At 36.9% G+C, this 70,940-nt stretch overlaps 6 protein-coding genes across 11 annotated transcripts in view; 2 read left to right on the top strand and 4 right to left on the bottom strand.

Annotated features, from left to right (window-relative positions):
* Window positions 1-633, top strand: part of LOC109788011 (Pectin lyase-like superfamily protein) — a 2,059-nt gene extending 1,426 nt beyond the window's left edge. The window contains exon 5 of the mRNA XM_020346627.3: window positions 57-633. Coding sequence (XP_020202216.1) covers window positions 57-213 — 157 coding nt within the window. The 3' untranslated portion in view covers window positions 214-633. The remainder of the gene's footprint in view (window positions 1-56) is intronic.
* Window positions 634-12,047: 11,414 nt separating this feature from the next.
* Window positions 12,048-16,167, bottom strand: LOC145951663 (uncharacterized). 5 transcript variants are annotated; one of them, XR_014429542.1, is made up of 7 exons: window positions 15,455-16,167; window positions 15,316-15,371; window positions 14,985-15,019; window positions 14,560-14,605; window positions 13,005-13,111; window positions 12,650-12,725; window positions 12,048-12,425 (listed from the first exon to the last, which is right to left on the bottom strand). XR_014429542.1 is itself a non-coding variant. In XM_083063357.1 (6 exons), the coding sequence occupies exons 1-6, from the start codon at window positions 15,655-15,657 to the stop codon at window positions 12,410-12,412; spliced, it is 432 nt and encodes a 143-aa protein (XP_082919483.1). In that variant the 5' UTR covers window positions 15,658-16,166; the 3' UTR covers window positions 12,048-12,409. The 5 variants fall into 5 exon arrangements, 3 of the variants coding, with proteins under 3 accessions (XP_082919483.1, XP_082919481.1, XP_082919485.1); XR_014429544.1 differs by having other exon boundaries at window positions 13,005-13,068; window positions 15,455-16,165; XM_083063357.1 differs by lacking the exon at window positions 13,005-13,111 and having other exon boundaries at window positions 15,455-16,166.
* Window positions 16,168-21,721: 5,554 nt separating this feature from the next.
* Window positions 21,722-24,338, top strand: LOC109788003 (DNA-binding enhancer protein-like protein). Its single transcript, XM_020346616.3, has 3 exons — window positions 21,722-21,998; window positions 23,971-24,037; window positions 24,124-24,338. Exons 1-3 carry the CDS (start codon window positions 21,814-21,816, stop codon window positions 24,202-24,204), a joined length of 333 nt encoding a protein of 110 aa, XP_020202205.1. The 5' UTR covers window positions 21,722-21,813; the 3' UTR covers window positions 24,205-24,338.
* A 2,300-nt stretch (window positions 24,339-26,638) lies between these two features.
* Window positions 26,639-41,646, bottom strand: LOC109787997 (uncharacterized). Its single transcript, XM_020346609.3, has 13 exons — window positions 41,172-41,646; window positions 40,629-41,043; window positions 39,877-40,549; window positions 39,552-39,592; window positions 39,196-39,264; window positions 29,476-29,576; window positions 29,264-29,342; window positions 28,869-28,967; window positions 28,667-28,735; window positions 28,477-28,526; window positions 28,275-28,356; window positions 27,772-27,866; window positions 26,639-27,288 (listed from the first exon to the last, which is right to left on the bottom strand). The coding sequence occupies exons 1-13, from the start codon at window positions 41,432-41,434 to the stop codon at window positions 27,162-27,164; spliced, it is 2,163 nt and encodes a 720-aa protein (XP_020202198.1). The 5' UTR covers window positions 41,435-41,646; the 3' UTR covers window positions 26,639-27,161.
* Window positions 41,647-43,650: 2,004 nt separating this feature from the next.
* Window positions 43,651-49,868, bottom strand: LOC109787996 (phytochrome B-2). Its single transcript, XM_020346608.3, has 5 exons — window positions 47,740-49,868; window positions 46,260-47,067; window positions 45,038-45,331; window positions 44,293-44,512; window positions 43,651-44,213 (listed from the first exon to the last, which is right to left on the bottom strand). The coding sequence occupies exons 1-4, from the start codon at window positions 49,784-49,786 to the stop codon at window positions 44,293-44,295; spliced, it is 3,369 nt and encodes a 1,122-aa protein (XP_020202197.1). The 5' UTR covers window positions 49,787-49,868; the 3' UTR covers window positions 43,651-44,213.
* A 15,294-nt stretch (window positions 49,869-65,162) lies between these two features.
* The window catches only part of ACLB-1 (ATP-citrate lyase B-1), a 6,590-nt gene continuing 812 nt past the window's right edge, over window positions 65,163-70,940 (bottom strand). For both annotated transcript variants that reach the window (XM_020346612.3, XM_083063320.1), the window contains exons 2-17: window positions 70,827-70,940; window positions 70,499-70,601; window positions 70,192-70,257; window positions 69,710-69,833; window positions 69,492-69,626; window positions 68,453-68,513; window positions 68,304-68,380; window positions 68,013-68,168; window positions 67,791-67,919; window positions 67,513-67,645; window positions 67,283-67,410; window positions 66,966-67,071; window positions 66,774-66,850; window positions 66,199-66,269; window positions 65,802-66,086; window positions 65,163-65,513 (exon numbers count right to left, since the gene is read on the bottom strand). The exon at window positions 70,827-70,940 is cut by the window's right edge and continues 5 nt beyond it. In XM_020346612.3, coding sequence (XP_020202201.1) covers window positions 65,438-65,513; window positions 65,802-66,086; window positions 66,199-66,269; window positions 66,774-66,850; window positions 66,966-67,071; window positions 67,283-67,410; window positions 67,513-67,645; window positions 67,791-67,919; window positions 68,013-68,168; window positions 68,304-68,380; window positions 68,453-68,513; window positions 69,492-69,626; window positions 69,710-69,833; window positions 70,192-70,257; window positions 70,499-70,601; window positions 70,827-70,926 — 1,827 coding nt within the window. In that variant the 5' untranslated portion in view covers window positions 70,927-70,940 and the 3' untranslated portion in view covers window positions 65,163-65,437. The remainder of the gene's footprint in view (window positions 65,514-65,801; window positions 66,087-66,198; window positions 66,270-66,773; window positions 66,851-66,965; window positions 67,072-67,282; window positions 67,411-67,512; window positions 67,646-67,790; window positions 67,920-68,012; window positions 68,169-68,303; window positions 68,381-68,452; window positions 68,514-69,491; window positions 69,627-69,709; window positions 69,834-70,191; window positions 70,258-70,498; window positions 70,602-70,826) is intronic.

Genomic DNA, 70,940 nt, shown 5'->3' with positions numbered 1-70,940 from the left:
TTCATCAAAATACAATAATATTGATTAATTGTTGTGGTAATTAATTAAAACTGTAGAAATCTATACCATGCGGAGTACAAATGCCATGGACCTGGAGCTTTTACAGCACATCGTGCTCCTTGGTCGAGGCAACTAACTGAAGAAGAAGTTGTTCCCTTTATATCTATTGATTACATTGATGGTAAGAATTGGTTGCCAGTATGGGTTGATTAATCATCTTGTGCAAAAGCTTTTAGATGCAAATTCATCGAGAATGTAATTGTGTTGGACAAAAAATCATCGGATTAGCAATGGTTACAATATTGCAAACATAATTAGTCTTTGTCTAATGGACTAGAGGATACACATGGTAGGAAAAAAAATGAAAGACTCTTACATATTATATAGTTGGAATTTGATTGCTTAGTAAACTAAATTATGTAGCCACTTTGTCATGACATTGTTGGTACTTTATAGTGCTTCAAATTTATACTTAGCTAGTTAGCATTTTAGATAGAATCTAAATTATCAAAACATTGTTTTAAGAGTAGTTGTTGTAATTGCAAAAGCCATGTATTTATTTTCTTTGACTTGTTAATTAATGTTATGTAAGTTCATTTGTCTTAAACTAGAAATATGCTACTTCAGGTGTTTGTAACTTTTTGTAAACACATGTTTTACTTTACCTTTGCATGTTAATTGTGGGAATCATGGTTCATGTTCACAAAAATAAAATAAGAAAAATTAAACTAGCTAGATAAAAGAAAATTTATAGTAATAACAATAATACGCTAAGAATAAGATTATAACAAGACTAAAATTTATGTCATTAATTTATATTAATTAACCTGTATTTTTATCCATGATAAACATCACAAAACCCACTAATTTATTTAATTAGTATATAACATTGTATATTACGTAGCATAAGATCATGATTTAAGGAATATTTAAATTAATACCCATCACCAATTCTTCCAATGCCACTTCCAAAGCCCCCACCAACAACACCTTCAGCTCCTCCAAAACTACCATTATGTTTCATTCCTATGCCACCTCCTACACCTCCATCTTTTCCACTTTCACAGCCTCCACCAATACCACCCCCAATTTCACCACCTCCACCACCTCCTCCTCCAATGCCACCATCATATCCACCACCAACACCTCCTCCAATGCCTTCACCATCCCTTCCTCCTAAGCCACTTCCAATACCACCTCCAACACCTCCACCTCCACTAGCACCTCCTCCAATGTCACCACCGTGTCTATCTCCAACACCTCTACTTCCACCAGCACCTCCTCCAATGCCACCACCTCCAACACCTCCACCACCACTATGTCTTCCTTCTACGCCACCTCTAACACTTCCACCTCCACCAAAACCTCCTCCAAGACCTCCACCAACACTTCCTCCAAGGCCACCACCATGTCCACCTCCAACACCTCCACCTCCACCATGTCTTCCTTCTACGCTGCCTTCAGCACCTCCACCTCCACCAAAACCTCCTCCAATGCCATCACCACGCCCATCTCCACCAACACCTCCTCCAACGCCACCACCATGTCCACCTCCACCAAAACCTCCTCCAATGCCACCACTATGTCCACCTCCTATGCCACCTCTAACACCTCCACCTCCACCATGTCCTCCTCCTACGCCACCTCCACCAAAACCTCCTCCAATGCCACCACCATGTCCACCACTTATGCCACCTCCAACACCTCCTTCAATGCCACCACCATGTCCACCTCCAACACCTCCACCTCCACCATGTCCTCCTCCTACGCCACCTCCAACACCTCCACCTACACCAAAACCTCCTCCAATGCCACCACCATGTACACCTCCTACGCCAGCTTCAGCACTTCCACCTCCACCATCACTTCCTCCAATGCCACCATCATGTTCATCTCCTACACTGCCTTCAACACCTCCATCTCCACCAACACCTCCTTTAATGCCTCCACCATGTTCTCCTCCTAAGCCCCCACTAGAACCACCTCCTCCTCCAACACTACCACCATGTCCACCTCCAACACCACCTGTGGTTCCACTACTTCCTCCAACACCACCTCTTGCTGCACCACCTCCACCAACTCCTCCTTCAACATTACCACCATGCTCACCCCCTATGACACCTCCAACACCCCCTTTGATTCCACCACCTCCTCCAACTCCACCACCTACACCTCTACCTTTAACACTCTCATGCCCTCCACCAACATCACCTCCACCAACTCCTCCTCCAAAGCCACCACCATCCCCACCTCCATACCCTCCCCTAATTCCACCATCTCCTACACCACCTCCATGTCCATTTCCAAATCCATTTGCTCCTTCACCAACACTACCACTTCTACCAAAACCTCCTCCATTACCGAAACCACTTCCTTCAAAGCCCTCCACTAATTCATCTTCTCTTATTTTTCGACATTCTGTTAACCCAATCACTAGTAAAAAGACCACAATAAGTGTTTCAATATCCTCACACAATTTTCTCATCTCTAAACAATCACACAATCAAACTATAAATGTTTCTTTTGCTTGAATTTTTAGAGCTAGCAAGGAGTAGTATTTATAGTGGAAGCCATAGTACGGACCTTTAATTCATGTAGTTGAGATCTCTCTTTCACTATGCCTTCCCATAATACTATTGTACAACACATCCCAAAAAATTCAAACTCCTTTACAACATTGACAACCACACTTTTCTATTCCATTCCTTTTTTTGGTTCCATCAATATGTTTATGAAACATCTTTTATATTTGTTAAACATATTTTTCAATATATTTTTAATTATTAAGTAAAACTTATATATAACTTGCTAAATCATGCAAAATTCATTTTTAATATTTAAAATTTATATATAGTTTATTAAATAATGAAAATAAATTAAAAATGTGTCATTATATTTCTCTTGTTTTACCCTGTAATTATTATTGACTTAAAAGTTGGTAATTCATATTTATTCCACAAAAAAATTATTAGATAGTTCAATACCAACATATGTTTATAATCTCGACCAACCACTATAACATATATTTAAAATTTTTAATTTACAAACAAAAATTTAATAATATTAAACTACATATCATATAAATACAAATTATACATCATATAGTCTAAAATCATCTAATAATTTCTCCAATCTCTTATTTCACGTATGGCTTTACAATAGTGGGAACATATTTGCCAATATTATGGATGACAAGTGCCACATAAAGCTTGGCTTTGTGGATCGAATCACAATTGCAGATCTTGCAAGGTTACAATTGTATTGCTGCCGACACTTTTCACTCTGAAAGTGGGATGAAAATTAGAGCCTCTATACCCATCCTTGACTTTGATCATCCAGTAACTGGCTATTTAATTTTTTTTACCCGATAAAGTATATATATTAAAGTCAAAATGACAGAAAATTTAGATGCAAAAACTTTTTAAACGAAATTACCACTTCAAATTAATTTTACTATTTTTATTTAATATTTTGGTAATTTATCCAAACTCAATTACGATCGATCGTATACGTTAATTAAAAAATAAGGATATTGATGGTGAGACTTTCACAAGTTTAGTGCAATTTTTCATATCTTGCCCCTAAATATGTACCGTCTTTTTTTATAAGCAAATAGTTCATGTAGTTTAATATGTACTGTTTACAGCTCGAAAATGTAGTTAAATAAACGATAGCAATAATCGTTCTCTTATAATTGTATGTATTTGACGGTATAGAGTAAGATACATGAACAGTAACTCATTCGTTTTTAATGATAATCATCTTGAAAATATTATTAGAATAAATGAGTTTATTTAAACAACTATAAATAAAGATGTTTTAATTATTAAAAAAATGGTTTTTCAAGTCAAAAATGAAGTTTTTGGGAGCAGAGAAATAAAAAAGGACCAGTAAAATAATTTAAGAAGTCAAGTCTCATCCAACCATGAAGTGAAAATTAGTGAGTAAACTTAAATTTTATGTAACAATATTAAAGGAGATATATATACCAAAAAAAAATTTGGTGTTTAAAAAAATTAGTGGATCCTTCAATATTGTTATATATTTCTCTACTTAATTTGGTGTTTAAAAAAATTAGTAAAGGAAGGTTGAGTTTAGTCAAATTTCTATATAAATAAACGTATGCATCCGGTGTCTAATTGTATATCAAACAAATTTGTCTCCAGAGGAAGATATACACGGAAAACTAAAAAATATAAAAAATAAAAAGTATTGTGTAGTCTTAAAATGTCATGTAAGGTATTTTAATTTATTAATATGGTGTATAATATTTAAATAATTTAAGTTTTAAATTTTAAACTATTATTTTTTTAAAATTTGTTAGAATAAATAAAAAAAATATTCTTAAATTATGTTTTATATGTTTTAAAGTTATTATTCATTAAATAGTGCCTGCCGCCTCTACTAGTACTATATGATTAGGGTGTAATTCCGTTCTTATCTTTAAAATTAAAATAAATTTATTATACGCTTCTTGTCATCCTTTTGTGTCCACCACTTGTATTATTTATTATAAGCGAAGAAGAAACACTTTATACTTTTACTATAAAAAAAAATAAGAGAAAAAATTGTTTCGTTAATTTTAAAAGAGTGAATAAGTGAATAAATTAGAGAAAAATGTGAATACTAAATCAAAATATCTCTTTTTATTAATATTATAGATTAATAAAAAAAAATATCATGTATGGAATTAGTGCAAATTAGCTAGCTAGCTTTTCGTACATCAAAATTATATACTTCAAAATTTAAAAATAAAATAAAATAAAGTGAGTTCAATTGACTAATGAAACTTATTAAAATCATAATAAATCATAATATAGCTAACTCACCAACAAAATCTTCACACCCATCAACAAAATCTTCACACCCACAACACTAATGAATCTCATGAGATATAAGTCTAACATATTTGTTGGTACTTGTAAGTTTAAAAGTACAAGAATGATTGGTTTATTTTAGAAACTTAGCACTCTTAGGCTTTACAGGTTTTACCCACTCCGGTAGTTAGAAGTTGTTTTATAGATATTTAGAAACAAACGACCCGTTTGTACAAGATTTTATCACCTTATAAATCATTATTAAGTTGAAACTAGTAAAGAAAACGAATAATTTAGTTCAAAAAATAAAAAATAAAAAAAATTAATTATGTATCATTACGAAATTATTACCAAATTACCTAGCATTGGAGTTTATTGTCTTTGTCCTTTGTTGTGATCAGTGTGTATTGTCCATGTGACAAAATCTCTTTAAAATATTGATAATCTTTTTATACGTAATATTGGTAATTTATTAGAGTTAACCTTTTTTTTTTTGGTAAAATATGAAAACTAAACAAAGCAGACAAACTCAAGACATAGAGTCTCTCCCTAACGGAAGCAAAATAAAATCTAGAGGACTCCTCCAAAATACATTGGAACCTAGGTTCCATACACCCCAATTAGCAAGCGTATGAGCTACTGAATTTATTTCTCGAGGAATATGACTTACGTAAACTACCCAATCCCGAGCTAGCATTTGCTGAACACGACGAATAACATCATAGTGCTTGTGCAGGTAATCCCTATCCGTTGGCCGATCTTGAAACAACGTAACAGCTCCCAAGCAATCACATTCACAAGTCACCTTCCGAAACCCACCTTCCCAACAAAACAATAGGCCCTCCTCCAAGGCCAACAACTCAGCACGTAATGCATCACCATGTAAGCCTCCACGCGAAAAGCCCCCCCGCCACATACCTGCCCAATCACGAATTACTCCACCCATCCCCATAGCAGAAGTCTCACTCAACCAACTCCCGTCCATGTTTAGCTTAACCCACGGGTGCTCTGGAGGCCTCCAAAGGGCTTGCTCCACCCACAAGCGCCTCTTAGCGTTATACGCACTATTCTCCACCGTAGATAGTATCACCTTCCGACGGACCGCCGAAATTTTCCAGAGCTCGTCGTTAAATACCATATTATTCCTAAAACGACAAACCCATCACAAGGTGATGGATAGCGTAATCGCATCCTTGTGTAAGATAATCCCCTTCAGCCACTGAAAACAATCCATTACAGAGAAAGACCACCCCACACTGCACCCGCCAGACATCAGCACCTCTCGCGAATATGGGCAATCCCGAAGAGCATGTAAAATGGTCTCATGAGGACAAGAGCAACGCGAGCATGCACCTGACTCTGCCAACCTCCTATCAGCCCGAACCTGATTCGTTGGGAGGGCTGAATGAAGGCATTGCCACAGAAAGAACTTAACCTTCTCAGGAACCATGATCCTCCAAAGCTTCTTCCAAACTGCATCCCCCTCCGTTGCCAAACCCGGGGTTAGAAAACGATACCCAGATGCTGCTGTATAGCAACCCGAGATATCACCCCTCTAAGCAAAGTGATCCAACCCCAAAGGGGAATTGACAACACTCAACTGTTGGACCGAGTTTATCAATTCGGTCGGAAGAACCGTATACAAGGCATTGAAGCTCCATTCTCCACTAACCCAGCAGTCGGCAACCTTTTTGTTGGTGTCCGCAATATGAACAAAAGGGACTTTCCCGCACCAAAGCCCATTACCTGACCAGTCTGTGTACCAAAGTGATGAGGTGCTCGATCCTAGATGAGGCTTGAATCCCTCATAGAGTGAAGGTAGGGCCTTAATAATACTCGACCAGATTGGAGAAGCACCCCGCTTGTTTTGAGCACACAGGATAAAGTCTCCATGTAAATAGAGGTTGCTGAGGAGTTGAACCCAAGGCTTCTGTGGAGCCGAAAGCAGATCCCAAACTAGCTTCCCAAGGAGTGATACATTCACCCTGCGCGCCTCCCTAACCCCAAGGCAACCTAACTTTTTTGATTGAGTAACAACATCCCAACTCACTGGAGACCAAAACCGTGTGTTGTCAGACTTAGCCCAGAGCATACAATGGCAAGTCTGATCAATTCTATTACACACTGCTTGGGGAAGCCACAATGATTGCATGCTATATACGGGAATATAGGAGATGGTAGACTTCACCAGACACAACTTACCTGCCTTATTAAGAAGCTTGGCCTTCCAAGCCGCAAGTCTACCCTAAATCTTATCCATCACATCATAGAAATCTGCGCACCTTGGCTGACCATGAGTCATGGGAACACCCAAATACTTCCCGATCCGAGCCGTATAGCCAATCCCTAGCAGTCCTTCCAACGTATCTATCCTCCTCTATGAAACTCTTCTAGAGCTCACAAACTTAGACTTAGTCAAATTGACTCTGAAGCCTGATAAACGCGAAAACTCCTCTAAGATTGATGCCACCAAACGAGCATGGTCCTCTGAAGCTTGACAAAACAGTAAGATATCATCAGCAAAGAAAAGGTGTGAAAGCGGTAGCCCCCCAGGAGATAGCTGAATCGATTTCCAAAGACCCTCCTGGAGCAACTCAGAAATCCTAAGGGCTAGGCGCTCCATGCAAAAAACGAACAGATATGGAGATAATGGGTCTCCCTGCCGAAGGCCTCAAGACGGGACAAATGAAGGTAGTGTGCTTCCATTCCAAAGGAGTGAGATTGACGAATTCTTCAACCCCCACATGATAAGTTGAATTATGATTGTAGGAAACCCAAACTGCACCAGCGTAGACTCCAAGAACTCCCACCTGACCCTGTCGTATGCCTTTTCAAGGTCAATTTTTAAGGCCAAGGAACCCACCCCTGAGCTGTCTTTCCGAACGAAATGAAAGGCTTCCTGAGCAATAATACTGTGGTCACGAGTCCCCCTCCTAGGGATAAAGCTACCCTGGAAAGGACCAATGACGCCTTGCAAGAAAGGTCTAAGACGAGCTACAATCACTTTAGAAATAACCTTCCAGGCGACGTTGCATAAGCTAATAGGACGAAATTCTTTGAGGCTAACCGGGTGGTTCACCTTCGGAATTAACACCATTTGTGTCTCCAATAGTGATAAGTCCGAGTACCCCAACTGAAAGGCATCCCTCACTGTACGCCATAGTTCATCACCCACAATAGGCCAATACTGCTTGAAAAAAAACGGTTGAAACCCATCCGGCCCTGGTGCCTTGAACGACTTCATGCTCCTCACCGCCCGACGAACCTCCTCCTTCGTGACTGGGGCAATTAAGGCAGATCGGGCCTCAACTCCCAAAGCAGGTGAAATCCCAGCATGCATGTCTAAAGACCCTTGATCATTGTTAACCGAGAAAAGCTCCTTATAGAACCTGACTGCCTCAGTTTTCATGACCACAGGGTCTGTATGCCAAGTTCCATCTGGTAAAAACAACCCCTGTATTTTGTTCCTCCGTCTTCTCGCGAGTGTTTGAGCATGGAAGAAGGACGTGTTACGGTCCCCAAACTTCACCCACTGCTCTCTAGATTTCTGAAACCATAGATACTCCTCCTGAAGACAAGTTTCGTCCAACTCCATTTGTATAGCTTTCTCCAAGCGCGACAAGCTCTCTGAATCCCCTCTCTCTAGTTGTAGTTGTACCCCTTTAAGACGACGTTGAAGAGCCTTCTTCCTCGTAAGGATATTCCCAAACACCTCTTTGTTAAACTTGATGGCATCCACTCGAACTGCTTGTAGCCCATTAGCAAGGGTCGGCGTGCTACGACACCACGCCTCCCTAACAATTCGCTCAAAATCTTTGTGGGTGGCCCATGCAGCTTGGAACCGAAAGGGTCGATCCGAAGACTTGTCTCTTGAGCCGTCACGCCGTAGTAAAAGTGGGCAATGATCAGAATAGACCCGACACAGATTCTCAACATATGCTTCCGGAAACATTGCTTGCCACGCGACATTGCACACCACACGGTCTAACCGCTTTGCCAGCACAACCCCTCGTTGATTTCGATACCACGTAAAGCGAAGACCCTTAGCCCCCATGTCGAGAAGATTGCAATCATTCAAAACCTCTAGAAACTGTGATGCCCGTGCCATCGAGAAACGACCCCCACAACACTCTGTTGACAACATAATTTCGTTGAAGTCCCCAAGCACTAGCCATGGAAGCGTAATCTGTCCCCCCAACTCCCGAAGATGAGCCCAAACCTACTGTCTGAGTTCCACCCGAGGATTAGCATAAACGACAGTACATACCCAGCTCTTGCTCCCTTCAACAACCGTAAACGAGATGGCCTGAGGGTGAGAGGCAAAGTCGGAGGTAGTAGCAGAGCAAGACAGTGCCATCAAAACCCAAATACCCCCAGAATGCCCCGTAGCCTCAATGCTATAACACAACTCATAGTCCAACTTTTTCCAAAAGGATGCCACCGAAGAAAACTGGCAATGTGTTTCCAAGACAATAAAAATAGACGGGTGGTGGAGCCTTACTAACTCCAAGACCCTCCTTTTACCTTTGGCATTAACAGCCCCTCTAATATTCCAACTCAAGATATTGAAATTTGTAGACATTAAAATAAATCAAAACTCAATGGATACTTACATCATCCTGGCCTCCTCTTCCAACAGCTGGTCATATTGCATAACATCCTCCGTCCCCAATATGTCTTGTCCACTGTCCTCTGACTCATGAAGTACAAGGGTCTTGCAACCGGTTTGGAGTGCACTGGAGGCCAAGCCCGTATGCAGGTTCCCCGTAAGTCCTTCGTGCACGTCACGTGAGCTGTCAAGAGGAGGACTCTCTTGCGAACTGCGGCCCTTATGAAGTATACCATCAGATAACATGAGACCGCCATTTAGAGTGGGCTGTGGGCGGGCACCAATGTCCTCCACTCTGCTACGTTTTTTAGTATCTTTACTGGAGCTCATTTCGTTTTGATTCACAGGTGTCACGTGGCCCATATCAACATGTTCACGTTCCCGTTCACGTTCACTTTCACGCGTGTTCCCTTTCACTGCACGTTGGTTCACTCGCGCATGGTCCTGTTCACACTCACTTGGATTCACTTTCACTGCACGTTGATTCACTCTTGCATGGTCCTGTTCATGTTCACTTGGAGTCCCTGTCACTGCACGTGGGTTTTTAAAAACCTCACGTGATTCGGCCTCAGTGTGGATTCCTCGCGTAGGGTAACTCGGAAGGGCCTGAATCTTCTCCTTATTTTCCGTAGTCCCATAATGAGAGGAAGATCGCCCCTTGCTCAACGGTTTCCCGAGATTGTGTTTCCGATTTTTCCGTTTCACGATCAGCCATTCCCCATGTGGATCTGGCGTGATTGTCCCCCTTGCGTGCGGAGTGGATTGCTCTCCTGATTGAGCAACGAAATCTGCATTGCGCATTGCTTCCCCTGACGGCTGTTCCACAACCTCCTTCTCTCCCACGCCGTTTGCCGTTGGCACAGGCCGAGCTATATGTGGACAGTTCCGTAGAACGTGCCCATAACAGCCGCACGACGAACACAACAGATGTAAGCCCTCATACTCCACGTTATACCAAACACCATTGAGGAAAAATCTTCCTACGACTGGTTCATTTAGATTGATCTCGACACAGACCCTTGCAAACCTGCCCCGTGTCATGTTTAGAGTATTCAGATCCACCTTTACTGGTTTCCCTATGGCTGATGCAATTGTTAGGAGAACACTCTCATCATAAAACATAACTCCAAGCCCTGGGAACCTGATCCAGACGAGAGTACTGTCAACCTTCGTTGCTGAAGCTACGAACTCCGGGGACCATGATCTAACAATCAGGTAGTGATCAAAGAGCATCCAAGGACCCCCGTGCATGACCCGTTCTCTATCCGCTTCCAAGTCAAACTTCACCACACTACAAAAAAAAAGGATTTTAGCGACCACAAAAATCGGTCGCTAAATTACTTAAATCGGTCGCTATTTACTTTAGCGACCGAATTAGCGACCGATTTGAAGTAGTTGCAAAAACCCTAGTCGCAAAGTTGTTTAGCGACCGAAATACTGGTGGTCGCTAACTAGCGACCGAAATTTTCGGTCGCTAATTGGTCACTACGATTATGGTCGCCATAGTATATGGGGACCAAATTAGCGACCGAAAAAAAGGTCGCTAAATCGGTAGCTAAATGTGTTATTTATTTTTAAATTTTTAAATAATGATTTTCCTTTCCGTCGCTAAGTCGGTCGCTAACAATTTTTAAAATAAAAAATTATTTTTAATTTTAGTCGCTAAATCGGTCGCTAAATTTTATTATTTTAAAAAAATAATTTTTATTTCAGTCGCTAAATCGGTCACTAAGTGTATTTTTTTTAAAAAAATAATTTTTGATTCGGTCGCTAAATCGGTCGCTAGATTTTATTAATTTTAAAAATAATTTTTCGGTCGCTAAATCAGTCGCTAAATTTTATTATAATAAAAATTTAATTTTCTTTTCGGTCGCTAAATTGGTCGCTAAATATAATTTTATTTAAAAAAAAAAAAAACTGATTTTTTTTTTGTCGCTAGGCTTACTTTATTTTTAGACATGATCGCTAATTTTATACCTTATACACTATATATTTTATTTTCATTTTTATTTTGAACCTGTTTAACAATGAAACAATAACACTCATACCAAAATAAAAAATAAAACAAGTTCCTTTGCTACAAAAAAAATTGATCCATATTTTACTCCAAACAAAGATAAACGTAAACTAAATTGCAAACCATTAAAAGAAATAATCATCTAGTATGCAAGATGCACTCTTGAATTTAAAAGAAAAATAAAAAGGACAAGTATACAAACCACAATATTTTAACATATAAAAAGATGGTGCTTTACTACATCGAAAACAATATTGATAAGTCTTGGTTTTTCAAGTTACAGATTCTTCCAATTTTAATGGGAAACCTACTCTTCTATATATATCCTCTCATAGATGACTAAATTAATAGCCTTAATTTTCATCTCCAGCATGATTGAATATCAGATTTCAAATATAGCCTCATATGAAAGCAAAGCATGAAACATAATCAATTTAACAATAACTAATTCTAAAATGCAAGTCAAAACCCAACACATTCATCCAGATTTATTTCAATATAAAAGATAACTGCCACCAATCATATACAAATACATGGACATATATGACCTTAAGCGTTACATGAGCACTCAACGCTTTAAACAACTTGGTAACAAAATGAGTAATTAAACATAGAAATAAATATTTAAAATTAATAAAATTGTAATTAAGATTTCTATGGCAATCAATACATTTTGGTTTCACTATGCAAAGCAATAAACCAAGAGCTGTCATTAATTAATAAAATAAATATTTAAATATAACCAAAGGGAAAATTATCAAATTAAGATTGAGTCACCCAAGACAAATAAGAAGGAAGTATAGCTTGGGCCATGAATATCACCATCATCCTCCAATGGCTGCCTACGAATATCACCATCATCCTCCCTGAGTTCAACCCGTATAAACAAATTCCTTTTCCTACGGATCCCTGAAACTTACGCCACGCTCTACGCGCCAATCATCAGTGTCAGGTTTTTCAGGCATTTTAACAACACTTTTTCCTGGAACAACGCAAAGATACAACAAAATTCAAAATCACAGATTCACAAGAGCATGATCAAATTCCAAAATTTATTTGAAACAAAAAAGAAACGATACTCAGGACCAAATGAATCTCAATTTGTTAACTCCATTACAAAGCTGGAAAAGGGTAATAAAGTTTTGACTAAATTACATGCAATAAAAATGAGTCTATAAGTAAAATGAAACGAATTTAAACACTTACCCTCCACTCAAATCCCAAAAAGACTTGAGCTTGATCAATCTCTGTGCTCTTGAGCAGGAAATTTGATTATTTATAGCTATTTTAAAATGTGCAAAAAAAAACAAACAAAGTGATGACAAGTGACTAGCCTTTTTCATTATCAAAATTCAAAAATGTTTTTCTCAAGTATTCTTCCCAATGAAACACACATGCTGAAAAGAAAATTCTTATTTCTCACAAACAATAACCTTAAAGGAAGACGAAGACAAACAAACAAACACAGAAACACACTTTAAAAAGTTAAAGTCAAATTTGAATAGAAACTAGAGATGCTGTGGTGTGAGAAAATAAAGCCATGAACTTCAGAAGAACTTACTTAGTAGTATGGGATGTTCCATGGAGTACTTAAGTGGCTTGGTCTCTCCCACCTTGAAAGGTAGCTATCAAGAGAAAGTTCCCCAAATGCTTGGGTGCTTATTACAACTTATTACAAATACAAAAATTAATATGATTTCTTTTTGTACATGACATAAATCAAGAGGTGAAAATATCAGCTATAGTATGCGTCTAATTGCAGCAACATCGGCTCAAAATTAACAGGTAATGGAGAAAAATACTAGCTAGAAGTAATGCAATGATTGAAGTGCACAACTGAACCATGTTTGCATAGTTAATTTATTCTTAAATATTTACAATTTTGAAATTCTACAGACATGTTTCAAGAGCAAAAGGTCTTCTTCAATATATTCTAAGTGAAACATCTTTGTACAGGACTATAATTGGTTTAAAGCTACATGCATTTCTGTCCTCTTTTCTTAATCATTCAGTTAAAAAATCAAGTACAAGAAAATAAACAAATTGGCTTATGATTGTACCAAGTATATTAAATTGCAAAGAAAAAAGTCAATGATAAAAAAGAATAAGCAAAGACAAAAATAAAATAAACTTTTTTTAATTTTTTCAAAAAGCAAAACGTGCATGCCAGTGGGAGACTTACCAATGAGTGCAAGGAGTTCAAGTGTTCACATTAACATTTGTTCGAAGACTTGTGTGAGTCATACGAGTATGAGTCCAAAACTTAATTCAATATTTTGACCATGACTTTAGATTCACAAATAAGAATAAATAATCAAATTTGATTTGATTATTGAGTAGTCATTTTCAATTGTAGACTTAACTCTGTTCTATTGTTTTGAATAAATATAAATACTTGTTAACAAAGCATTTATTCAATTTAATTTTGATATAATTGAATTACAAGTCAAATTGACAACAGTAATTGACAAAAATTGGTAAGATAAACTGTTTGCTGTAATCGAAAGTGAAACTTAAAAATGCAATTGAAATTAAATGATAAAATGAAAATAAATCATATACTCGTAAATGTAAATGAACTTTGAAAAGTAAATGTAAAAATCTAAAGAAAAGCAATCAAATTTCAGGCAATTACAATGATAAAACCGTAATCAAGTTTGTCAAACTCAAGGTTGAAGTAAACTTTTGGAGGCTAAACTTATCTAAAAAACTTACTGACCTTACCTAATACCCAATTCAATAAATCAATGATAAAAATCATAAAAATCATATCTCTTTAATTTTCACTATTAAATATAATAAATTATTCACTATTAATAATAAAGACATACTCTATTCTCTTTAATTTATTTTTATTTAAAAATACCCATGCAATGCACAGAAAACTTGCTTCTGTAAGTAGAAAGATTTCTTCTCGGTATTGGAAATTTATTCTTTCTCCTAGAACACAGTTTAATAATTAGAACACAGCCAGAGATAGCAGAATGAAGCTTTCATAAAAAATAAATCAAGACTAATATAATCTTTCTAAAGTTAAAAGCTATATCCTCTCTGTAAATATAACAAAGCTTATGACAGATTATAATGCAAATAGAAGGTAGGAAACTAATAATCACCTGACTGCTCTGAATGATCATTAAAATCTGAGCAAAGTAGCATGTTCTACATTTTCACATGGTGCATTAAGTCAAAATAGAGATAAACAACAATTGTATCAGGATTTCAAAACATAAAACTAGAATATGGGCCTGTTTGGAAAAACTTCTCTATAAGCACTTCTAGGAGGAAGAAATAAGAAAAAAAATTGAAATAAGTTTCTCTATAAGCTAAAAGTAACTTACGTGTAAGTAAAAAATAAGATTTTGGAGAATCTAATTGGAGAGAACTTCTACAAATCAAATTATAATTGGGCATATTTTAGCTAATGGAGAAACTTGTTTCATTTTTCCTTCTCATTTTTCACTCCTAGAAGTTCCTTTAAAGAAGTTTACCCAAACAGACTATATATCATGTTGCAAGATTTACAGCACTAGACACAAACCTCTCTAACACCCTGAGACACACTTTGGACCACATCTGCAGGATATGAAAATAATTCAATGTTCAGCACTTTATACCATTAATAAAATGAAGAAAATGAGAGAAGTTTTCAACTGTGAAAGAAGGCCAAGGTGTTACAAAATTTACCTAGAGGAATAATAATTTGAAAGGCTTAAACATTTCAATGAACTATCAATCATTCAGAAAACAGAACATATATTCAACATATCAAACAACCCCCGTCTTTCTCATCATACTCTTAAGCAATTCAATTGCTCTCTAAAAGAAAGAAAACATTAACCTTTTCATTTTTTAACTAAGAAAATAATAACCTGAATAAATGAAATCTTTCCCACTGTAGTTGAATCCTTTACTGACAAGAGTTTCACTGCAAGAGCAAGAAAACTATGAGAATACGGATATAGATAAATCATGGAATGAGTGATATACAACAAGGGACAAACAAGATACCTTATGGTTTCAACCTTGTCAGCATGACCACTTCTTTCCCCAAAAGCACTGCCATAGTGAAACCTGCCACATGAAACCCCTGCTTTCCCTCCAAGAAGCTCTATCAACTGCTTTCCCTCCAGGAAGTGGAGCATGTCAAGGGTCTCCTTGTCGACCTCGATGTGGTCGGTGTTGATGGCAGAAACCTCGGGAACAAAGTCCATGCGGTGCTCGCGCTCCTCCTCCTGGAGCTTGAGGGAGATGCCGTGAACGGGACTTTGTTGCCGTTCATCTCCACCCCCATCCACACCACCGGCGGCGGCACTTTGTTGCCGAAAAACCAAGTCCTCGGGGGGTTTGGGTTCCTCGACCTTCCTGGAGCGCTTGTGGCCGAGGCGGGCTGGAGCGGCTGGTCGGGACGGTTCTTGGTGGCTCGCGTCCGGCCCAAGAAGGCGGCGCAGATCTCGGACTAGGCCTTCATGGCGAAGGAGAACTCATGCTTGAGGCCGCAGCGAACCCTAGAGAGCAAGACGAACTCGTTGGAATAGGTGCCTTTGGCCATTGATTTGACGAAATCACCGGAAGGTTGGAGAAGGGAAAGTCGAGGGTTAGGGTTTGCGGAGGGTGGAAGATTGGAGATTTGGGGAAAAGACGAGTTTGGTTGAAGACGAGAGAAAGGGAAAAGTGTTGAGAGGGCGCTAAAGGCACTGTGTTAGCGCGCGGAGATTATTCATCTCTTCTACATCGGTTAAAATTTTAAAAATTAAGAAAATTAATGAAGTGTATAAATTTTAGATTTTATATCAAATTTTAGATTTTATATCAAATATTCTTAATCATATTTATTTCAAATAGAGTTTTTTTTATTAAAAGAATCAAATAAAGTTTATTTAATTAGATTTGCCTATATTTTAGTAACACAAAATTAAGTATTTTTCTTTTTACCTATTTGTATGTTTAAAGGGAATAAATAATTATGTATAGTAATCCAATATTAAATCAAAAGATAATAAAAATTATAACTAAAATCATAATAAATATTATGATATTAAATTTAGTATATATTAAAATTAATTAAATATTTGTATTTAAAAAATTGTTATAGATTTTAGATATATATTTTAAAGTTTTTATTTTATTAAATTAATTATATTTTATAACTTTTTAATAAAGTAAGTGAATGATAATCAAATATTATAATTATTTTACAATAATTTAAAATGAAAAGATAATAAAATATGTTAACTTATGTTTCAAATAAAATGCTTTAAAATATTATAATCAAAAGAAATCTAATATTAAATCAAAAGATTATAAAAATTATAACTAAAATCATAATAAATATTTTGATATTAAATTTATTATATCTTAAAATTAATTAAATATTTGTATCAAATAAATTGATACAGATTTTAGATTTTATTTACTATGTTTTATAATCAAAAGAAATCCAATATTAAATCAAAAGATTATAAAAAATTATAACTAAAATTATAATAAATATTCTGATACTAGATTTTTAAAATATATTTTAATTAAAAATATATTTTTGGTGAATATGATGGTTAAAAATATTTTTTATAAATAATTATATTAAAAATAAATTTTAAAATCTTATAATGGTGTTTTTTAATGATGTTAACTTAAATATTCCCAAGATTTTAGAATAAATTAAAATGAAAAGATAATAAAATATGTTAATTTGTGTCGGGATTTTATTTCAACATGAAACTTTAAAATAAATGTGCGAATAAAAAAAACTCTGTCAAAACGGTCATATATTCTGTTTGATAGAGAAAAAAGTAAGGAAGCGCATTGTGATATATTAAAAACTAATCAAAAAGAACAAGTAGGTGGTTTGTCCAATTAGTTATGGGGAAGACTTAAGATTTCTCCACGTAAGTATGTGTGTGGAATTGAGTTCTACTGTTAGTAATTTTAACCTTTTTAAACAAAGGAGGTGTAATCGTAATAAAAAGGAGGTGTATATATCATAAGTTAAATACTATGAACGTCTTCGAGTAAATTAAAATCAAAAGATAATAATTTTTTTAAATTACTAAAAAATATTTCATTTTTTAATTGTTTCACAAATTCTTACTAATTTTTGTATAAATCAATTGCTTTTAAACAATGAAACTAACATGATTATATTAATTGAATTGAATGATTAAGTCTAACTTTTAAAATAATAATTGAAATAAAATAAGATTCAAGAAAATAATTTCAAAATATATTAAGTAAATAATTTTTATATATAATAAAATTAAAGACAAGGATTAAAATAATCAATGGAATTAATATAATGTTTATTTATAAATATTTAAATAAATTATAAGTAGCAAGGTATTATTTAATTGATGTTTAAAATAAAATATTTTATAATATCTGAATGAATTGATTTTTAAGATAAACTATTATATACATATTTAATTAATATAATTTTAATATATATATATATATATGTATATTAGATATATTTTAAATATATATTTTTATATTAAAAATTATTTTATCATTAAATAAAATAAAAATATTTCAAAATATGGCTGTTGTTGAATCAGTTTCCTATGGTGGGATCATATTCATATATAATAATAGAATAAAAAAACTTCGTTAAAACAGTCACGTATTCTATTTAATAGAGAAAAAAGCAAGGAAACACATTGTGATGTATTAAAAACTAATAAAAAAGAACCAGCGGGTGGTTTGCCCAATTAGTTAAGGGGAAAAACTTAAGATTTTCTCCACGTAAGTATGTGTGTGGATTCGAACTCTATTGTCAGCAATTTTAGACTTTTTAAACAAAGCAGATGTAATTGTAACAAAAAGGAAGTGTATATATCATAAGTTAAATACTATGAACATGTATGAGTAAATTAAAATCAAAGGATAATAATTTTTTTAAATTACTAAAAAATATTTCATTTTATAATTGTTTCACAAATTCTTACTAATTTTTGTATAAGTCAATTGCTTTTAAACAATGAAACTAGCACGATTATATCAATTGAATTGAATAATTAAGCCTAACTTTTAAAATAACAATTGAAATAAAATAAGATTCATGAAAATAATTTCAAAATATATTAGGTAAATAATTTTTATATATAATAAAATTAAAGACAAGGATTAAAATAATCAATGGAGTTAATGTAATATTCATTTATAAATATTTAAATAAATTATAAGTAGCAAGGTATTATTTAATTGATGTTTAAAATAAAATATTTTATAATATCTAAATGAATTGATTTTTAAGATAAACTATTATATACATATTTAATTAATATAATTTTAAAATATATATGTATAATTATGTATATTTTAAATAAATATTTTTATATTAAAAATTAATTTAACATTAAACAAAATAAAAATATTTCAAAATATGGTTGTTGTTGAATCAGTTTCCCATGGTAGGATCATATTCATATATAATAATAAAATCATGTTTCCTCAATGAAGCGATATCTACCCAAAGTAGTACGAGCATAATCAAAGATAGATGGTATAACGTATTTTAAGTAATTGATCTCATGTGTTATTGGAGTATATATTTATATATATAATTTATTTTATAATTTTTATTTATTAAACTAATGGAATATTAATTATATTTTATCAATTTTAGATTTGTTTGATAAATTTTTATTAATCCTTATATAAGCCAATTATTTTTAATTTAATGGAACTAACGTGTTTATATCAGTTGAACTAGATGTTTAAGTTAATTTTGAAAATATTAATGAAAATAAAATAAGATTTATGAAAAGAAGTTTATTTATCTTAACAAAATTGGAAAGCACAATAAATTATGTATTTTCATATTATCTAATAATGTAATAAAATATTAAGCATGATAAAAGAGAAATAAATTTCTCAAGAGAAAAATAAATAAATTTTCTAGATAAATAATTATTTAAATTAGTCTATTTTTTTAAAAAAAGATTCAATTAAAAAGATTATTATTTAATTTTGATTTATAGCATTATGTTTCTCATTTTTTAATACATCATGATATATTAATTATCTATTTTAAATTATATAATTTGTATTATTTTACAAAAAAAATTAATTTTATTGGGAGGGTATTGATTTTTATTTCTTATCATTAATATTTTTATCATTATAAAAATAATATTATATATTTTTATATTTGCTTTCATTTAAAAAAATATATTCTAAATTTTTTAGAAAATTTACATTTAGCGACCGATTTTAATTTGGTAGCTAAAATTATTATAAATATTAATATTTTTTATTTTCTTAGCGACCAAATTAAACTCGGTCGCTAAAAAACATAAAAAAAATCTAAGTTTTTAACAATTTTAGCGACCGAATTAAAATCGGTCGCTAAATTTATTAAAAAGTTAATTTTTTTTTTTTTAGCGACCGATTTATTTTGGTCGCTACAATTGTTAAAAATTAATTTTTTTTATTTTTTTAGCGACCGATTTTCATTCGGTCGCTAAATTTATTAAAAAAATTAATTTTCTTTTTATTTTTTAGCGACCGATTTTAATTCGGTCGCTAAATTTATTAAAAAAAATAATTTTTTTTATTTTTTTAGCGACCGATTTTAATTCAGTTGCTAAAAATATAAAAAAATTAATTTTTTTTATTTTTTAGCAACCGATTTTAATTCGGTCGCTACAATTATTAAAAAAATTAATTTTTTTTATTTTTTTAGCGACCGATTTTAATTCGGTCGCTACAATTATTTAAAATAGTAAATTTTTTTATTTTGTTAGCGACCGATTTTAATTCGGTCGCTAAAATTATTAAAAATATTAATTTTTTATTTTTTTAGCGACCGATTTTATTTTGGTCGCTAAAATTATTAAAAATATTAATTTTTTTTATTTTTTAGCGACCGAAGTAGTTTCGTCGCTATTTTAATCAACAATTGTTATTTTAGCGACCGATTTAGCGACCGATTATTTGCCACTATCAATTCCGTCGCTAAATTGGTCGCTAAATAAAATTTGCAACCAAAACAGAATCGGTTGCTAATTAAGTCGCTATTAGCGACGGAAAAAAATCGGTCGCTAATTTCGGTGGCTAAATTGACTTTTTTTTGTAGTGCCATGAAGTAGCCATTTGACACGTCCAGCAGCTCGAGACCTCCTTGAACCTTCCACAAGGTAGGCAGCCTGTCCCGCAAGGTTAGGAACCCCACATCTCTCCCTAGCAACTTGATCACTAGACATTGTTCCCATGGTTCACACAAACGCTTAAGAGTTGGTGCTATGATGCTGAACTTGGGTAACAACCGATCTCCCCCCTTGAATTCCAGCGTCATAGCCCCCTCCTTAATAAGATCGCGAACGATCAGCCTCTCAGCTGGGGCACCCAGTACCTTCTCCTTGAAGGTCATTGTCTGGCTCATCTTTAGGCCCCCATCGCCTTCATCCGGCGGCTCCGATGGTGGTTGGCGTCCCATAGGCATTCCCCAAACCCTCTTCATTCTAAAAAAATGTGTTTACTAGTAGTATATGATGTTAACCTATAGTAACTTTGTAAAGGCAAAATATAAAATAAGTATATATGATGTTATTTATATATATAAATATTTGTAAATGTAAAGGTAATTTCTGTTTTCAAAACTTAGATAGAATCACCCTTATGTGAGAATTATTTAAGTGGCTTTTTTCCATGAAGTAATACAGGTTACATTATTACAACAGTTTAATTTCTGCAGGGGCAACAATTTTTATACTATTAACTGGTTAAAAATTACGGTAGGTAAAACTTATAAAGTAATTTGATAGAATAACAATTTGTTATAAATAATAATTATTTCTAATCAGAAACAACACTTTAAAATCTTATTTTTTTATTATTATAAATATGCATAACACAAGTAAATCTGTTGAAATTTTTTAGAGAAATTACTTATTTAATCTATTAATATGATATACGTACGAGTAATTAAAAAGAGTAAATAATTTATGTACTAATAGTGTAATTTTCTTATATTATCATCTGATTACAAATCATAATATATAATAAAATTATTAATTTTTATAATAATTATTTAAAAAAACATGATTTTTTTTATTGATTATCAGTATAATGATACATATAGAAACTGAACTCATGTCCACAAAAAATAGAAAAAGAAACTGAACTCCAATAAAAATACAAACTTATTATTGCTGCTGTGGTTGTACAATAAAAAATTTGTTTCAATATTTTTTTTTTTTTGTATTTTGGTGATAAATTAAATTGGACTTGTTGTATGGGGCTTGATGGGTGTTGGATTAGGCCCATAGGCATAAGAGCAGAAGCTCCTGCACCTTGATTGGAACGGTGAAGGGTCTGTTAGCTTAGGGTTTAGGGCAGAGAAAGAAGCAAGAGAGAGAGAGAGAGAGAGAATGGAGGGCGGAGAAGAAGGAGTGGAGATGGTGGTGGACTCGAAGGACTTACAGCAACAGAGCAAAGCGTTGGACAAACTCACTGACCGCGTCGAAGATCGCCAACTCGATTCCACTCGCGTCCAAGAGGCCATGGCTTCCATCGCTGCTTCCGCCGAGGCTGATCGCAATGCCATGCGCATCAGGTCACTGCTTAACTTTTGAATTCTGAATTATAGCTTTTATCGATTCCTAAGATTTAGAGACAATGAAAAATTACTTTAAATGTATCATGTAGATGATGTATAGGGTTCAATGTAATAATTTTTAACTAGAAACAGATAAAAACAACTTAATCATATGTCTTGTAAGGCTAAATTATTAGGTATATATGAGTTTGTGAAACCTCTATTGTAGAAGAACGGAAAAGAAGTGATGAAATACTCAAATAGAGTGCATGCATTGAATGAGTGTCGTTGCATGACAAATGAAGTAGTGGAATAACCAAATAGGATAAGTTTAGAGGTGCTCCTTCAATTCCTTTTTCATTTAATAATTTAAGCTTATATGACTTCTCAAAATTTTTCATGAAATTTGGTGAATGAAAAGTAAAAGTAAAATGAGAGAAAAGAAAAATAATGAATTTTATGATTTATGTAATTGTTACATGATTGTACAGGTTCATTCTTGTATTGTAAGATACAAATTCATTTAAGATGCATGTTAATGATAAGAATCGGTAGGTAATTCAATTGTATCAAATAATTGGATTCAAATTGTGAATCATAAGATTCTAATAGCTATACTAGGCTAGAATCAATCAATCAGACTGAACACCACATCCAACTAAAACCTTAAGACATTAAGTGTATGAGTCTGATGAACCTCAATCTTACTTGCCATTGTTAGAAGTACCGAGAACAGACAGACCAGTGAGAACCACTGTATCAGAGAAGTGAGGACCCTTGGACTTGAGACACAAATGGAAAAGAGAAAGTGAACAGAAACAATCAAACTAAAAGGCAATAATGGCTGTAGAGATCAAAGAATCAAATAGAATGGAGGGAAATGGAAAAGAAGCTGAGAGGAAAGGCAATAGAGTGAAACAAAGAAGCAGAAAAAGAAGGAACAGAGAGGTTACATGGAAAAATCCAATGGGTTGTTCACTAGACATTGAGTATATTGTTGTTTGGTTTTATAATATGGAAGTCATGGAGTGGAGAGGTGTTTTATAGTCCCTTTTGTTTAAAACACAAACAATTGTTAAACAGTCAAGCTCAAGAATCATCAATAATTTTTTTAAAAAAGAAAAGGCCTACAATGCTTTTTTTTTTTTGCCATGAACACCATAGCCACCATGTCAAAAGCAGCTGCCATAGGCTGCAATGTAAGCCCACGATGCCATTAACATTTGACAATGATCTGCTGAAATTCTGCAACCAATTACACTGTTGCCACTATTTGACAACACTGGGTCCGGCAGTTATTTTCTTCATAAATTAGTGGGTGTTCCCCTCCTTAAAAATGTTGAAAAGATAGGGTGCTGGGTTGAAATTTACCCATGAATTTTCACAGATTTACGCATCCATATGCTTTTCTGAACCGAACCCCATATAAGCCTTGTTCAGATGCTGCATGCATGTAGCTCCCATACATCTAATTGAGTGAGCAATTGGTTTCCTAGTCGCATAGCAGTTACCAAGAACTAAGAAATACATTCTGTTTTTAGCGGGTGACGTCGTAACTCCCCACACCCCTCACAATAGGGCGGAAAAGGGAACGTGGGACTTCAGCATGTTGCGAATTGCTCCCTGAAAAGGACGGGGGAGAAAGAAGTTAAGAGGAGGGGGTTCTTAGGGTTGAAAGTAGGTTTTTTGACACAGCTTAAACTCACTCTTGAATGCTTTAGCGACAAATATCTTAAGCTTTTCTTTTACCTCTTTTTTTTTGTTCTTGTATATGAATTGAAATATCATTTAACATACTAATAGAAATTTTAAGTGAAGTGCTTCTTTAGTTTTGATTTGAAGTCATGATTTAAACATAAATGAAACATGACTTTGTGAAAAACCCTATAAAGTTGAATGTAAATTTATCCATTTTTCCTCGTGTGGTCTGCATTAATGGTTTGTTTACTTCTATCACTAAACTGCAGTATGCATTTTGATCCAATCACAGGGAGAAAGAATTAGCTGCTGTTAAGATCAATGCAGCAGATGTTGATATAATTGCAAATGAACTAGAGGTAAATTTTCAAACAGGTTGGCCATCAATCCATGTAGAAGTTTTTATTCCAATGAATTGATGTATTTTTCTTATTGTTTCCAACAGTTGGACAAAAAGGTTGCTGAAAGAACTTTGCGGGAACATAAAGGGGATGCAGTTGCCGCCATTCGGCACTTGCTTCACTAGAGAGGTGGAATGAACAAGGGTGAATGCTTTAGAAAATTATATGTATCAATTAATATTGTTTTTCGACGAGTTTGAATCTCGAAAGTATACTAAGACCTAATTTATTAAGAAATCTTAACTTTGTTATTGTTCAACAGGGTTTACCTCCCTCAAAATTTTTCTGTGCTGTATTTTATATTGTTTGGATACAGCATGTGATTACCATGTCCTCAATTCTGATACTCATTAGGAGAGGATATGTTGTGGACGCATTTTGTACATTTCGATAGATCGTGTTCATACAAATTAGATACGTTTTCATTGCGGATATTTATAAAATTGACGTGTCTTCATTGTGGATACCTATGAAACTGATGTGTTTTCATTGTGGACACTTATAAATGAACACGTCTCTATTCTGATAAATTATTTGATACGTGGATTCAAGACTTTAAAAAAAAAATCTCGATAAAAAAAAATAAAGAAGAGATGATTTGAGTTTTTTTTTTTTTTTTTTTTTAAATAAAAAGAAGAATAAATCTCAATAAAAATAAAGAATAGAGATTTGAGATTTTTTTTTAAAATGAAAAAAAATGTTGATAAAAAAATCTTTATAAGGAAGAGAACTGTTCTTGTTTTTTCCTTATTTAACTTTCTCGTGATAGAAAAGGAATTTTTTTAATAAAAATAAAAATAATGAAAGGAGGATTTGAGATTTTAAAAAAAATTATTGTGAAATATAATATCTCTTAATAATATGTTATTATTATATTAATATATAATATTTTGTCATATTATTTATAATATATATATATATTATGTTTACATGTATTATATTTTTTGATTTTGTTGTATTCTTATGTCAGCATTGTATCTTTGTGTCATGTCCGAATGGCTATATTCAAAGTACCTGTTATCTAATGGTAGAGTTAAGTGCTTCTCGAGGACCTCCACGTGTCTCATCATACATATGCTTGCTCGTTGAACATATATTTTTGTCATCATCAGGCTCAGCATGTGATTGTTTCAACTCAAACAGAAGGCCTTGCTTTTGATGTGCTTTTGTAAATTGTGGTATGCGATGCTTGTGTTAGTAGCATCTCCTATTTTGTTTGTTGCATCCATCCAAATTGGTAAAGCTAGATTTCAGATGTTTGCCAATGTTTCCCGAAATGGACATTGATGGGATGGAAGTGTCCACAATCTTGCTAACTTTTTGCCAATTCAAGAAGATTCCGATAAGAAATATGTTGCTGGCTCCATAACATGGCAAGGGCACCCACTCTATGGTGTCCTTTCTTTCATTTTCCATACACCATATCAATGTCGTCAGTGTTAATAATTGCCATCCCATTTCTGTTTGTAACCCCACCTTTTCCTCTTCTCAAAGGGTGGCAGTGTATAATAAAATCTCAATAAGTCAAACCATAGTCATTCAATATGCTTTCTAAATTTCCAAAGTCCTCTGGCATCAGTAATGGTAGGGGTCCAATTCAGCATTTTTCTTTTGAAAAGTGGAAAATTTTTACCATTTTTTTTCAATGATTTTCTGCAGATTTTTAAAACTGCAAATTGGTCCGCAATGGTTCCCTTCCGTCGGCCAAAAGAAACAAAAAAGGGTTCTTTGAGTCATTCTACAAATTGCATGAGAAAGTTGGATGTGTCTCCTTTGTTATCCTCTTCACGTGATCATATTCCTCGCGTCACATTCCCACTCGAAAAACAAACTCAGGAACAGGACAGAATAAAAAGATATAATGGACGTTTGTTAAGAATTTAATTTAAATGTAGTGTTAGTGTATTATCATGAATGTTATATTTTTTTACTTTTATATTTATCTGGAAAGTTATATTCAATATGATTTTTCATTGGTTGAGATTGTATAGAAGTTAAACTCGCTTATTCGAAGATGAAATTGCTCTCAAACTTAAAGTGCAATCTATCAGTCAAATTAGTTCCATGTTAATCACGTAATTTGATTTATTACATTGGAATGCACGCGTGACACGTGTTAGATACACATTCTGTTAGGAGTTTTTTCTCCCTTCTCCAACCTTCAAACATCTGAGGTGAAAAGGGACGTATATTATGGAGAAAAAAAAAACCTAAACCCTAAACCATATATCTTTTAAAGGAGTAGGTGATTATGGTGATAAAATAAAATATCATTTGATGCAACAGGGATTCAGGGGACTTTTTTTCACACATCATTCACAAATTCTTAGGCAAATCAATGAAATCATATACTAAAATCAACTTTTCTTTCATGGCTTGGAGTTATCCAATCACAAGAATCTCGAGGAATTTGTGAAGTATACGAAAGCATTATTATCATTAATCTATTACAATTTTTACTCAAATTATACCTATCTTATATTTCATGATTAATTTTTCAATTTGTTAATGACGCATTCCTTCACCATAGATGAATGGAAAGAAAAGAGGATAACATGATAAAAAAAAAAGTTTATGAACTTTCTTATTTCCAGTCTATGGTAATAAAATGAAAGTTCTCATGTAATCAACAAACTCATACAAATACAATTTCAGAAATTCTCAAATTCCCTCCCTTTCTACTATTTTCTCTTACTTCATTGCCTACACTGATTTCTGTTTTTCTTTTTCTCCCAACTTCCTATACAACCAAAAGTGGTACAAGTACAAACATTTTCCATATAAAACTACAAGGATGACAATAGAAACCTATTTATAAGACTCCACAAACATAATGCATCACTTATTAGTTTAAGAACTTCTGTGCTGAAACATCAAATGCTAAAATAGTTTGGTAACCATCTTCCTACTTATATGATGATACCTAGACAATTGTTGAACCAGCAAAGCTTCAAACTCCAAAACCAGCTATTTGTACCAACACATCTCAGGAATGTTTTGTATTGTATATACAAAAAAATCCTTATGCACCAGCCTGTTTTTGACAAAAAGAAGAAACATGCTCAAAATTTGTGACTGCTGGCTAGAACTCCTTTTGAGTGCTTTCATCGACAGCAGATCGAGCTGCATGGAATTGAACTGCATATTGTCTCTGCAGTTCTCTAAGCCTTTCCACCAGTTCTTGAAATGTTGGTCGGCAAGCAGGATCACTGTAGTAAATGACAAAGTTGTGAGTTAGCATGCGATCGTTGGTAATTGCACCACACTTTGCAACAAAATAACAAAGCATGACTCATAACCAATAATGTTTAATATGAAAACTTAAGAAGTGAAGTAGATAACTAAATAATCATTCACTAAAAGAAATAAGAAAAACGTTATTTTGAAAAAGACCAGGTTAACCAAACATAGGTTGTATGATCTATTAACTTTTTTGGTTTGAGTAAAAACCCTTTAGTCAACATATGCTAATAGCTTCAAGTTAGCTGTATGAATTAATTGAAAATGCTAATTTCTTGCACTAGAGGTCCAGAGTACCAAATGGGTTTTTGAATGCATAATTTATTTTACCTATAAATAATAAAGACACAATGGCCAAGTCACATTTACATTTATATTTTTGAAAGTGTGATAATAATTGTGTTTGGGTTATTGGATAATAATTAGTATGATAGAGTAACAAAAAAGCACACCTGTGCCAGCAGCTCTCAATTATAGAAGCCCACTGCGGATCAACATCTTCTGGAATTTCTAACCGATGGTTCATAAACCCTACAGCTCCAATAACCTGCAAGAGTCATAGAGAAACTGTTGTTCATATATGTACCCAATGAGCATGAATAGACATTGAAACATAATAACAGCCATTGGAGCAAATAATGATGATAAAAACTGTCTCACTAATCACTATCAACTTTTTAACATTATTTGTGAATTAACAACTACATTAGTGACAACATGATGAACAATTCAAAGTTCAAACACCTAAATTTGCATACTCTACGATAACATGGTTTATCTCAAAGAACTGAAACTAGTCAAATAAGAAATCTAACAATATTAAATGTTTCGATCACGAAATAGCAGGTTTTTTTTTTTTTTTTTTTTTTGCATTCAACAAGCTTAACTATCACATCGCTTTTTATATCTGTTCACTTTAAGAAAATTGATGTTTACGTACGCATTAAAACTATACCTGCATTGGGTTGAGAGTATCCCAAGGGATCTTTTCAGTTGCAAGTTCCCACAATAACACCCCAAAGCTGTAAACATCAGACCTAATGGTCCCATAAAGAAGCAAAAAATAATTTAACGTGGGATTTTAGTAAGAATATGAAAGAAGGGGAGATGGAGGGAGACGCAGAGAAAGAGTAATTGATAGCATAAAGCAAACATACTTCTCATCTGACAGTTCATTACGAAGAACTTCTGGTGCCATCCATTGAGGCTACAAGGGGGAAAAGGGGGGGTGGGGGGGGGGGGGACAGAAGAATCAGAAACATATTTTGACACTATAGCAGTAAAAATTTAAAGGAAAATTTTCAAATAGATTAAACATTTAAGGGGCCAATACAAATGAAAGCCTACCGTGCCCTTTCCTGTCTTAGTAGTGAGATATGTTTCATGCTTAAGACGCGAAAGACCAAAATCACCAACCTGTTTTGCCAACACATGATTAAGATATTGTCTTGCTAAATAGGAAACAAAATGTTAATTCCTTAAGCGCGCTCAACTGGATGAGTACAACCTAAAATATGGAGAATAAGAAGAAAAGTGACAAGTTCCAAACCTTCACAGTCCAATTCTTATCAACTAGAATATTTGAAGACTTCAAATCTCGATGGATGATTGGGGGGTTGCAATGATGAAGATAATTTACACCTCGTGCCTATAGAAAGAGTAAGCATACACCATTGCTTCAATCACAGTGATAGAGATCCTTACTAAGATAACAAATCAAATCTTAAGTCAAAACCTACTAGTAGTGCTCCAAGAATAGATGTCTAAAATGATTAATATTTAATCATATTGAAAAGGGAAAAGAGAGGGAAACAAAAAAGTGAACACGATGCTATTACTCAACAAACATCAGCATCATAAGAATGAGATGTAATCAGTTAAAACATAGAAGATACATAGAGACAGAGAGAGATCTTGTCCATAATACAGCTTTTAAGTACTTACAATATCTAAGGCCATATGAATTCGCCGTCTCCACTCAAGTTTGGATGTGTTTCTCTGAAGCAAACGAAACAAGCTTCCCCTGAATTGATAGAATATAAATGGATGCAACAATCATCGGCAGTTCAATACAAATCAACAATATGTGACACATAACAAATTGAATCAGAATGCTCATGACACTGAGTAAATCAGAAATGAAGTACAAGACAAACCGTGGGAGAAACTCTGTTACAATGCATAGATGTTGAGGTGAAGTCACAGCCCCCATAAAGAGAATAACATTTGGATGACGAAGTCTTTTCATGAGAGACACCTGCATACAGAAGACATTGTCAAATCAATGGTAAACAAAGGAATTTTAAGGGAGGCTCAATTACCAGTTGGAACTACCGAATATAAGGTGGAATATGTATGATTATCAAAATAAAAGCAAAAAATAATCAAAGATGAAAGCTAGAGGAAGTGGAAGAGCAAGCTCTTGCACATACAGCTCTATACTGGCTACATTCTAGCATGGTACATCAGTATCAAACCCCTGGTATACCTGATCGCTATGTCTCCACTATTACAAATTAGGATTCAGTATTTTTCCATCTCTTATGAGTTTTGTCAATTCTATTAATTGAAATAAAATATTTTTTAATTTAGTATTAAGAATTGCAAAATATAACTGTACTAACCGTACTTCGCACCCGGGCTCCGAGCCCGGATTAGCAATACAAAACAACCCCGGGCACGCGCTGCGCGACGTCAGCCCGGTATTTGAGCAAATCACACTTGAACCCGAGGATCTCGCCCCAGACCAGATCCGCCCTTCAACTATATCATATCACAACATACCCTATCTCAGGCCCAAGGCCCAAGGCAAACCTAAACCACCCTAAGGTACGTGCATTATATATATGAGACTATTATTCATGCAAACCCTAACTTTGGCATCAGAGTCTCTTTTGCAGGTACCTCCCCCATCTTGGAGCACCAATACATCAAGCAAAGGAGGCTCACCGATCTTACTGGACGGATCATCCTACGACCAAATTCCAGTAAGAACATTTGGCGCCCACCGTGGGGCCGATCAAGACAACTCTTATCGGCCACCTACATGGTTTCTACTAGAAGCCACATCAGACGAGCAACAGACGACGCGAGCCACTCAACTACCATGGACAGCGACGCTACAACCCTGAGGCGGCTGATCGACCAAGTCGAGCAGATGCGACAACAGCACGACGCCGACCTCCAGAACATGCGTACCCAACATGAGAATGACCTCGCAGCAATGCGAACCGCTAATGAAGCAGACCTCGCAGCGTTACGCGCCGAGAATGAGCGCATCCGCGCCCAGCTCCCTCGACATCACTCCAATCAACCCCCGCACGACAGTGACGATCATGAGGAGGAGACACATTCAGCCTCCCAATCCCGAGCGACGACTAAGGCACCGACTTCACGACCTGCCACGCACCAGTTTCATGCATCAACGCACAGAACAGGGCAAGGTACCAGCAGGGCCCCCACCCACGTCTCCGAGGGCCAAGAACCCTTCCGTCGTCATCCCTTTGTGGATGGCATCATGGAGACCCCGCTACCCCGCGGGTGGAAGCCCCTCCACCTTGACCGCTACGACGGCACCACGGATCCCGCCGAGCACATTGACTCGTACACAACTTAGGTAAACCTTTACACTAACAGCGACGCTATATTGTGTAGGGTTTTTCTGACCTCACTCAAGGGACCCGCGCTTCATTGGTACACCCAACTACCAGCCGGATCCATCGATAGCTTTGCCACCTTGGTGCGGCGATTCATGGCACAATACGCCACCAGTCGGCCTCACCACACAACCTCGGCCGCCTTGGCCAACCTCAGGCAGAACGATGATGAATCTCTGCGAGCTTTCATGGAGCGCTTCTCCAACATCTCGGTTCGGATCCGGAATCTAAACCCGGAGGTCGCCCTGCACGCCATGCTCATGGCACTGAAACCCGGATCGTTCGTCGACAGCCTATGCCGCGACGCCCCCCAGACATGGATGAGCTGCGTGCCCGCGCCGCCGGCTACATTCAGATGGAAGAGCACTCGGCCTTCCACGACCAAGTTCACGGGAAGGGCCCCGCAAAACCGGAACAGGGCCACAAAGATAAGGTAAAAGTCAATAATGACAGCCAATTCAAGAAGCCAGCCAGAGCCAACAGAAGCGGGAGGTATGACTTCTACACTCCCCTAAACGCCCCGAGAGTCCACATCCTGGAAGAAGCCAGTAACAATAACCTACTAGCCCTTCCACCACCCGACCACACCCCCTACAGCGCCAATAAGTCCAAACACTGCCGGTACCACAGGAACTACGGCCACACCACTGACGAGTGCCACACGCTCCGGGACCGCATCGAAGAACTCATCCAGGCAGGCCACCTCGGCCACTACATCCAGCGACAGCCAGGTTCCCGAGGTGGCTCTGGAGGCCGGGGACGCGGGAGAGGCCGCGGGTCAGGAGCTCGCACAGATTTACCAACAGGGTCCCAGCAAAATGCTAACGGCGCGATACAGGCCGAAATAAGTCAGGAAACAGAGTCGGCTCCCTTACGGGGAATAATCAACACGATTGCAGGTGGTTTTGCGGGAGGAGGCGCCAGCAGCTCGGCCCGAGGAAGACACCTGCATCAACTGCGTCCACTCTACCACCTCGGCCCCGCACCAAAGCTCACCGCCGATCTCCTTCTCCGACGAAGACTACGCCGGCGTCAACCCTAACCAGGATGACCCCATGGTCATCGTTGTGGAGATAGCCAACTGGAAAGTGCAGAAAACACTCATCGACCAAGGAAGCTCGGCTGACGTCCTGTACTGGCCAACGTTCCTCAAACTAGACGTCCCTCACTCTCTCATCCAACCTCACACGGAGCCCCTTGTCGGCTTCGCAGGAGAGCGAGTTCACACCCGGGGATACGTAGACTTGCTGACAACTTTCGAACGCCACCGGATACAAGGCGGGTCATGGTCAGGTACCTCCTCGTGGGAGCCAACACTTCCTACAACATCATCATCGAGAGGCCAACCTTGAACCAACTCGGAGCGTAGTGTCAACCCCACACCTCACCATGAAGTTCCCGGGCAAGGACGGTAAAGTCATCTCTGTGAAAGCTAATCAGAAAACAGCTCGGCAATGCTACGCCGAGAGCCTGAAGACTTCCTCGTCGAGCAAGCAAAGCAAGGGGAATCCCCCCGCCATAGCTCCTTAAGTTTTTAAGTTTCTCTTCTTCTTCCAGTGTGAACAAAGTTGTGCACTCTTTTCCCGCCTCAGCCTTTGACTAAGAGAGTTTTTAACGAGGCACACAAGCACCATAAATAAAACTACTCCCTTCGCTCATCTCATATTTTCATTTTCCTGATTATCTAAAGGACGAAAACAAACTCTAACTGTGCAAACGCTAAAATCCGAGGTCGAGTACGAACCTCGATGCTTCTGTCTAAGGTCGAGTTCGAACCCTAATTAAATAATCTATCTCAAACCTGAGGTCGAGCACGAACCTTGAGTCTCTCGTTAAAGGTCGAGTTCGAACCTTAGCTAAATAGCATATCCCAAATTTGAGGTCGAGTCCGAACCTCGACATTTCTGAGGTCGAGTACGAACCTCGATGCTTCCGTTAAAGGTCGAGTCCGAACCGTAATCAAATAGCAAATCCGAGGTCGAGTACGAACCTCGATGCTTCCATCTAAGGTCGAGTTCGAACCCTAATTAAATAGTCTATCTCAAACCTGAGGTCGAGCACAAACCTTGAGTCTCTTGTTAAAGGTCGAGTTCAAACCTTAGCTAAATAGCATATCCCAAATTTGAGGTCGAGTCCGAACCTCGACATTTCCGAGGTCGAGTACGAACCTCGATGCTTCCGTTAAAGGTCGAGTCCGAACCGTAAACAAATAGCAAATCCGAGGTCGAGTATGAACCTCGATGCTTCCGTCTAAGGTCGAGTTCGAACCCTAATTAAATAATCTATCTCAAACCTGAAGTCGAGCACGAACCTTGAGTCTTTCTTTAAAGGTCGAGTTCGAACCTTAGCTAAATAGCATATCCCAAATTTGGGGTCGAGTCCGAACCTCGACATTTCCGAGGTCGAGTACGAACCTCGATGTTTCCCTTAAAGGTCGAGTCCGAACCGTAATCAAATAGCAAATCCGAGGTCGAGTACGAACCTCGATGCTTCCGTCTAAGGTCGAAGTTCAAACCCTAATTAAATAATCTATCTCAAACCTGAGGTCGAGCACGAACCTTGAGTCTCTCATTAAAGGTCGAGTTCGAACCTTAGCTAAATAGCATATCCCAAATTTGAGGTCGAATCCGAACCTCGACATTTCCGAGGTCAAGTACGAACCCCGGCGCCTTCTTTAACGGTCGATTCAAGACCTTAATCAAATCACTTCACTCGAATTCTGAGGTCGAATACGAACCTCGATGCTCTTGTCAAGGGCCAAGTCCGAACCTTAATAACTTATTCGGCGGTCGAGTCCGAACCACATATCCGAGATCGAGTTCGAACCTCGATGAAACACGCACCACCCTAAATCTAAGGTCGAGTACGAACCTCGACACTATCGTTAAAAACTGAGTACGAGCCGTATACTTGAGGTCGAGTTTGAATCGTGATGAAACATACATGACCCTAAACTTAAGGGCGGATACGGACAACCTATCCAATTCACCACACTCCGGTTTGAGGTCGGCTCAGAACCTCGGCACCAATAAATCAATGTCATCGAACCTTCACAGAAACGTTCACCCAAACAGAAGTCCGAGGTCGAACCCGAACCTCCCTTAGCATATGAGGTCGAGTACGAACCACAGCGTCCGGATGCGAGGTCGAATACGAACCTCGCCAAAAACTTCGTTTTATTCGAAACCGAGGTCGGTATGAACCTCGATGTCCCCGCTTAAAAGTCGAGTTCGAACCTTAGCTAAATCATTTTGCTCAAACCTAAGATCAAACCCGAACCCCACCAAAGCCCAAGGTCGGATACGAACCTCGGCACTTTCAAGGTCGAACCCAAACCTTAATCAAATCGGTAAAATCCGAACCACAATAAAATCAATCAGTTGCTCAAAATCGAAGTGTAAGGGCGAATATGAGCCTCGACACTCCCGATAAAGGTCGAGGTTAAAGGTCGAGTCCAAACCGCTAACCTGAGGACGACTTTGAACCCTGGCAAAGCACACCCCACTCTCAATACCGGGGTCGAATTCAAACCCCGGCACGACCGACTTAAGGTCGAATTCGGACCTTGACTCCAGTCTAGGGTCATTTATGAACTTTCACAACAATTACTTAGTCAAAATTCGAGGTCGAATACGAATCTTAACACATTCATTTACGGCCGGGTTCGAACTCCCACGAAAAGTCCTACTAAACAAAAACTAAGGCCGACCTCGAATCTCGACTTCACCAACTCAAGGTAGAAGTATCACCATATACAAAAGCATTTAACAGACACCAAACATGTGCCTCAAACAGCGCGAACAGCCAAAATTGAACGCAAATACGGACAAGATAGAGCAAAATATATATATACAAACAAAGTTCTAAAAATTCAGTACATCAATTCAAGCCAAAGAAAAATAAATCCAGCTATTACAAAGGCGGCCTAGGCTGAAGCATCCCCGCCAGAACTGTCGTCGGCATCATCCTCCTTGACTAGCCTCCCAAAGCGGACGACTTTCTCCACATGCATGGAAGAAAAGTCGAATCCGGGAGCAAGAAACCGAGCCTGACGAGCAGCCTTTTGGAAGCTCCTCTTGTGCTCAACCACAATGGAACATCCGACCTCCGCGAGCCTCTTGTCCGTGGCCGCCCTCCCCGCCACCAGCTCCGCGAGCTCCGCGAGCTCCGCCTTCAAGGTGGCAATTTCGACGGCCACCAAGAATGACCTCGTTACGGAGAGCCGCCGCTGCCAACTCGCCCTTAGGAGAGGTCACAATGTCCTCCAGAGCCCGTACTTGGCCACGACTAGAGGTCACCTCATCCTCCAAGGAGCGAGCGCGGCCTCGAGAGAAGGCGACGAGCTCCTGCAGCTCCCCCACCTGAGAGGAATAAACCTCATTGGATTGCAACGCAATCTCAAGAGACTTCTGCACCCGGGCAAGGTCGCCACGCGCAGAACGGAGCTCAGCCTCATGCCGCTTCGCCTCACCAAGGGCTGCACTAAGAGCTTTATTCTCTTCCCTCAGGATCTTGTTTGCCTCTTTCCAAGGTTGAAGTCGGCCCCTCAACTTGGCCAGGTCCTCTTGCTACTTAGCCAAATCCTCTCGCTGTTGGCCCCACTTAGGCTTCCAGCTTCCAGTGGCTCACTATACCCATCACTCTCTGCAGCATGACCTGGGCAGCATCAAGGCTGTCCTCGGGACCGACCCTGTCAATCAATCCCCGGTCCTCGGAGCTCAGCGAACCCTGAGGGAAGAACCCCTCCGCAGTCACCCTCGCGCTCCACAATGAATCCATGTCGGCGGAGGCGCTCACGTGATCCAGCCGCACCTTATCTATACCCTTCCCAAAGCGATGGGATAGGTATTGAGTCCGGGCAGGCCTCTGCGACGAGCCTGCCTGCGACGCCGAATCCGTGGCAGAGGACGGTACTCCCCGCTCAGCACCTAAAATGTCCACTTTAAGAACCCCCGGCCCCGCCTGCAAAAAACCAGTCCCACGTCAAAAACAAACAATGTGATGTACGAGAAACCACGGAAATAAGAAGACAAAACGCCACCCACCTCAGCAGCCCCGGCGACCAGCTCAGCAGCCTGCACCTCAGGCCCGGCGGCATTTCTCGCCTGCACCTCAGGTTCAGCAGTATTTCCTGCCTGCAAAAAATCACTCAGATCGGACAGCCGGACAACATAACAAAAGGCAAAGGGAAAGTCCGAGAAAGACGATACTCACCACCTTGGCAACTCGGGCAGCCTGCCCGGCAGTCCGGGCCTCCACCTCGGCGGCCTGCCCAGTAGGCTCAGCAATCTGAGCCACCTCCTCAGAAGCCACCTGGGGTGGTGGACTCTCAGTGAGATCCACCGCATCAGCATCGGCGGCCTTGGAGGTCACCTCCTCGGCACCTGGAGGGACTGATTTCCCCCCTCTTTCTCTTCCGACTAGCCTTCAGGGGGCAACATCCTTCCGGAGGCTCAGGAACCTCGAGCTCGGTAATGTTGTAACTGTACTTAAGCTCGCGCCACAAGTTTTTCCCCATAATGTCTGCAAACAAAAATGGAAACACATCAACAAAAAGAAATTACACGAATCCTAGCAAACCACCAAAACACAAAATACTCACTCTCTAAGCCCGTCTCCCTGTAGGACGAATTTGCAAGCGACAAAACGAGCTTGCAATCCAACGGGCGAGGGAGCGCGGCAAGGTTTTCGATGGCGGCTGCCTCTGAAGCCGTCACCTCCAGGTTACCCAGACCATGAAACCTAGACGGTTTGGGACACCAGTAAAAAGGAAACTTCAGCAAGCCGCCGAAGTGGAACACCTCATCCTCTAGGGGGTCAATACCCACAAGGACAACCCGGAAGAACTCCTGTTTGAAGTTTTTATATGATTGGGAGTAGAGAGTAAACAAACCTCCATCCCTACTCCCATTCAAAGATAAAGTGCCATAAGGCGGAGCGCCTAGCTTCAGTTGATAAAAATGAAGAAAGACGCGAAGAGACACCTCTATCCCCAGTACTGTACACAGGACTTGAAAAGCCCTCAAAAAACCCCAACTATTAGGGTGCAACTGGCAAGGAGCCGAGTTGATGAAGTTCAAAAAATCGCACTCAAATTGGGTGAAAGGAAGGCAGACACCTAAATCCCTAAAAAAGCTCAGGTACATATAGAAATGGGGAGGGTCAGTAAACTTCCCCATGTACATACCCTCATCGGCCCGACAAGGCTTAAGCCGAATCATATGGGAGATAGAAGGGTCGCAAACCCTACACAACCTAGAGATCCTATTAACATCAAGAAAGGTCCGAAAGACGCTTTGGACCCCCGCCATCTCACACTTGACCCAGTCACAACCAGGAATACCTGGCTCCGGGCCCCGGGGCAGATCCCTCTTTTCGGCGGTAGCCTTCCCGATAGCCACCGCCTTACCACGCGCCTTACCCCGAGAAGGCACAGAAGAACCGACACTACTTCCCCCAACCATGAAAAAGAAAAGAAAGACTCGAAGAAAAACCGGGAAAAAGAGAAGAGAAGACAGTAAAAAGGAAGTACCTGGTACTCCTCTTCAGAAAATAACCCTAACAACGAAGGGATTACCGGAAACGGTAACTGAAATGGAGAAGACGGAGACGGAAGACAAGCAGAAAAGCAAGAGCAACGGCGTGCACAAGAAACCACAAGAATGGAAAAGAACAAAGTGAAAAAGGCCAAGGGGCGCGAGTGAGAGAAAAGAAAAAACTCTCCCCTAGAATTTCAAAACGGTCACGACACATGTCACCCAAGGGACGCGCCTGACCACGCATTAAATGAGACCCATTATGACAGAGGAACCCATCATTGCATAACCGTCATGACCACTAACGCGCCGACCTCGCGTTTCGAAATACGAAATGACTTTTGCACGAGTGGCATCTTGACAGGCGGACATACACGAAGGGTCACTTCCCCCTGGCGAGCTCGGTCTTAACTCCTCGACCTACGGTCTTTGGAGCTCGGGGGGCTAGTGTACTAACCGTACTTCGCACCCGGGCTCCGAGCCCGGATTAGCAATACAAAACAACCCCGGGCACGCGCTGCGCGACGTCAGCCCGGTATTTGAGCAAATCACACTTGAACCCGAGGATCTCGCCCCAGACCAGATCCGCCCTTCAACTATATCATATCACAACATACCCTATCTTAGGCCCAAGGCCCAAGGCAAACCTAAATCACCCTAAGGTACGTGCATTATATATGAGACTATTATTCATGCACCCTAACTTTGACATCGGAGTCTCTTTTGCAGGTACCTCCCCCATCTTGGAACACCAATACATCAAGCAAAGGAGGCTCACCGATCTTACTGGACGGATCATCCCTACGACCAAATTCCGGTAAGAACAATAACAATATAATATAACCCTGGTTATAATAATAATATTCGTCTATCCTTGTTGTCAATGTAAATTGGAGTATAATTCAGTTATTGTGATTTATGACAAGACACGAGACCCTATCTGTGGGTAGTATGAACAAAAAAGCTTTTACTGCAGAGTCAACGGGATGATTACTAATCCGTATTAAACATAAAAAAGCTTGATGAAGCAATCTCACAAAAATAGATACAGATCAAACCAGTTCACATATTCAGAGACCATAACTCTGGCATCCTAATGCATGAGGATTTTAGAGTGATACATAAAAGCAATAAATATTATCCAAAAAGTGTAATAAATATTAAGTCATTGTGAAAACATTGTTAAAGTTAAAGTAAAATCCACAAAAGAAAACCTATTATGGTCTAGAGGAGAACTAGAAACACACTCTCTAACACATTCTTTAAGTATTGGTTAAAATTTATTGAAAACTACAAAATCATGAATGAGACTCATTAAATAAGAAGTGAAACCAAAACTTTTTTTATAATTTCCTACAAAATTTCAACAAATAGAAGAAAGTGTGTTCAAAAGAGTGTCGCTAACATTTCTCTTATAGTCTAAAGCCTGTTTGGATACAACTTACAAGCTTAAAAGTGTTTTAAGAGTTTCTCTACTGGAAGTCCTTATTTTTAGTAAAGAAACTCTCAAAAGTACTTCTAACTTGTATCCAAACAAACTTTTGATCAAATTTTCTCTCCCAGTTATCTTAGCAATCAAAGCATTCTTTATATTTAAACATAAGTTAACTTCATCATATGGATAAAATTTAGCTCATTACCCATTTCCCAACATAACAAGCAAATAAGACTATCAGACACCTACCTCTTGTCTGAAAGATAGTATCACATCATCTGAGTATTCTTGCTTTGAGAAAACCTTGACAGCAACATCCTACGTGCAGGAACATTAATATAAGTTGAAATATGAATAGTAGCCAGAAAAAAATAGTTTACATTTGCCATATACATTTCATAGGGCTTCCAGAAATCAGACAATGCCCTAATTAAACAATTTTCAATTTAACACATAAAAAAGTACTTTGGTCTGGTCTACTAAATGCTAGTAATTTGAGTTGCAAGTTTGCAACATAACAATTTTCATAATGTATTCGAAAAACTTAAAAATATTAAGCAACATGAACTTTAAACCAGAAAATAAAGGAAGAGAAAAGAACATACCGATCCATACCACAGAGCATGATATACAGTTCCACAAGAACCTGCAAAGCAACAACAGAAAGGTAAATAAAGAACACTCAAACAGATATAGCATAACAATGCACAGGAATCATTGATCACTAGATATTTGGGTTTGTAAGCAAGAGCATCAAATTCATGGATCCTCATAAAACAGCAAAAGAAATTTAAAAATAGGAATTCAGTATACAAATATATCAACATTGTTTTAACTTATAAACAAATTTTTGTTTTTCAGATGATGCATGGATATTGTCTAAAGCTTATTTTTTCAAGCATGCCACTCTAGTAAAGAACACGAGACTACCTTGTCCAATTGGTTCTCCAATTGTCAGATCCTCCCACGAAATTTCATAATCCAAGCAATCAGAGTCAACATCCACTTTATTATTGGCAGCATAACTGTTGCCACTCCCACAGCTGCTGGTACTACTTGTGCTGTTAACATTAATAAAGGAGGACCAGGATCCTGAAGCCTCACTGTTAAGAGGACGATTACTTTCACCGGCCTGACTTTCTTGCTTCAACCCAGAAGAAAGATTCTTCTGATTAATTGACTCGTTCTCTTGATCACCCTGTGACTGCAACCAAGGCCAAGCAGCACGAACATCCCTAGCCTCAGATCCTTCCTGATCATTTGTTCTCCAAGGCCATGATGATGTTTTCTTTTGAATCCATGTTTCAGCCTTAGAAGTTATCATCTTGTGAATAGGTTTTCCTTCACCTTGATCACCCAAGTCTCTCATAGTGTTTCCTTGTGACTTCCCTTCGACACGAGAAACTACGCCAAAAGGAGATTTTAGCACTTCTCCTCTGGGTGTGCTAGCTCCACTTGAATTACCATCATCTCTCTGGTCAGAAAGTGCACAATCCGAGAAACTATGCTCAGAATGATGACTTCCTCCGCTCCCACCTTCACGAATGACATTATTATCTCCCGTCCGGATTCTAGACTTAACTTTGTTACTCACCTTTGACGCCTGCTTCAACGGTTTCAAACATCAAAACATGCCATGCTATACACAAAAACAGAAATATTGGAGAAAGTACGATACTAACCAAATTTGAAATTTTTGATGCCAGAGAAACTTGAAGTGGCTGCTGTGAGTCAAGGCCAAGTTTATCACTAATGCTACTCCTAACACCGTTCGAACCCGAATCCAATTCTGCATTCTTTCCACCTGAAAAGGGAACTGTGGCTTCAAGAAAGGGCCGGGAATCACATGAGACACAAATAACGCCAACCAAGCTTCCATCATCATCATAGAAAGGTGTATTGGTAGCCACAGCATAGAACCTATCCCCTTTCTTATTCTTAACAGGGAACTGGCCCCTCCAACTCTCTCCCATTTTGACATGGTTGAATAAATCATTTGCTAAGGCAAAATCCCTGTGATCCACAAGCATCTCAATCCCATCCCGCCCAAGAACTTCTTCTGCTGCATAACCATACAGATTTTCAGCACTAGGGTTCCTGCAAAACGGCGATCACAAACACTGAACCCCAGAAATAAAAAAAAAAACAATTTTTAATGTAGATATCCAACCAAAAGCCACACCCCACATGATCAAACTTGAAGAAGCATCAAAATAACTACTCACCAGTATATGATACGACATTGAAGATCCAATACATGAACAGAGTGGCCCATTGACTGCAAGATGTTGAGATAGTTGGTATCATTTTGATGCAGAGAAGAAGAAGAGGGCTTGTTACACGTGGCAGAAGCCAACCTTGAACGAGACCTGTTGTCTTGGAGGAGCTTGAGGTTGGACATTTCTTGCTTGAGGTGAGCGTGACCAGCTTCTAGGCGTTCTATCTTTTTCAGAACCTCTTCTCCTTCTTCTTCTTGTGGGGTTCCCATTTCACTATTCAGTACTCACGATACAGTATGTGACTCACAAGTAAAGGGTTGATGAACTTCACCGTTAAGATATAAGAAGAAAGAAGACATACATACTTGTTTGCAACTTGCAAGGGTCAACACTACAGCAATCTAAGCTACTTTTATCTGTTTATTTTCCTTTCCTTTTCGGTGTTAGGCGGCTTCTTTTGCCTTTCTAGACATTCTCGTCCTAACAGATAAAACTCTAGTAGATTTAGATAAATTCGGTTCTTTCGTTTTCTAATTTCCAACATGAATCAAATTGAACTAATCATAGTTAAGATTGGTTAGTTTGATTTATTATTAAGTTAATAAAAATAAAATGATAAAAAAAAAAGGGATAGGCATTATATTAAGCAACTTGTAAGAAACAAAGCTCAATGTCCAAACAGAGTAAAAAAGCTATTTAATTGGATAAATTAGTACAAAACGATTTTTTAGACTCAAAATCTGAAATTAAATCAACTTTCGAATTTGCAGTTTTTAAATCAATTCATATTTTTCTTTGATTTTGTTCGGATTCACTGAATTATTGGATTGATTTGAACTGTATTTATTTCTTATTAATAAAGTGTAGAAGAACAAGTAATTAATTGAGACATGAGACACATCAAATTTATAATTTTTTAACAAATTTTATTCAATAAAAAAAATGTGTAGTGTTGTCTTAATAATTCTTTTTATACATTAGACTTGAGCACTAGGAGGTCAATGTTTGAGTGTTGGTTACTTGAAACAATATTTGCTAAGTACTTTGTGTTTGAGTACTAATTCTTTGATTTAATTAGGAGTGAGATAGAGAGGAGAGAAATCCAAAATAAATAAATAGGATGCATAGAAAGAGTGGAAAAAAAGTTTTAACGTGAAAAATAAAAAGAAATAAAAGAGAAAATTTTCTCTCTAAGTGCTTGGATGCATGAAAAAAAAATACTAATTAAAAATATAATTTTCAAATAATAAACAAAAAGAGAGAGATCATTTCTCTCCAATTCCATTCTAATTTTGAGGGAAGATATTTTCCGGTGATTCTTATATAAATAATTATTTTCTTAAACAAATGTTGAAATTTTTGCATCTTTACTCTCTCTCTATTTCTTTGTACTTTATTTCTATAAGGGAAAAAAAAAAAAAAAAGTTAAGAGACTTAACGCCTGCGTACTATCGATCAACAGTAAAATCTTATTGATTGTACCCATGGCTTTAAAGAAAAGCAAGAAAGAATATGAAGGGATACTTTGCACGTGTAAAGCATCTGAATTGCACTTTCTCAACTTGATTAGGGAATGGATCAAAAAAAAAACAAAACTTTATTAGGGAAGCTTGCGGTCAATCATTGGTTCTTCCTTCCCTCATCAATTAATAAAATTCATCTTTTTCTTTATTTATTTTTGTCGTGATTTATCATTAAATCCCTAATTAGGATGTTGATGTACTTGTATTAGATCATGGGTGCATGAACTTTAGTCTTATCTTTTTTCCCCTTCGAGTTTTGAGAAGAATTAGTGGTTACTTAGAAGACTTGACCATCAAATCTGTCATTGATCATTGGATTATAATTGAGTTACATTGCATATGATCCGTTGAATCAAATCATCATCCTAAAATCTTTCTCCTGATAGTTGAAAAAACCCAAAACCAATTTGTCATTTTTGGTTGCTATGTCTTTAGTTCAAGTGCATTTACTTTCAGTATTATGTTCATTTCTATTGGGCAATCAAATCTGTCATCGTGTGATTGGATTATTTGTTACATTGCATATGAACCATTGAATGAAATCATCATCCTAGAATCTCTGTTGATAGTTGAAAACCCTAAAACCTAGTTGTCATTTTGTCTGCTGTGATTGTAGTTCCAGTGCATTTACTTACAGTATTATGTCCATTTCAATTAGACCATCTCAATCCCTCGGAGTGTAAAGCAGTAATTGGTCATTTTCACCCTCCTGATCAACAATATATTAAAATAAACAATTCTCGTACTACTGAGGTTTGAATGGTGAACTCAAGATTCAAGATAAAATACTACTAAAGCTTTCAAGCTCACCAAACCATCTATTTACATCTGCTTTGGAGTTCTGCAAGGATATTCACTCACTCCCTAATGCTTTCTGGATCAGCAGTTGTGATTAATTCATCTGTCATTGTGTTTATTAATAAAATAAATCTGTGGAAACAGACACAATACAGTAATACAGATAAAGAAAGATAAGTGCATATTCATTTTTTATTTCTTTATTTTTTTTTTTTTTGACAGAAGCTAGCTCTCACGAAGTTTCAAAAATACAGGATAACCCAGCTTTTATTACATTGAAGGAAGGGATTTACAGGCGATGATGAAAAAAAAAGGTGGGGAGTTGGAAAGCAACATCGCAGAGGGCAAACCTTGTTGGAGACCAAGATTTTACAATTATTTGCTAACTTGGCATAAGCAGTTGCTTTCACAACAGAGAACAATGCAGGAGATGAATGCAATTGAATCCAACCACGGATTGGAGTTCACTGCAGCAGCTAATGCTGTATGCATTTGCTTGAAAAATTTGCAGGACACCCCATATTGACGACTCAGCACTTCATCTACTCTGCCATAACTTTATCAGTAAGATTTAAGGTTACATTTAGCTACATATTAACTAGCCACTCTCGCTGTACCGAACAAGTTGTCAGGGTGGGAAACATGAGTCCAATTTGGTAGAATTACATAGCCAAATCAGCTTCTTCAAATGCTTGTCCCTTAAGTTGCCTTGTTAGGTGAGCATAATCTATGACAACAAACTATCTAACGGTCAGCATGAGGGGAAGAGCCAGGGCTTTAAATTTAATCTTACAGCTACAGAATACCTATTTAACACTTTTAGGGTTTTTCCTTGTCACAGGTAGTTCAAGAAGAACAAAAAAGTAGCACCGTTCTGCCTCCCTGATATACTGGACTTCCCCATTCATTAGCTTTAGAATCTTCCTGCTCATGCTTAGCCCTAAACCTTCTTGAGTCACCCACCGACTGCTATTGAACATGTCTTGAATCAATTCAGGAGAAAGACCTTCACCAGGACATACCATCCTTCATAAAAAGAAAAAAAAAATATAAATATATATATTAGACACAATCGATTAAATAGCCAGGTGAAAATTGGATATATAGAAAAGCACCATCATTTCGGGCACTAAATTACAAGTTGCTAAATATAAGGGGAACTGTGGAATGTATTTAGCTAATAACCAGTGCTCGCAATTTTTATTTTTTCTTTTTGTTGGATAAGAACATTTTTTTTTCTTCTTTTATGTAATCTCATTTCAAGAAATTATGTGGAATGACAAGATATTACAAGGGATATCGATAAAACATACATCTTTAAGGTTTTCCAAAGTTAGAAGGCATTCTTTCTGAGTTCAGATAGGAAACCTAGATTTTCGATACCAATCTACCAAGGTTCAGAATATTCAATTATTATATTGTCATATTGAGATAGGGTTTATTAAACCCGAGACTCTTATAAACACTCATTTGAGTTTTTTAATTATCATCCGAAAACGGTAAGCACTTACTTGAGGACAAAAATAATGAAAATTACTCACGAGACAGTACCTAAATTCAGCATGGAGAAGAGTAAGCCCATCCGAAATTTGTTTTATTCTTGGGTGTACATGAATCTCTACCCAGCCATCTGGAGATGGTGCATAGCGCACTATATTCAATAAGAAATCAGCCAACACTTGCTGAATCCTCAATTGATCACCATAAACAGCCAATGTCTTGATTTCTTCAGGAATATCACGAATCAACTGTAAATTTCTTTCTCTTAACAGTAACATTACTTGGCTAACAACTGCATTTATGACATTTCCAAGCAAGAATTCCCCCTTTTCAAGCTCCAGGGACCTAACCCCAAAAGGAAAACAAAACATGAATCTTGCCTTTCTCTGAAGAAAATCAATGCAGTAAGTTTATAGGGACATTAAAGCAAGTAAGCACACTTAAGGCAACTAACAGAGGCTGCAAAACATAAAATGAAAGCATCAATTATCAACCCACTAGCAGAGCAAGTTATATTGAGATAGAATTGATTATTGATGTTCAGAGATACCAACTTCCCAAATTTGCATATCCTATTGAGAAGGTAGTGTACGTTTTAACATGATTGACAAGTGCTTTGTCTGACTAAGGCATGTTATGGTAAACGAAAATAGAAACTATTTTCTCAAAGTAACCAGGCCTGAAGACATTTGCCCACCCCATCATTATCAGATATTAACTTATTAAATAATTCTCAATTTCTCGCACTTTAGCATCAACCAATCAACAGTATCTAATAGTATCATGACTATCTTATTAGAAGGGAAATATAACTATATAATGAACTTAAAAACTATACTAGGATTTTAATTTTAGCATTACTTGATAAGTTGATTTGACATAAAACACCATCAAATACCCTGATTGACAAGTGCAAAATCAATACTCAATTTGCACATGTGAAAAAGGCCATTGACCTTAAAGATAGCTTTTAAAATTACAACATTCCTCGAATATTAAAGCCCGCAAGCCCTTAAATGCGTATGGATATCATACTCAAATAAAAAAAGTTTGGAACTACAGACAACTCTACATCAACATTCTAGTTACAGTCCTTTGGAGAAACAATGTTGAACCTTTGGTCTAACTTGGTAACCTAGCCCCATGTCAAAATACCATTTGGTCTAAAAACTTGGCTATTACATTTCAATACCATACAGACAAAAATTTTAACTATCTAACAGTGGCTTCCAGGACAACCAAAAGGTTTTAAAGGATTGCTCAGAAAACTTACCCATCCTCAATGCGTTCAAGATCAACGTCTCGTATTATCTTTAACATTTGCTTCTCACAAGCAGCACTAGTCTCAAGAAACTGCTTTTGCTCATCGGACAAGCCTGTAGCCTCCAAAAGAGAGTTAGTAAAGCGTATGCCACTCAGAGGGTTCTTTACTCCTTGACAAATATAAGCTAACTCTTTCATCCTAGCAAAGGTATTTTTTTCTTGTTGTCTCTGTGACTTTAGAGCCTGTTGAAGTTCCGGACTCACAATTTGCAAAAAGCAAAAAGCCCCAATGATCTGACCATCCATGTTGACCCTCTTATTTGCAGTGAGGAAAGTTTGTATGTACTTTCCATGCCGATCAAGAAATGAAAAAGGGAATTTATCAGTGTCTTGTCCGCCAAGCGCATTGTGCAAGACAATCATGAACTTTGTTACTGAATCTGGACCCTTCAACTGACAGCAATTCCCAAAAACCTCTCCCACCAACATTTTTCCAATGACATCCACACGGCCCCAACCAGTAAGTTTTTCCATCGCAGTGTTCCACTCTAAACAACACGTGTTATCGTCCGATGCAAAAATGGGAGGGATCAAAGGATTTGGACTGTGTATGATAGCCTTGTAGTCGCCTTGTATGTTGATGAATTTGTCCATCACAATTTTTTGACCAGTAACATCCTGACCAACAAAGCACACTCCAACTATATTATTTGTATAATCCTTGCTGGAGCAAGCATTCACCACTACAAAAACTGCCTTATTTTGATGTTCTGGGCCAAACGTCCTCATTTTTATCTCAACATTCTTATCTTCTTCACCTGTACTAATTAAATTCAAGTTATGTCATTATACAACCAATTATCAATACCTTATTTCTCCTAAAGCCAAACTAGATGTAGTTTACAGCAGTAGGCAACAATTTACTTCTAAGCTAGCTCATTGACATGCAGTCTGCCTGATTGAGTGGCTGGAAAGCGGAAAAGTGAGACCTAGTACATTTTATTTTCTATGACCTCAACCATACTTTTGTTATATCAAGTGTAAATTGATTTTCATTCTACAATCTCCTCCTTCACCTAGCAGACCCTAAACCCTAAATGGCACTCACTGGATTGGACTGTAAATGTTTTATTTTCTTCTTTTTTCATAAGCTTTGCATTGTTACACAGTTGAGTAGAATTTTCTGCCTAGGTTGCATTTTTTTTATTGAATTACTACTATATTAGTGAATCATATTTGTGCTTAGGAATTTGGAAGAGTTAGTTATTTATCATGCTATTATAGTTAGTATGAAACTATTACTTTCCAGTCCAGTTGACTCCAATACCGTTAAGTATCCCGTGCACCTACTAAACTTGTAGCCATCTTGTTTACAATCAAATAAAACATGCATTGCATCCCCTTCCAATGGAACTACAGTACAGGGCTCTCCTACCTAATATATATATATATATATATAGACCAAAATGGCAGAGTATGAGAAGGGGTACCTTTTAAAGCACGAGAAAGAAGCTTTTCGACAGTTTCTTCGGACTCCTTAAACACAAGATCGCGAACCAAGGACTTCCCCATAGCCTCCTCAACCGGGAGTCCTGTCAATTCGGAAACCTTTGCATTCCATCCATTCACGTGTCCATCCACATCAACAGCAAATATAGGAGCAGTGGCCGTTTCGATCAACCTAACCATCTCTCTGGCCACAGAACTCAGTTCATCCACCCCTTGCAACTCCAGTTCCCCCACCCGGGGATCCACAACAGCCTTGGAATTGCTATGCTCAGCATCCCTAAACGAGTCACGCAGAATAAGCTGCAGAGAGTGAATTGCATCCATTTCGGCGTTCTCCCACGGCAAGCTCCGGCTCTTGACGACCTCGAGAAACGCCTTGAAGGAGGAACGGGGGTGCATTCTCTGGCCATCATCCTTGTCCTCCGGATGATGCTTAGCACCACCCCACTTGATCTCCTTGGCCGTGTGCGACCTGAACCAGAAAAGAAAATCCTTCTCAGTGATATAAGCAACCGCCATCCCACAAACCGCATCGCCAAGCGAAGCAGCCCCAGGATAGCCAGCATCACCCAAACTATCAGTACTCAACCCGGTTGAATCTCCATGAAAAGCCAACAACCACTCAATAATATCCCTTATATGAGCCTCCGTGGGAGTCACCCCGAGAGGGTAGTAATTCCCCTGATAGTAAAGAGCAGCCCCATCACATTTGACCAAGTCCATAATACTAGGACTCTGAGTAACAATGCCGGTAGGGGAATCCCTCAGCAGCATATCACACAACAGAGTCTGCGTCCTCAAAACGCGCTTCTCCAAGGACTGGGCCGCCAACTGAAGCTCCATATTGAGCTGGAGCCCAAAGGCCTGCATGAGGAACTCGCAAGCGTACCTCAAGGGAAAAGGAATAGACCTAGCGGAAGTGTGATGGCAAACAACAAGCCCCCACAGCCTCATGGAAGTCCTTCCGGAAAGTGCAAGAGCCTCATCGTCGTTGCCGTTGATGATAACAGCCATGACCAGAGAAGCAATGGAACCCATGTTAGCCATGTACTGAGCGTGACAGCCATGAGGGGCACGCAGGGTGGAGCCCACGAGGCAGAGAGGCTGGAGGAGAGCCTCATCCTGGATGACTCTGACAGAGGAAGCGTGGCAATCGACGATCATGCGAACCCTATTCTGCTTGAAGAGGAACCTAGAAGCCTGAGGGATATCGGTGGCGGGGTAATGCAAACCAATGTAAGGCTCCAAATCGGGCCTCTTGCTCTCGGCAACAACCTCCCCGTGCTCGTCCTCGTGGAATTTGTAAACCATGACGCGGTCGTACCCGGTCAGCTCGCGGACGCTCTCCACGACGGTGTCGCAGAGGAGGGAGACGTCGCCGCCGGGGAGGCTCTGGAGCTGGGAGATGGCGCGGACGGCGAGCTTCTGGGACTGGACGGCGCCGGCGATGGAGAGGGCGGGGTCGGAGAAGGCGGCGGGCTCGAGGTCGATGACGATGCCGACGTCGACGCGGTGGAGGATGGCGTAGAAAGGGTTCCCGGAGGAGCGGGAGTGGATCCAGAGGGGGTTCATGAGGGAGATTTCGCGGGCGGAGAAGGCCTTGTCGAGGAGGAGGGCGGTGGAGGGGGTGAAGAGGGCGCGTACGTCGGCGCCGAGGGAGAGGGCGTGGTGGCGGTCGTCGAGGGAGGGTACCGAGTGCGGCGCAATGCCGAGCATGTCCCGGGCGTTGTCGGAGTAGGCGAGGAGGCTGAAGGAGGCCTCGTCCACTGCCAGCATGCAGCCGAAGGGCTGGATGAGCCCTCCACGCTGGATTTTCTGCAAATACGCCGTTATCTGCTGCTCTGGGATCCTCTCCGATGCCATTCTCACCGACTGCGAGTAGTCGAACGACCTCCCCGACGACTCCTCGAACACCGCGTGCAGCCTCGCGTCTTCCGTGTACTGCGCTATTGCCTTCCTCATCCACTCTGTTCCTGTTCCTGTTCCTGTTCCTCCTCCTCCTGACCCTGTCCCTGTGCCTGTCGCCATCGCACTCTCTCTTTCTGTTTGTGGTCTCAAACCCACTCTCCTTTCTTCTTTTTCTTTTCTTTTCTTCTCTCTTCTCTTCTCTTCTCTTATATACTACACCTTCTTTTCTTTCTTCTTTCTTTTTTTTTTTTACCTCTCTTTTCACTTTCTACCCACTCTTTTCTTCCACAATTGCTTCTCCCATTTTTATTTTCTTCATCTTGCTCCGCTGGAATTTCTTGTGGCCAGAGAATGCAAAAAACAAAATTATTCAGAGCATCTCCGGTGTCCCAACCACTTTAAATGGGTCTTACCACTTTAAATGAGTCTTACTGTACCACGTCACTCATAAGCAACTCATACTATATTTTTACAACTTTTGCTCCAATGACAATTGCTTATAAGCACTTCAACTTTTTTACAACTCATATTACACTTTTTGACACCTCAATTTTTTTACAACTCATATTTCAATAATAATAAAAATTACATAATAAAAAATATAACAAAAATTTTAATAATAAAAAGAAATTACATAATAAAAAATACAAAAAATTACAATAATAAAAATAAATTTATTAATAAAACGAAATACCAAAAATTACAATAATAAAAAAAATTACATAATAAAGAGAAATTACATAATAAAAAGAAATACCAAAAATTACAATAAAATTAAATATAAAAATTAAATACGCACTAAATTAAAATTACAATAATATTTAATCTCCTAATTTGCGCCTAATAAAATTACAAGCCAATTCATGATCTTTGAGCTGCTTCTCAGTCATTCCAGATGTATCCTTCATGAGAATTTCATACATTGCACTAAAGTTAGCTGCTTCCTTCGCTTCAGCCAATTTCTTTACTGCAGCACTTCTTTATAACATTGCTTTTGTTATGTTCTCCAACTCCTCTTTGTTGGAAGATGTTTCGCCAACCTTTCCTTTACTTTTTCTCTTCGCTGCTTTTTGACCTATTGGACGAGACATTGGTGTTGTTGGGTCATATTCTTCACAATCATTGGCTGCATCTGTGTTAGAAGACGTTGAGTATTGCCCAGATTTTGAAATCTTTGATCGTTTGGAAGAGCTCTCCATTGATTCCGATTTCCATTTTGGCTCATCTCTTAATAATAGCCATGCATGCTCAAAATTGAATTTTTCACCTACATCTTGCGAGTAAATTTTATATGCATTTGCCATGATGTCTTTTTCTGAGTTGCCACTTTTTTTTATCACGAGCTTGTTTATAACATCCGACAAATAATTGAACAGCTTTATTAATTCGAAACCAACGACTTTTTAACTGACCTGGATTTCTTACTGGAAATTGATTGCGATTGTTGTTGTAATTCTCCTTGATTCTAATCCAGAAACTATTTCCAGTTTGATCAACTCCAACAATTGGATCCTTCGAAATGTTGAGCCATGATTGAATAAGTAAATTATCCTCTTCAACAGAAAAACTTACACGTGATTTTTTTTGAGTAGATATTTCTTCTCCTTGTTGCCTTCCAACATCAAGTGTGATGTTCTCTAGCCCTACTTGAGACTCGGATACGGAACCAATTGGTGAATTTGTTTCGGAAAAATTTGAAGGCCTAAAAATTATATTGGGATTGGTTGGTATCGGTCGTGGATACATAAAAAAATGGGGATTTGGAAAATTATTATTGGTTGAATATGGTGGTGGTGGTGGATACATAAAAAAATGGGGATTTGGAGAATTATCATTGCTTGAATGTGGTGGTGGTGGTGGGTATGTAAAAAATTGAGGATTTTGAGAATTTTCATCGGAAGGGATTGGAGGTGGTGGTTGGTTTTGTAAAAAATTAAAATAACTTTGAAAATTAAATTGATTGGGATCCATGTGGTAGAATATAAAAAAATTACAAATGAACAAAAAAAAATAATTTTTTTTGGATGCTAATAGTAAACGTAAATAATAAACGTGAATAGTAATTTTTTGAAATAAATTGTAAACTTGGATAATGAAATGCAAATTAACCGAACAATAGACTGCAAATGAACTACACAATGTGAAAAATAGAGTGCAAATGAACTACTGAATGTGAAAAATAGAGTGGAAATGAATTGAAAATTGGACATCAATTTATACATAAATGTCCAATGGCTTTTTAACGTCTCTCCAACGGCTTTCAACGTCTCTCCAACGTCTCTTTTTTCTTATTTTCGTTTATGAAAGTCTCTCACTCTCTTTTCATTCTCTGCACTCTCCCTCCCTCACTCTCCCGTCACTCACTCTCCCTCCCTCACTCTCCCTTCACTCACTCTCCCGTCACTCACTCTCTACACTCTCCCGTCACTCACTCTCCCTTCACTCTTTCTTCACGGGGTCGTGCATGGGGGACGATGGCTGCTGGCGGTCGCGCATGGGGGGCGGTGGCTGCTGGCGGTCGCGCACGGGGGGCGGTGGGGTTTTGGAGGTCGCGCATAGGGTCGATGGCTTCTGGCGCGCGGGGCTGAGGGGTCGCGCACGGGGGCAGTGGCTTCTGGCCCGCGGGGCAGAGGGGTGGCGCACGGGGGAGGTGGCTTCTGCCGCGCACGGGGAGTGAAGGGGTCGCGCACGGTTGGCGGTGGCTTCTGGCAGTCGCGCAAGGGGAGCGGTGGCTTCTGGCGCGCGGGGCGGAGGGGTCGCGCACGGGGGCGGTGGCTTATGCCGCGCACGGGGGGCGGAGGGGTTTGGCCGGTTGCCGCGCACGGAGGGCGAAGGGGTTTGGCCGGTGACGCTCGAACGGCCACTGGCGACATGGGCCGGCGTTGCCAAACCTCCCGGACAAAGGAACAAGACGTGAAGGACGTGAAAATGGTTTTTTCTGTTTTTCTTTTTCATAAATGTGGTCCACCTAGATAAATTTCAACCAATGAAATTGTTTTTGTCAGTGCTAAGGGTTGTTGCTTGTACAAGCAATTCACAAAAAAATTTAAAAAATCCAGCTGCCATGTAAGACAACTCCAACAGGAGTTTGTTACAAGGAACGGTGCTTAACAATAAGAAACCCTTCAAGCACCCTCCGTTGGAGGTGCTCTAAGAAACTCTTTATAATCATTGTCATTCATTCATCGGAACCCAAATACATATTCTAGCTGTTAGTAAAATAATATAAATTGAAAAGACGTTATTTGACTACTTTTTTTGTATAGCATAGTGTAGTTGAATTGAATTATACTTTATAACGAAAAAATGTTTAATCATTTAATCACTCAAAGGACTTTCGGCAAATCGACAGACGAATAGCATTTCATGATTTTACCAACAAGCACTGCTTTTTTTGTTTTACAGAAATTTACAGAGCACTGTTATTTCGTTAGTTAGTTATTTAACTCATGTCGCAATGTTCGTGTAGCACACTGGCATAGGCATAAACATTACAACGTGTTTCATGCAAATTCCTGTTTGATTTATCGCAAATTTGCGGTGAGAAAAATGAATTGCTATTTATTTAGATAACTCATAAATCTATATTCCTTGAATATTGCTTTAACTAAAGTTAACTCAAATACACAGAAATACATTTTTTTTAATCCATATACACAGATATACATATTACATTCAACAGCTCAAAATTCATTTTATCAAAATCAATTATACTAAATTGCAAAACCAACGAACCTTTATTAGAATCATTCAAAGATGTTTTTTTAGGTATTTAAAAACTAATTTCAGAATGAGAAGAATGAATCTAAACTTAGTAAATTTTTTAAATTTTCCATTAATCAGTAAAGTTGATTTTTAGTATGAAACTTATTAAGTATATATTTTGATAAACTTCTCAATATATTAATACTTCTTTTGATAAACTTCTTTATATATTAATACTTCTAATAGAGAAAAAAATCTCATTGTTAACAATTTGGTTAATCTCACTATGAATGTATTGATTTTGAAAATTTGATAAAATTGGATATCCAAATCAAATCAATTAAATTGGTTCAATTTGTTTTAGATTAAATTAAATAAATTTGACCTTAATTGATTTGAATAATATAATTACATTTTACAAATCAAATGATTCAATAATTGAATTAATTTATTTTTATTTTTATTTTTTAAATTGATTTTATTATTGTTTAGTAATGCATTAACACTAGTTACACAACTCACTCAATAATTTAGTTATGTTTGAGAGGCTACCTTAATTTTAAATGTTAGGCTACTTGAATTTTTAAAGTTGAACTATATATATTGAATTACTTTAATTTCATATTTTCTTATGTTACTCTTTTATTCACACTCAAATGTTATGTAACTTGTTTTAATAATAGGTTTATATTTAATTTTTAGGATGAAATAATATTTTTTATATATATTTTAAAAAATATAAATATAATATTTTTCTTCAAGAATACTAATTAATTTGAACCGTATCAACCCATTGTTGATTGATTTGGTCTGGTTCATGTAATGTGCTAATCTTTCGTCGATCGAGTGAGTCAACTACATAGGCTCTTCACATTTCTATGTTTGAGTTTCGAGGGTTGTGTATCATATCAATCTCTCAACAACCAAGTATTCAAATACTCTTTGAAGGGTTGTGTACCATACTAGTCTCCTACCGACCGAGTGAACCAAGCATGCTCTCCGAATGATGGTCGACCATTTTGTCAAATTTGCCTCATGAGAAGACTTGGTCGATTTTCGAACCATTCCCACAAGTAGCTAAGACAAGGCACTATGATTTATAAGATAAACATGATAACGATCATAAATGTTAAGATTTATAGGCCTATTAATGATAATAATGGAATAACATTATTTGTGGAGTCATGGAAAGAAATAAGAGATTCATGTCCATGATATTATCTTAATGTATATAAAGAGAATTTGATGCCTAAGAGAAAATCTATTTTACACTCATTAAATATTCTGGACTAGAGCAATTGCTATGCATTTCTAGAAGAAGTTCTATATCGAAATAATTCAGATTGTAGAAAAAAAAAAGAAGATAAATCCAATCCAAAGCAAACCAATCAAAATTGGTTGGTTAGAACTTTATTTTACTCCAAATCAATATATGATTGTCTTCCTAAATCTTACTATATACATACACCATTTCATATTTATAATTTTTTGAAATATGATTATAATTGATTGACTTAATTCTATTTTATTTATCGCAAATTTGCGGTGAGAAAAATGAATTGCTATTTATTTAGATAACTCATAAATCTATATTCCTTGAATATTGCTTTAACTAAAGTTAACTCAAATACACAGAAATACATTTTTTTTAATCCATATACACAGATATACATATTGCATTCAACGGCTCAAAGTTCATTTTATCAAAATCAATTATATTAAATTGAAAAACCAACGAACCTTTATTAGAATCATTCAAAGATATTTTTTTAGGTATTTAAAAAATAATTTCAGAATGAGAAGAATGAATCTAAACTTAGTAAAATTCTTAATTTTTCCATTAATCAGTAAAGTTGATTTTGAGTATGATTAAGTATATATTTTGATAAACTTCTCTATATATTAATACTTCTGTTGATAAAATTCTCTATACATTAATACTGTCAGAAAAGTTGGCCTTTGATGCCTATCTCATTCCCTTCTTCTCAATAAATAGTACAAAGATGTTTTCAATTATTTATGATAGAATAAATCTAATTCCTAATTTGTAGTAAGTCTAATTATATGGAATAAATAAATTGATTGCTATTCCTAAAATACATAATATATAATAGGAAACACTAATCGTAATTGATTCACTCATTAACATCCCCCCTCAAATTGATGCGGTTGATCAAGAAGCATCAATTTGTGAACTAGAAATTGATGTCGTGGACGAGGAACAACCTTGGTAAATATGTCTGCAAGCTGAAGTTGTGAGGTGACATGGGGAAGGGAGATAACATGATTGTCCAAAGCTTCTCGAATAGAATGGCAATCCACTTCAATATGCTTAGTGCGCTCATGAAAGGCTGAATTGGTAGCAATTTGAATGGCACTAGTGTTGTCAGCATGGATAGGTGTTGCATTTGTTTGAGGGAATCCAAGCTCAGCCAAAAGACCACGAAGCCAAATAATCTCAGAACAAGCTGTTGACATAGCCCGATACTCAGATTCGGTGGAGGACTTAGAGACACGAGACTGCTTTTTACTTTTCCAGGAAATCAATGCAGGCCCAAGGAACATACAATAACTAGTGACTGATCTCCGAGTATCAGCACAACCAGCCCAATCAGCATCACTATATCCCACCAAGGTAGTTGGGGAGTAGTTGGGAAAGAAAAGACCACGCATAGAGGTACCTTTCAGATAACGTATAATGCGACGAACATCAGCTAAATGATGATGACGTGGAGTGTGCATAAATTGACTCACCTGTTGAACTGCAAAAGCAATGTCAGGGCGGGTAATAGTCAAATAATTAAGACTACCTACCAACTGTCGATATAGTAAAGCATCCGTTAGAAGATCACCCTCATCACGATGATATTTGACATTAATCTCAAGAGGAGTATCCACCGGTGTAGTAGAGTGTAGACCCGCGAGAGAAATCAAGTCTTCAACATATTTATGTTGATGGAGAAAGAGACCTTTAGAGTCCATGGAAACCTCGAGACCTAAGAAATAACGAAGAGGACCGAGGTCTTTCATATGAAAAGAAGCCTTGAGCTGCTCTTTAAGATGCTGGATGGATGTATGATCAGAACCCGTAATTACCATATCATCAACATAAATGAGAAGAAGAACAATACCAGTTGTCGTATGGTGAATGAATAAAGAAGAATCATATTAACTTTGAACAAAGGAGAATCCAAGAAGAGTGGATCGAAACTTCTCAAACCATGCCCTAGGTGCTTGTCGTAGGCCGTATAAAGAGCGTTTTAGCTTGCACACGTCAGTGGAAGGAGAAAACAAGCCTTGAGGTGGAGTCATGTAAATATCTTCTATGAGGTCACCATGAAGGAAGACATTCTTCACATCCATTTGATGAAGTGGCCATCTTTGAGAGGCAGCAAGACATAGAATTGTGCGGATGGAAGTCATTTTTGCCACTGGGGCAAATGTCTCGTCATAATCCACCCTATATTGTTGTTTGTTACCCAAGGCGACCAATCGAGCCTTATAACGATTAAGAGTGCCATCAGAATCCAACTCCACAGAATACACCCATTTGCATCCGATAGGCTTAACACCAGGTGGGCGAGGAATAATGTTCCATGTGACATTCTCCTGTAAGGCTTGAAGCTCCTCTTGCATTGCTTTCACCCAACGAGCATCCTTAACTGCTTGTGAATAACATGTAGGAATAGATATACCAGATAGAGTAGCAGTAAGAGAAATAGCCCCAAAGCCATACCTATCTGGGGGACGAATAATGCGTCGTGATCTGCGTTCTGCTAACGAAGCAGGTTCAGGTGGCAAATCAGCATCACGAAGGGGCGGGGTAGGCTGTCGTCGAACATAAACATAACCTGGTTTGAAGCGTTCTATAGGACGAGAACCATTAGAAAAATTTGGAAGGGTAACAAAGCCAGTAGAAGTAATAGGAGACTGAAAAAAATATTGATGATCAAAGAAAACCACATTCCGAGATATGCGTAAGCGAGAAGCAGTGGCATCATAACACACAAATCCTTTGTGAGTATGACTATAACCAAGAAAAGCACATTGGACAGATTGAGCCCCAAGTTTATGACAATCAAGAGGTGGTAAGTGGACAAAACAAACACAGCCAAAAGGATGGAGATTATGGTAATCAGGATGAACCTTAAATAGACGAAAGTAAGGGGAATCAAGCCCAAGAACCTGAGATGGAAGACGGTTGATCAAAAAAACAGCAGTGGATAAGGCTTCAACCCAAAATTTATGTGGAACAGAGCCATCAAGAAGTAAGGACCGAGTGACATCAAGCAAATGGCGATTCTTACGTTCTGCAATGCCATTTTGTTGAGGTGTATAGGGACAAGAGCGTTGAGAGATAATCCCATGTTGTTGAAGGTACTCTTGAAATTGATGAGATAGATACTCCCCGCCAGAGTCACTATGCAAGGTCTTAATCTTGGTGTGAAATTGGGTCTCAACATAAGCTAAAAAGTTCTTAAACATGGTGAAAACCTCAGCTTTGGATCTAAGAAAGTAAACCCAAGTATATCGACTATAGTCATCAATAAACATCACAAAATATTTGTATTGAGCATGAGATAAAACAGGAGAGACACCCCAAACATCACTATGAATAATATCAAAGCATTTATCAGCACGATGAGCAGAAGAAGGAAAAGGTAGAGTTTTGCTTTTGGCAAGTTTACACACAGAACAAGGAAGGGATGAAGAAGAAATAATATTTTTATTGCCTATCAAACCAGATTTTATTAAATGCGACAAAACAACAGAGTTTGGGTGTCCCAATTTTTTATGCCAAGTCACAAATATGTTGGGAACATTATTACAAACAAAGGATGAAAAACTAGGAGAAGTAAATTGGAGCGGAAACAATCTCCCCACCTTAGGCCCCTTCGCGATCACTGTCTTCGACACCTGATCCTGCACCAAGCAACCAGCCCGAGAAAAATGAACACTACAATTAGTATCTACTAATTGACCAACTGAGATTAAATTGGACGATAAACCAGGAGACACAAGTACATTTCGAAAGAAATAATTAATGTCTCCAACAGCAACTATAGAAAGAGTATTACCGTCCGCAATTTGAATTTTTTCGGTGCCATTGTAAGAATGAACATTGTACAAATGTTTAGGAGATCCAGTCATATGATTAGAGGCCCCAGAATCAACAAACCAAGGGGAAGAAGTGGCGTTAGGCTTACCCGTGATGCCTAAGGCAGAAAGAGCAGATAGTACCACTTGTTGCACCATATCCATAGTCAAAACACTATTTTCGAAGGTGGTAGGAACAGAAGAGGGACATGCTGAACCAGCCGTGGCAGTAAAGGCTTTCAAGGGACGTTTTGCTGGTCTTGTGGGGCACTCGGTGATAATATGACCATGCTGTTTGCAGTAGTTGCAAAATTTTTTAGTGCAATTTCGAGCAATATGACCGAACTGTTTGCAGGAGAAACATTGGATCTGCCGCATGTCACGACCTATGCTTTGACCTTGAGCAGGATAGGTGATCGTAACATCAGAAATATCAGACATGGAGCCTTGGGTAAGTAGGCGTTGTTCCTCCCTAGGTAATTCACCAACGCAAACTTCTAGAGAAGGAACCGGATGGCGGTTCAACAGTGCAGCACGAGTAGCTTCATTTTCTGGTCGAAGTTTCATGAGAAATTGGTCACGTTTACTAACCTCGTAAACGGCATGAATGGCAGGCAGTGATTCTGTAGGAACCTTAGAATGTAAGATGGCTGAATGCTCTGCCCATAAATTAAGAAAACCAGAGTAATAGTCCTGAATGGACATATCACCTTGTTTATAATTTGCAATGTCAAGCTCTAGCTGAAAGCGTTTTGCGGCATTATCTTGATTGTAAATTTGCTTCAAGTAATCCCACATGGCTTTGACAGTCGAAAACGAACGCAGATTATTAACCAATTGAGGCTCAATGGAACCAAGAATCCAAGAAATAACTTGTGCATCCTTGGTCTCCCAAGCTGGCAAAGTGGCGTTGTCAGTGGGGGGCAGTAGAGGACCCGTCGATGTGACCCGACATCCTCTTCCCTTTCACAAACATCTTGAACTGAAACTCCTAGGCAGCATAATTTTTGCCGCTGAAACGGATACAGAAATTCTCCATAGCCATGAAGACACGAACAAGAACGGGAGAAAACAAAAGTGAACCTCGAACCAGAAGCACGAACAAGAAGTGAAGCACGAACGAGAAGCACGAGCCCTAAACGGCTGAGAGAAGCACGGACTGAAACACAAACCAGAGGCACGAGCCCTAAACAGACTGAGAGACAATTACAGGCTAGAAAACCTGACTCGTGATACCGTGTCAGAAAAGTTGGCCTTTGAGGCCTATCTCATTCCCTTCTTCTCAATAAATAGTACAAAGATGTTTTCAATTATTTATGATAGAATAAATCTAATTCCTAATTTGTAGTAAGTCTAATTATATGGAATAAATAAATTGATTTTTATTCCTAAAATACATAATATATAATAAGAAACATTAATCGTAATTGATTCCCTCATTAACAAATACTTCTAAGTGAGAGAAAAAAATCTCATTGTTAACAATTTGGTTAATCTCACTATGAATGTTTATTGGTTTTGAAAATTTGATAAAATTGGATATTCAAATCAAATCAATTAAATTGGTTCAATTTCTTTTAGATTAAATTAAATAAATTTGACCTTAATTGATTTGAATAATAGAATTACATTTACAAATCAAATGATTCAATAATTAAATTAATTTATTTTTATTTTTATTTTTTAAATTGATTTTATTATTGTTTAGTAATGCATTAACACTAGTTACACAACTCACTCAACAATTTAGTTATGTTTGAGAGGCTACCTTAATTTTAAATGTTAGGCAACTTGAATTTTTAAAGTTGAACTATATATATTGAATTACTTTAATTTCATATTTTCTTATGTTACTCTTTTATTCACACCCAAATGTTATGTAACTTGTTTTAATAATAGGCTTATATTTAATTTTTAGGATGAAATAATATTTTTTTATATATTTTAAAAAATATAAATATAACATTTTTCTTCAAGAATACTAATTAATTTGAACCGAATCAACCCATTGTTGATTGATTTGGTTTTGTTCATGTAATGTGCTAATCTCTCGTCGATCGAGTGAGTCAAGTATATAGGCTCTTCACATTTCTATGTTTGAGTTTCGAGGGTTGTGTATCGTATCAATCTCTCAACAACCAAGTATTCAAATACTCTTTGAAGGGTTGTGTACCATACTAGTCTCCTACCGACCGAGTGAACCAAGCATGCTCTCCGAATGATGGTCGACCATTTTGTCAAATTTGCCTCATGAGAAAACTTGGTCGATTTTCGAACCATTCCCACAAGTAGCTAAGACAAGGCACTATGATTTATAAGATAAACATGATAACGATCATAAATGTTAAGATTTATAGGCCTATTAATGACAATAATAGAATAACATTATTTGTGGAGTCATGGAAAGAAATAAGAGATTCATGTCCATGGTATTATCTTAATGTATATAAAGAGAATTTGATGCCTAAGAGAAAATCTATTTTACACTCATTAAATACTCTGGACTAGAGCAATCGCTAGGCCTTTCTAGAAGAAGTTCTATACTGAAATAATTCAGATTGTAGAAAAAAAAAAAGATAAATCCAATCCAAACCAAACCAATCAAAATTGGTTGGTTGGAACTTTATTTTACTCCAAATCAATATATGATTGTCTTCCTAAATCTTACTATATACATACACCATTTCATATTTATAATTTTTTGAAATATGATTATAATTGATTGACTTAATTCTATTTTATTTTCCACATGTATACACTTGATTCTACCACATAGTTCCACATAGGAGTGATATGTTGAAGACATACAAATGGACAATGTTTCATAAAATTATTTGGGTTTTGGATTTGTTATTGTTCTTATATGTTTAAAAGTCTCACATCATTTAGAAATCGAGGTTAAGAATAGTTTATAAACACTTTCTCTCCTTAATCTATCAGGACACTTTTTAAAAGACAAAATTGTGACGACTCAATGAATGACAAAATGGATAATATCCCAAACACAGTGACCTAATGATGCCAATAGACTTATGATCAGAATATTGGTCCTAGAAGGAGGGTTTAGGTCACTCTTGACCCTTATTCTCGATTGGGAGATTTGTTCCAATATGTCTAAAAATTTTACATTGATTAGGAATTAAGACTAAGGACAATGCACTGACCCTAACAATATTAGCAGACTTACAATTAAAACATTAGTCTTAAAAGAAAGGCTTAGGAGTGTGTTTATTTGCACGTCAATGACGTGATTTTCTGTGTCTAATAGAAGCTATATATAGATGGTTCTATGTATTTTCTTATTCAAACGGGAGAGAAACAGTTGGATCCATGTTCCCAACTCTATTGCAAACATGTACTAGGTCACTATTGTCTCTTAGCCTTGATTGAAGGGTTTGTTCTTTTATACCTAAAAGTTTTACATTGCTTAAGAATCAAAACTAAGAGTAATTTATAAACACTCTCTTCTAAACAATTTTTTCAAGGAAAAAATCGTAAGAGTCCAATAAACTTCAAAACTAAAAATATTTCAGATGTAGTGACTGTAACAATAACAACAGACTTATAATCGAACATTATATACATTCAATTAATTAAATTGCTTTAATCTGCATCATCATTCTATTAGTTTTTACCAAGACGGATTGTGTTACCACTACTTTTTATTCTTCTAAGTTCTAAAATGTGTCCATGTAAAATGTTTTTTATTGATTAATGGAGTGATGCTTTAATTATGTGACATTTGGTTCATAATACGATAACTCTGTTTAAGTAAGCTGTGGGGGCTAGATGAGATGAATGAAGGAATACAAAAGCAAATAATGGCATGTGAAAAGGTGATCGAGTCAATTGTTGAGGTGATAAAAAGTAGCAATGGTAATGGAATAGATATAATTCTAGTACTAGTTAAGATTCTAAGAACAAAAACAGTGGTACAGAATAATTTTATCAACAACAACAATCATAGAGCTAAAACAATGATGGCCTTGAAAGGAAACACGTTAGCTATAGTACTATTATTGTTCATTTATTTACTTTTTCTACACATGTAATCGTAAAGAGTTTTAACAGTAACAATGCATGGTGATAATTAATTTCATTTTTGTTTTTTAAGAAAAGAAGATAATGATTAGGACGGGACGAGATGGCAATAATATTCGCGTGATTAATTGTCTTAATAGCGAGAGATAACTCTTCAATCCTTTTATAACTTTATTGATGTTGTGCAAGAGTTTTCATGCACTTTAAAATTTCAAAGTTCAAAGCATCTGACTGTAACAACTCGCAACTAACAAGTTAGTAAAATTTCAAAGTTCAAAGCATCCGAATGTCAACTCGCAACTGACAAATAATTTTCACATTTAGGTATTGTTTGTTTCGGGTGATGTACTGTTTACGAGCAACGAAAGGCGAGGAAAGTGAGTGTTTGTTTCCGGTGATTTGCAACGAAGGAAAGGCGAAGAAAAGAGGGGAGAAATACTGTTGCTATCCTCGCACAAAAGCGAAGAAAGGAGAAGAAAGCCACATAGAATTTGTGAAAACCCGGAAATGCCCTGTCCCATGCATGCATAATCGATTATACGAAGGAAGCATAATCGATTATGGTTTATACGAAAGAAGCATAATCGATTATGGTTGACCACATAATCGATTTGCATAATCGATTATGGCTGAGCATAATCGATTATGCAATGCCATAATCGATTATGGTTGGCCACATAATCGATTATGACCTTGTATAATTGATTATGGCTGAACATAATCGATTATGCAAGACCATAATCGATTATGTGGCCAAGCATAATCGATTATGCTGGGGTATTTTCGCTTCCAGTGGAATCTAGAACGACCCGTTCCAAAAATGAATTTTATGTGCAAAATGCGAACTCGGAACGGGCCGTTTCACTTTGGGAACAGGCCGTTCCAGTTTTGGAACGGGCCGTTTCAAAGATGGACTTGTGGGTTAATTTGTAACCCCAGAACGGCCCGTTCTGGTCTGAGAACGGCCCGTTCTGGGTATCAAATTTTGTTATATTTTATTATTATTATTTATTATTATAAATATTTTTATTTTTATTTTTATTAATATTATTATTATTTATTATAATTAGTATCATTATTATTTATTATGATTCTTATCATTTTTCTATTATTTATTATTATTTATTATTTTTTTAATAAATTATACCTATTAATATAATTTTATTGTAATTATTATCATTTACAATAAATAATATTATACTCATTTTTAATCCAATAGTAAAAGTGTAAATTATATATTCATCTATTAAATTTTTAATTTTTATCTATCATTAAATTTAAAGCAAATATTTAAATTAAATTATTTTTAAATTAATATTTTATAATTTTTTAGTTAAAATTTATATATTTATCTTTTAATTATAATAATTAAAAACCTTTTTTAACCAAAGGACAAAATAGTAATCTTACACAATTATCAATTAAAAAATTTATTTTTATCTATCACATCAATCAATTCACTCACAAACTTTCTCTACACTTTCCACTCACTTTGCCTTAATCTAAACAACCTCACTTTCCACTCACTTTCCCTTCAAATCCCTCCTTTTCCACTCTCCTTTTTTTTCCATCCTCAAATCCAAACAAAGCCTTAAGTATGTCAGAAATTGAATTTTGGTTTATGAATGTACTTCTAAAAGTTGAATTTAAGGATGTCAGAAGTTGAATTTTAGTGTGTGAAAATAATTTGATCCGGTGAGCAGCAACCTGTGAAGTGCGAATCACTGTGAATGTTAAAGTAGCATTTGTTTTCATTGTTAATGCAGAAATAGATGCAATTGTTGCAGTTCCAACAAATCTGTAATGCGTTTGAAAAAAAAAACAATCTATCATGCGACTTAAAAAAAAAAGTAGAAGAAGAAGAAGAAAAGTTTATCATGTGATTGTGTTTCAATTTAAGTGTGCTCTCAAAATTAATGGAACATGTACTAATCTACTATGCTGTCACATATCCGCTGGACTCTCAAAATAAACTAACCAAATCAGAATATCAAATAGTCTTTTTTGTACTTTTTTTTTAGATTCCTATTTTTTCTTACTTTATTATAAATATGATTAACCACTATAGATAATTAGTACAAGTAATTTGACATTTATATTTAATTATGAATTGAAATTTTATTCTCAGCTTAAATATAAATTAGAAGTATTATTTTATTTTTACAGGAAACGATCAAATAAAAAGAAGGTATACTTCTTTATTAAATAAAAAAAAATACATGCGGTCAACCTTAGAGAGAGGCAAAGAAAATAAATTAAATAATCCCATGAGACTCATGAGTATTAAGAGTCCAAATATATATATAAAATATTTTTATGGGTAATTTCTATATATTATTTTATGCTATTTTAAATTTTTTATTAATAGATTGAAATAATTATCTCATTTATTTAGAAATTTTTTAATATCTAAATTAAAATATGATGTGATTATAATTAATAATTATATTGACTAAAAAATTAATAATTAAAAATTATAATAAAATAAATATGTTTATATATATATATATATAATAAGTTATAGTTAATTAGATTTTTTATTTGATAGCTATTATTATACTGTATTCTATAAAATGCACTTCCCACACTTCAGACACACTGGACAATAAAATTGATGTTGCCATGAGTAAATAGTACGTATTATGGAAGAATATTGCGCTCGAACTTGTGTGTTCATTTCCTTTTGAAGTCACAACGGTACAGAGATCAGAATATTCATCAAGAGAAATATAAATTTGAAAATGACTATGAGTTCTTTCTTTATGAAATTTAATACAAGTTACGGATGAAAGATGACTTTTCACCAATAGATCGTACAACACTAGTCTAACAGCTACAAAACCACTCCAGCATATTTCAGATGCATGATTTCCCAAAAGATTGATAATTTGATGCATTGCAAAGTTCTTACAGTCACACATAACTTTCTCACTTTGTGTAGAGAACATCCTCCCATGGGTGACGGTAAAGTGGTTGCTTCAATCGCTTTTGGTCAAAGGTGTGCCTGAAATTTTTAAATAACAATGAATGAGACCAAGCCATGCATAAGTTATTTATTTTTTTGAGGTAGATGGAGATTCTGAGTTCAATTGATTAACTTAAGACAAGCATGCAAATTGCAAAGTGCACATGCAGTAGCAGTGGCCATGAGGACCACCCATGACCCAACTAAAAGTGGAACTCTTTGCACCATTAGAGAATTGTGGATAAAAAAGCCACTAAGGTCCAAAACTACCATAATGTCCAAAAAAGTGATATTCACATGAAATACATATAATTGATAAAAACTCACCCAATCAGACCAATGGAGCGTGCCAGCACAAAGAGGCCATTCAAATAACCAATCTCCACAATTTCATCAATCTCTGGCTTGGTGAACATTCCACTACCAGCAAGCAGATCCAAGAAAAGAGATCCAATTGCACCATCTACGTTAAGAACTAAATTATTTGCCTTTGAGAGGGTGTAGGTTTCAACTTGAACAGCATATTCCATGTATTTCACAGAAGGAAAATGTGTGCGTGCAAACTTCTGTAACAGCTCAACTCTTTTATCTTTGTTGTCCCTGTTCTTGATCCTGTTTCACAAAGCAAAACCCAACATGGATTTGTATTTTTATAACACTACAGCAAGAGCAAGAAAAATAAAATATTTATCGCTTAATTAAATGAACAGAAGGAATACATTACCTGTGCCCTATTCCTGGAACACGAATACCCTTTTTCTTCATACCTTCAACAAACTCATAAGGCGTAAGCCCCTGTGACAAGACACAGTAAATAGTCCCACTTGTTAGATGACAGATGACGTTTGTCGAGTGTTATTTCTGGACAAGTGGGGGGAGGCGTCTCAAAGTTTTGAATTTCTCCTCTATTTCTAACTTTATTTAGATTTAATTACTTTTTTAATCATTTCATGAACTTTACTAGTCCCTATAATTAAAATATTTCATTTTAGTCCTTATACATACAACTTTTTATCTTTATAGTTATTATAATTACATAAAATTTACCTTTTAATTCCTACAAAAATAGACAATAGAGACTATAAAGGACTAAAAATTTATATGTATAAAGATTAAAACAGAGCATTTTTAACCATAAGAAGTAAAAGGTAAAGTTTAAGAAATTATAGGCACCAGAAAAAGGTAATTAAACCTTTATTTTATAAATAAAGTCTTTAATCCATCAAAATTTCATTCCAACTCTCCCCAATGTTTTTAATCTGGTTCCAACCAGCTTAACAGGAAAAGTACTAATCATACCCTGTCATGAGCATCCTTGAAGTAGCGAGCAGCATCATCAATGGCACCCCCAAATCGAGGACCAATTGTAAGCAAACCTGTTTCAGAAGCTCATTACTAACCATTTTATGGCATTAATAGCACACAGTTTTGAACAGCCCATCAGATACTAAGCCTACATCAGTAATTGAAAGAATAAAGGCATTTATTTACCTGATACAAGACTGGAAACTAGGTCCTTCCCGGCCCTTGCTGTCACAATAGTATTATGAGCACCAGAGACACAAGGACCATGGTCGGCACATAGCATGATGCATATCTGACCAGTGTAACGTATCAGCAAGATACAAGATGATATCAATAGTTTTCTTTGGGGGAAAAAATATCTAAAAGAAAAACTGACAGCATAAAAATTATTTAAAAGAAGTTTGACTGTAGATTGTATAACATTCTTGCATACTTGCGACAAACACAGCAAAAGGAAAAGATGAAAATATTCAAGGAAAGCTCTGTACAATAGAATAGCCTACCTCAATAAATTGAGTACAGTAACGAGGAAGGCTGCGTTTAAACCATAAAAGAGAGATAACATCACCAACACCATAACCCTTTTCAATAATGGAAGACATGGGTACACCAGCATAGCATGGCTCCTCACCTTCAAAAAATATTAGAAGAAAACTTTAGTTTAAGTAACAAATGTGAAAGTCTCGTACAGAAAATAAAAGGCAGACAATTTCTAAATTACAACATCACATACCTCTGTCATCAGAAATAGTGGAAATAATATGAGTTGGAGCACGGACTTTTCCACTCTTAATTGCAGTGCTAAGGTCCTCAGGGATTGGTGGAGGTGTGATTTCCTTGACTGATGTGATCTTCCCTTCTTCAACCTAACAATGTTAAGCTAACTATGAATATTCAAGCTAATTAAGGAAACGAAATAGACTTCTTTAACTTATTGTCCCCTTTCAGGACCAGGAGAGGGGCAAAACTCAATTAAAGATAAGGAAAATTTCAATATACATGCATACTAACCAATTTGTCAAATGTTTCCTTAATTGCAGCTTCTAAAGCTTCATATGATGTGGGAACAACAGCTCCAGCATCCCTTAGTGCCTGATTCTTTGCTTGAGCAGATTCCAACTCACCACCACTTTTAGCTCCCTGATTTATGTAAGAGCCAACGGATATTAAGAATGTTGTACTTCTATGATGAATTCTTTAATTGAGAACTTAGTCAAAGGAGCAGAGACATACTGCATGACCAAATTGTACTTCAGATTTGAAGAGTCGTGCACATGTCCCACTGACCCAGGCAACAACTGGTTTTTGCACTTTCCCTTGTTTTAGGGCTTCCACTAAAGAATACTCATCACGCCCACCAAGTTCCCCAAGTACTACCATCATTTTAACCTGAGGTTTAACATAAATCCAGTCCAGACTAATCAATAACAAAAACTGATATGCTTTATTACTGTACATTCTAGTCAGTTGTTTATTGGATGCACATATTTTAGGTAGCTCAACAATAAGAAAGTAAAAATTTACCTGTGGAATGTTGTTAAACCGTAAAACATGGTCAGAAAGTGTGGAACCAGGGAAAACATCTCCTCCAATAGCAATGCCTACAGTAAAACAGGATATAACTCAATACTGGTATAAACAAAACAGAAGAGATAAAATCAGCATATAAATACCTTCATAAATCCCATCAGTTACACGGGCAATGGTGTTGTATAATTCATTGGACATCCCACCCTGTAATATAAAAAGTTGACTTCTCTCAGAACCATCCATTCATACATTATCATGCCAAGAAAAAGAATAATAATAAAGATCAAAAGTCTCAATTTCTCTAAAAGACCATTTTGCACTCGACATTAAATAAAAGCAATTTCATTGAACATGTGATATTAGTTAAAAAAGCTATTACCATTATTTAGCAATAGAGAGAGAAAGGGGAGGGGAACAATGATCATTTATGGTTAAAAACCTTGTCGTGAAAGTAAACTCCTTATTTATGCTATGTTGCCGTTAAGCTGTGTCCTTTCATAATTTGATACATCAGTGTTCCACCATAATTATTATTATCTCACCATCCACTCTGAAATCTACTATAAATATGGAGTTCAATCTCACAAAAATATGCAAAGGCAATGTCTTTGGTTATTTCAGAAAGGTGAAACAAAATTTAAATGATAGAAAAATAAATCCAAAGATAAAGGATATGAGCTCCAGAAATTGCAATTAGCCATTTCAATTTGCCCATCGCAAGAGCACCTATATTCAGTTTACTATATAGTATCTACACGTACTGAACCTACTCGATTCATAAACAAGAGCACCTATAAAAAGATTAGGTATTCAAGAGACAGTCTAGTAACTATACTATTTTTAAAGATTCTACATGAACTATGCCATGATGGACAAGTATAAACAGGCAAAAGATGACACGATTCATAGTCATCTATACTAGGATTATTCTTAAATTTCCAGAAGCATCTATTTGAAACTTGAATCAGCTCCTAATGGTCGAATATTCTGCTGGGTACAAGATAGGTATACATAACAAAGTATTATATCTAATTTCTGAAAGAAAAATGTATGCATTTGCTAAGATCTTGAACACATCCTGCACCTTCTTAACAAAAAGCAAGATTATCAAAACCTTTATAGTGGCATCCTCAATGCAAAGAAGATGACACCAACACAAGCAGGAAATGAATAACTACTTACGGATTTGGAAACAAATCCAACAGATCCAGGCCTGTAGAGCTTGCACTGAATTATATTGTCAATTGTTCCAGCTGTGTCACCAATTTTAAAAGCACCTGCTTGAATGCCTCCAACAGTGGCTGGGCCAATAACAACCTATCAAATAAAGAGAACTAAAATAAGTTTTCCCATGTTATTATATCACTATTAATTCAATCAATATCCATTTCAACTTGCACCTTATTGTTTGCCCGGGCATATGCAATCAATTGCTTAGTGTCTGACTCGGGTACTCCTTCAGCAATAATAGCAGCAACTCTAATGGTTGGCTGCTTCAAAGCAGCCATCGATGATGCTGCAGCACTGCATGTAGATCAATTTATACATGACAAAATCATAAATAATTAGGTACAGAAAGAAGGAGGAAAAAAGAATGGGGGCTGAATAATTGAAATCGCTATTGATTTGGTGTGACATGATATGATATGAAAGGCTAAGTACAAACAACTATAAATGTTAATACTATACTCCTAGTCCTAATTAAACATGGAAATAACTCATGAAATATGTAGCCACTCCTAAGAGTTCATACAAGATACTGAAATATTCTATGGTACAAAATTGATACTATGAAATATTTTCTAGATATGCTAATGGTATTCATGTATTATTGTGCAACAAGATGCCATAGGCTCAAAATTATAGTAAATAATTTGCTGACCTTCTGAATGAAGCGAAATTGATGAAGACATCAGCAGTAGGATGTGCAGCACAAGCTGCTTCAATGCTGCAAACAAACAAGTCAACATAGGGCTTAGAGTTAGATGAAATCACCACTCAAACAAACAAGAATGTCATACACTAAGGTTGATTACTTTGTACTCAATGGTATGCTGAAATAGTAAGGAGACCACTAAAATAAAGAAAAATCTTCCATTGGCTATACAAGCAACTAAATCCCAAACTCACGCAAAAAAAAAAAAACAAAAAAAAAAAATTCTGTATAGGAAAGGATGAGCAACACATACGTAGAATGAACTGGGATGGCAATTTCCTCCTGACCAAAGAAGAGTTTCTGAAATCCCTCAGAACCAGGGTTAATTATTCCAGCAACTGATGGTGTTTCCCTGCCTGCGAACACAACATTAGAGCTTCCATTAGCATTAAAAACAAATATTAATGTCAATGAGTCTATTTATATATAAATTAGAAGTACTTTTGAGTTTTGAGAGCTTATATGCTAAAAATAAAGAGTATTTTCCAATAAAAAAGCTCTCAAAAACATTTTTAAGTTTGTATTCAAACAAACTCCATGAATCACTTTCTGTAAATCAAGATGATCGAGCCGATACAAACCGCAAAGGAAGTCAAAATCAAGCATCCGCTGGATAGGAAGCTGCTTGTAGTTGTAAAATAAAGCTTGCGTGGTACGGGAGAATAGTTGTCCAGTGGCCATGACGAAGAAACAGA

Source organism: Cajanus cajan, chromosome 1 (assembly GCF_000230855.2).
Source record: "Cajanus cajan strain Asha chromosome 1, NIPB_CcT2T_4, whole genome shotgun sequence".
NCBI lineage: Eukaryota > Viridiplantae > Streptophyta > Magnoliopsida > Fabales > Fabaceae > Cajanus > Cajanus cajan.
This window is presented reverse-complemented; position numbering and strand designations above follow the sequence as displayed.

What these genes read in the sequence shown, in the direction of transcription:
- LOC145951663 (XM_083063355.1), bottom strand. Translation starts at nt 15,657, where the DNA reads ATGGACTTTGTTCCCGAGGTTTCTGCCATCAACACCGACCACATCGAG. An exon ending in GAAAGATTTCATTTATTCAG is followed by an intron (nt 15,020 to 15,315) that starts GTTATTATTTTC and finishes CATATCCTGCAG; the next exon opens with ATGTGGTCCAAAGTGTGTCT. An exon ending in TGTCTCAGGGTGTTAGAGAG is followed by an intron (nt 14,606 to 14,984) that starts GTTTGTGTCTAG and finishes GTGAAAATGTAG; the next exon opens with AACATGCTACTTTGCTCAGA.
- LOC109788003 (XM_020346616.3), top strand. Translation starts at nt 21,814, where the DNA reads ATGGAGGGCGGAGAAGAAGGAGTGGAGATGGTGGTGGACTCGAAGGAC. An exon ending in CGCAATGCCATGCGCATCAG is followed by an intron (nt 21,999 to 23,970) that starts GTCACTGCTTAA and finishes ATCCAATCACAG; the next exon opens with GGAGAAAGAATTAGCTGCTG. An exon ending in TAATTGCAAATGAACTAGAG is followed by an intron (nt 24,038 to 24,123) that starts GTAAATTTTCAA and finishes TGTTTCCAACAG; the next exon opens with TTGGACAAAAAGGTTGCTGA.
- LOC109787997 (XM_020346609.3), bottom strand. Translation starts at nt 41,434, where the DNA reads ATGGGAACCCCACAAGAAGAAGAAGGAGAAGAGGTTCTGAAAAAGATA. An exon ending in TGGAGAACCAATTGGACAAG is followed by an intron (nt 39,593 to 39,876) that starts GTAGTCTCGTGT and finishes GTTGCTTTGCAG; the next exon opens with GTTCTTGTGGAACTGTATAT. An exon ending in GTAACAGAGTTTCTCCCACG is followed by an intron (nt 29,343 to 29,475) that starts GTTTGTCTTGTA and finishes CTATCAATTCAG; the next exon opens with GGGAAGCTTGTTTCGTTTGC.
- LOC109787996 (XM_020346608.3), bottom strand. Translation starts at nt 49,786, where the DNA reads ATGGCGACAGGCACAGGGACAGGGTCAGGAGGAGGAGGAACAGGAACA. An exon ending in CTTGAACGCATTGAGGATGG is followed by an intron (nt 45,332 to 46,259) that starts GTAAGTTTTCTG and finishes TTTTGGGGTTAG; the next exon opens with GTCCCTGGAGCTTGAAAAGG. An exon ending in CTTCTCCATGCTGAATTTAG is followed by an intron (nt 44,513 to 45,037) that starts GTACTGTCTCGT and finishes CTTTTTATGAAG; the next exon opens with GATGGTATGTCCTGGTGAAG.